Source organism: Nuphar pumila, chromosome 7 (assembly GCF_984573655.1).
Source record: "Nuphar pumila chromosome 7, dmNupPumi1.hap1.1, whole genome shotgun sequence".
In the NCBI taxonomy this organism is placed as follows: domain Eukaryota; kingdom Viridiplantae; phylum Streptophyta; class Magnoliopsida; order Nymphaeales; family Nymphaeaceae; genus Nuphar; species Nuphar pumila.
In genome coordinates, this window is record NC_143255.1 from 5,655,381 (window position 1) to 5,727,469 (window position 72,089).

Genomic DNA, 72,089 nt, shown 5'->3' on the forward strand with positions numbered 1-72,089 from the left:
CCTCACCATTTTCTCTTGCTAGGAAACATTTCTTCATCTCCCTATTTGAAGGAATGTTTCCTATCAAAAGTGTATTTTTTTAGAAAAAACTCTTTAATAAAAAGAATTCTCATTTGAAAAGTCAAATTGTATCACTTTTTCTACATCTTTTCCACTTTCAATTGCGCCCTATCTTGCAAAAGGAGATCTCTGGATTGCAGAGTCCCACCAAAAAAAGGGTGGACCAAAATTAATATTCAGGTAGTATCTGACCTCTACAGTTTTAGAGAGAATTATCAGGGGATTTTGTCATACCAATTTTTTGGCCAGACCAACTGGCCCGATTAGCTAGATCTGGTTTATGTAAATCCTGGAAAGATGCCCATGCTAAGGTGGAGAACACTTATTACACATTTAATTGACTGGTAGGGATCGGCCTAACCCCAGCATGCCTTATTGAAAAAGAAGAGGCTATTTTAAGGCATAGCATGCAGCTCCACTGCCGGTGACCATCGATCCATGGCAACATTTTTAGAGATAGAAAACACACCAATCTTGAGAAATGACCAGATGGATGGTTGTCAGGCAGGTTTATGCATGCCCACCATGCAGCAAAGTTGCATATAATGTGGTCATATAGGAATGGGAGCATCAGACTAATTGAGACCACCCCAAAAAATTCTCAGTGCCTCCTCCCTCCGTTGGCAGATAAGGTGTAGGGATGTACCTCCTACACGTGTATCAGGCCCTAACTAGAGAATGAAGGATTAGACTGTTCAAATCTTATGACAGTAAAATTTGTTATACAGACAAGAACGACTTGCAAGTCACCAACCTCTCTTTTTTCTTTTCTTTGCTGAGCCAAGACCATCACTGGCCACAAATTGGAAAGTGTATGATTGTTAAAACCCTTGAGGTCACTCTGCCAGCCCACAAAGGAGTAAACCCAGCATCAATCTTGTGGCAAGGTATGCCCCTGTGAGTTTTGAACTTGTGATCATAGTGACAAATATCACGAGATTTATGAAAACCTCGCGATAATATCGCGAGAAATTGCCTGAAAGTTTAAAACAGAAATTTCTCGCGAGATTTTCAAAATATTGCGAGATTTATGAAAAAAACATAAATACCGCAATTTAAAAGCAATATTTATGTTTTAAATGGCTATTTATCATGAAAAAATCATGTATTTTTATTTTTAAATATTTTTATTAATATTTTCTTAAAAAAATAAATTTTATTTTTTTATTGTCAAGATTTTTCCGAAAAAAATGCAAAATTTATGATTTTTTTTCAATTTCTTGCGAGTTTTTGAAAACCGAAAAATTGCTGATAAAAACCTTTGTCACTATGCTTGTGATATCCTGTCAATTTGGTGACATTCACAAGTTGCTCCTACCAAATGAAGAGCCCTTGTTGGCATTTGTAAGTTGGTAACTAGTTGTTGACATATGTATAAGTGTTTTTATATTTAAGCTTTGGTCATGAGCTGAGAGTAGGAGAATGTTTATGGGCTTTGGAAAGCGTTTTCTATTATTTGAAAAGTGGAAGCCATCAAAATGGTAAAGATCTTTGAGTGGGTTCTCTCCTTCTTTCTCATTTTCATAAGGCTCTATTTGGAATGGAAATGCATTCATGTGTTGCCAAATTATGTTGCTGCCAAAATGTGTTAATGGAATTTGAGTTGCCAAAAACATCCTCCAAATGATGGTGTTGAAATTAGATAGGAGTTGCCAACTCTACCCGGAGCTTTGTATTTTAGTGATATCTTTCCGGAGGGTGTTGATAGAGCCTTAATTGATTTTCTGTATTTTTTTTTTTTTTTGTATTTATCTCTCTTTTTATGAACTCATTCAATGGAGCTCAAGGGGCATCTTACCACGTCAGATTCCATTCATAAATAGACCATTCCTTGCAATGCCCTCTCAGCTTTTACTGCCATTATCGTCACCGTTTCTGCTGTATCGTAGCTCTACCAATTAAATTTTCCCCCATTAAATTCTTCAACTGTCAGATTCCCTCCTCCCTGACAACCGATCATGCTCGTACACAGAACCACTCACACACAAACCCTCCAGCATTTACTGCTTACGTTTCACCTGGACGCATTCTCCCAGTTTAGCATTTTTTACATTGCCCTTCATCCTTTCTTTTTTCGACGTTCATTAACTGCTCCTGCCTGACAAGCAGAGACCGGTTGGTTGTCCTTGAGAATCTTTGCCAACAAAGATTTGGAACTCGTAGCTCTTTCAACGGAGAAGTATTATATTTATAGAGAAGGGTATAACATCCGACTGCTCTTCTCGTCGCTTTTTTTGAGGGAAGGCCGACGCTCTTCTCGTCGAACAAATCATTTTTTTACGGTGTTTATGACCTTTAAAGGTCTGAGCTAAAAAACAGCAGTTAGGGGTCTTTTAACAAAAAAAGAAAAAGACGTTCTGTTCTGTTCTGTCGCTTATCTTGTGCGATTAACTGAAGAAAAGTGTTTTGTTTTCATCGGACGCTTTGAATGTTTGACAATACACTCGTTTATATATATATATATATATATATATATATATATATATATATATATATATATATATATATATATATATATATATATATATACAAAAAAACATGGCAGTGGACAGGCTATCGTCGAAAGCGCCTCGTGCATTGATTTTGCACAAAAAAGAGAAATTAGGCTAATGCTCTAGGTAAAAAACAGGGTGTGGCAGTCACGACCGCTGCTAAAGCTTGTTTTTTTTTTCTAACGCACGTCTGCTGCTGACCGTGCGAGCGCGTCCATCCTAACAGTGAACGATTTGCCCGGGCATTGTTATATATATATAGAGGCGTAGCTAGGATTCATGTGAGGGGGGGGGGGGCAAACAGGGGTGTAGCAAAAAAAAAAATTTTTGTGTGATAGGCGGGGGTTCGGGGGCAGCGCCCCCGGAAAAAAAAATTTTTGAGATAAAATAAAAAATGGCTACAATTATTAATAAAAATCCATTTCATATGGACAAATCAAACTATTTGCTGCAGTCAGGGCTGGGCTGGGCTAAAAAATGGATAAAAATCTATTTCATATGGAATCAGGGCAGGGCTAGGACTGGGTTTTTAAAAAAAAAAATTAACTGATTGGGGAGGCAGGACTGGGCTACAGCCCAGTCTTGCCCCCCCCTAGCTACGCCCCTGGACGTAGCTAGGATTCATGTGAGGGGGGGGGGGGGCATAGTCTGGGGTTCGGGGGCAGCACCCCCAAAAAAAAATTTTGGAGAAAAAATAAAAAATGGCTACAATTATTAATAAAAATTTATTTCATATTGACAAATCAAACTATTTGTTATAGTCTTTCTCAACCTCAACGAAAAGTTCTTAAACATTATCTAATGGCAATATATAACACTGGTGCGATAATTTGAAGTTCATAACAATGCATAAATTTTATTTATGGCAAAATAAATCAAAATACAAAATTACCAACTAAAATGGACCTCGACGGCTACCCGCAACATAAAATTCATCTATAAGAGAATCTATAACTAAAGTCATAGTATATTCTCATTCGATGTACAATGTCATACAGTCAGCAAGAAAATCGTCATCTATTTTGTTACGAATTTTCGTCTTCACATGTTTCATCACTGAAAATGCTTATTCTGTAGTGGTCGTAGAAACTGGTAATGTCAATACAAGACAAAATAATCTAGTTAACATGACATAACTTTCTGACCTTCTACTTGCAACCAACTTTTGATACAAATCAGGTAAAGTAGGTACTTGAAATCAAGGATCAGAAACCATATCAATCTGATAATGTTGTAACTCTGCTTTCAAGTAAAATATATTTTGTGGTGTAAAATCTTGAGGATAGAACTTCTCTGCAAGCTTGCAAATATCAGCTATATTAAAGGATTCAAATGAGTTTCTAGGATCAAATGTCGCACTGAGAGAAAGAAGTTCGACTGATGTGTCATTAAATCTAGTATTTAACTCCACCAACAAGAAATCTATAGCTTTATTGAAAATATTAAAATGATAGTGATGCTCAACTGAGGGATACTCATGACCACGGGATTGACCAACCATATATGAACTACTGAAGTCAGGTAAGCAAATATCATTTGTTGAACAAAATGATGTTATCTCTTGAAGGAATTATTCCCAACCATCTTCTCTCAAAGCTTGAAGCACAGTCTTTGTAGTGTAGACAAATCTCATAGCAGTCAAGATATCTTGATTTTTCTTCTAAAGGGCCTGACATAGAATATCAGTAACTGCAAATATTTGATTCATTAAATACAAGACAAATACAAATACAAATTTAAAACTTATAATGCACGTGTATGCACCATCAACTTCAGCCTGAGATCTAGCACTTGGAGAATTTTCAATCACGCACTCAAATACTTTACATGTTGCAATGTACATATTCATCCAGCTCTTTACAGATTCATAATGAGAACTCCAATGAGTAGCTTCAGCTTTATGCAAGTTCTCAATCTGATTAGCCTCATTTTTTGTTGATCGTTCTCCAGTTTCTAACAAATGCTCAATTTCTTTTTTATGTGCAATTTTTAACTCACCAACACGCTTATGCGAAGAAGTAATAATGTTAACAACATTATTCAAATGAGAAAAAAATTGCCAAATGTTACGAACATCCTTAGCTGCAGAAACCAATGTTAATTGCAAACGATGCGCAAACAATGGACATAATATGCATAAGGACAATCTTTCGGAAATAAAGCTTGGAGCCCATTCCAAGTACCCTGCATATTACTAGCACCATCGTACCCTTGTCCTCGCATATTCTGAATTTGAAGGTTGTGACTACTAAGAATATCAGAAGTTTGATTTTTCAGATTCAACGAGGTAGTACCACTAACACTTTTAATTACAAAAAAAAACATTCTCTTAAAATTCCCTCTTCATTGACAAAACTCAATACAATGCACATTTGTTCTCGTTTAGATGCATCTCGTGCTTCATCAACAAGGATACAATACAATGCATCTCCAATTTCATTACGAATCATACCTTGTACTCGGTTTGCCATAATATACAAAATCTTCCTCTAAATATCTGGAGAAGTGTATGTGGCATTTCTTGGAGCATTAGTGAAAACAACTTTACCAACATCTGCATTCAGTTTTTCAGAATAATCAACCAGTTCAATAAAATTTCAATGATTCAATAAAGATAAAAATTCATCATGACTCATAAATGCGCAACCTTGGAGCGCTAACCACTGAAGAGCTAACTATGAGCTTCTTACTCTCAAACGAGCTTTCTGACGTTCCTCTTGGGATACAACATTCATTACTTTGTCAATGTGATGACTCGGTCTCATCAAAATCTATGCATTTCTTACACATACATTATGATATGAAGACGGTGAAGAACCAACATGGGTAAGAAAAACACATTTTTCTCCTTGACTAACCCTCTTCTAATTATTAAACCCAACAGTTGCCAATGCTGAAAGATTCGAAGAAAGGCTATTATCAAGAAAAAGAAAGCAATAAAAACAATATGCTTTATCTTCTGTCAGAGAATACTCTAGCCAACGAAACTTATCATACCAATGTTCTTGACATCAATGTACATTTCTTAGTGCTCAAAGATTATCCTCTTTCCATTTCAAATTCTACAAATAAATAAGATACTACATGAGCATAACTTTGACTGTTTCAACTTACAGAAATATTACTTTACTGTTCAACATAACAATTATACATAAGTACACTGAATCAGATACAATTACTGATTGGTGATAAATAATAAAAAAATAATTGAATAACATCATGTTAAGGTAGTGAAAAAAACTAGAGAAAAGCAAGTATAAATTTTTCATCGAATCAGATATAATTACTGATTTGTGATAAAATTATTAATCAAACACGTAAACTATCAATAATCTACACAATTAATCATTACAATTCTACACAAGTACACTGAATCAGATACAGTTACTAATTGGTGATAAAATTATTAATCAAACACGTAAATTATCAATAATCTACATAATTAATCATTATAATTCTACACAAGTACACCAAATTAGATACAATTACTGATTGGTGATAAAATTATTAATCAAACACGTAAACTATCAATAATCTACATAATTAATCATTACAATTCTACACAAGTACATCGAATCAGATACATTTACTGATTGGTGATAAAATTATTAATCAAACACGTAAATTATCAATAGCCTACACAATTAATTATTATAATTCTACACAAGTACATTGAATCAGATGCAGTTACTGATTGGTGATAAATGACAAAAAAATACCAATATAACACTATAAGTCTATATCAATTAACAAACTAACACTATAACAATTAACACTTAACAACTATAATAAACTAATAATCGTGCATAGAGTATGCATCAAGACAAATAACAACAATAAATTTATAAATTGCAACTAGATAAGAGTTAAGTATATACTTACAAGTCACTAGGAGAGTAACTAGATAAGAGTTAGCACCGCTGAAACGATATTCACTAATTCACAACATTAAAACACAAGTTAGAAGTCAAAACTTTTACATAATTCTATATAATTTGAGTAGATAAAGTAGATAATTGATTCTATAATTCAGAAATCAGGACTTATTCTAAAATTCAGAAGTCACTTATTCACAACCTTCTCCTAGCTTTGTTCCAACTAAAATGAATAGATAAAGTAGAATTATTGCACTAAAAAATATAAATTACCATCAACAGTCAACATTCATCTTCCACTTTAATTTAATTTGTGAGTCAAACAATTAACATGAAATAAAAGACTCAGAGACATCTGCATATATGTATATATGCATATATTATATACATATATACATAGGAATATATGCATAGGAGTTCATTCAGGAACAAAAAATAGGATTTATCCCTAAAATGGGTAAATTATTTTTTTATTTTAAATAAAATTTGATCAAAAATAAATGCAATGAATTGTTTCAGGTCAGGATCAACCCTACTTCGGAGTTGATTTGAACTCCAATCCACTCTAATCCACCTATAATTTGATTAAATCAATCTAGCACATATTTGATTAGTCAAATTACCCAAAATATCGGTGTCTCATCATCTCACTAACTTAGAAGCACGAGAGCAGTGCCAGAGGCTTGGAGGAGAAGCGTGGGTGGCCGACGTCAGAGGAGAAACTCGGTCGACGTCAGAGAAGAAGTTGGGTGACGTTGGATCGGTCGTCGGGAGTTGGGGAATTTGAGGAAGACGAGGGCAAGGGCTAGGTCACTCAAAATCAAGATCGAAGAAGAAGAGGGGCTGAGGGGTAATAAGTTAAACGGGTCGGATCCAGCACAGGCGGGTGCCCGCCCTCGCTAGGTGCTGGTTCCGACCCGGGAATCAGAGCTGGGTTAGGGCTGAGCATTTAATTTTTATTTTTTTTAACTGGGTCGGGAGGCATGACTAGGCTACAGCCCAATCCTGTCCCCCCCCCCCCCCCCTCTTCGCCTATATATATATATACACACACACACACACACACACACATATACAAGAAAACCTGTAACGCCCACCCGAGGTTGATGTGTATGAATTATCTATCGAGTGCAGCTGATTCTCTGGGCAGAAAAAAACTTTTTAGCGGCAGTTGCAACCGCTGCTAAAACTGGTTTTTCATTTAAACTAATAGTATTACAGTTATAGGGTAATCTATGTATAGGGTAACTAAAATATGTTTACCAACCAAATATGTTTACTAGCATGAACCAAGATTTTTATAGGTTTTTTTTTTCCAAAAATTTCAGTGTACGAATGTGATCTAGATGCTTGATTTTATAGAAATAGACTCGTGGATCATCCAATTACGATGTATAAGAAAGATCTTTAAAGGTTGAAAATCAATGGCTTAGAATTTTCATAAACATTCAAGCATAAAAAATCACATTTCTTGATCAGATTACAATGATTCAACAATCGATCAAATGGAAATTTGTAAAAAAACTATTAAAATCTTGATTCGTACCAGCAAACATATTTGGCGGGTATGGTTGTTTTCAGCATGGTGGGTGATCTGGACTGAAAGAAACGATATCTTTTTCAGGGGCATCAAATTCGATTTTGGAAGGCTACGTCAGCGGGTTATGTCTGATGTGTATCTGGCTCTTAAATTACATAGTAGAGACGGGGGGTTGGATCTACTTGTACTCTGAAATGATAATGCTCTCTCTCTCTATCTCTCTCTCTCTCTCTCTCTCTCTCTCTCTCTCTCTTATATATATATATATATATATATATATATATATATATATATATATATATATATATATATATATATATATATATATATATATGCCTTCTTTTTTATTTTGAAACTACCCTTACAAACATGAAGAGCATGTTTTTCTTAGTGGAAATCTGCATTTAGATTCTCTGATTACAGGCAAGTTCTTACAAAGATTCAAAAATCATCAGCCTACATGCAATACTTTTTCAGGTCATAAAATTGTGGTTTTTAGTCCAAACGGTATCTGGCTAACATGATTCAATAGTCGATCTCCACTATTTAGTTTAGGGGTGGCAATCGTGTCGGGTTGGCGGGTCGACCCGACGGGTTGGCGGGTCAGCATACCTCAACTCGAACCCGACCCGTTTATTAAACGGGTCGGCTGTGGCAAACACGAACCTGGCTCGTTTAATAAACGGGTAACCCGACACGACCCTCCATCCCATTTAATAAATGGGTTGGGTCGGGTAAACGAGTTCTCAGGTTTGCGGGTCAGGTTGGCGGGTCGGGTTGGTGGGTTGACCCGCCCGCCTAACCCGTTTATTAAACGGGTCATCCGGGTTGGCGGGTTGGCATACCCCCAACCCGAACCCGACCCGTTTAATAAACGGGTTAGGCGGGTCGACCCGTTTATTAAACGGGTTGGCTTAAGCCCAACCCGAACCCGCCTAAGAGACGGGTTGGCGGGTAGTGTCAGGTTTTGCCACCCCTAATTTAGTTAATATTGAATCTATCTATGAGGTGGGATTGGATCAAAACAACTTGCACCCTAGAGATTCAGAGGCATTTTCACCTACAAATGTTTATGGTACTTACAGATATACCCACTCATTTTTTTATTTAGTTGTACAGGTAGTAAGAATCTCCATAATGCAATGATAATCTCTCGATTTGATTGCAAGTCCAAATTTTCATACTTCTACGCGTTTTCATTCAAAATTCAATATATTCCATCTGAATTTCCTTTGCTCTGACTGCGTTTTGTTTTGTTTTTCTGTTTATTTTTTATTTTTTTAGTAAGTAAATAACGTTAAGTCCACGAAAGCCATATTATGCAGTTCCATTTGCTTGGCAATGAGCTCCTACAAGCATAGTGACAAAAATTTAGAATGAGAAAATAACGGGAAAATATGTAATATATACATCAGCATGAGCAAAAATAATTAAATTAAAAGTTCAGAACAAAATATGCAAAAACAGGAAAAATAAAAAATATGTAAAAACTAAAATAACGCATCTTTGATGAACAAACATAGAAAAACTCAAATATCGCTATAAAATCATGATATTTTTAATAAACAATGGACCACAATATTTTGGCTGTTTCAAATGGACACCTAATCATTTTCTTGTGAGATGTTTTGAATATCACTGATATTTATCACCATATCTACAAGCATTCTCAATTAACCTGGTGATTGACATCATAGGTGCAACGAGTGAAAGGAAAATTAAATTGACGTTTAATGATAATTAAACATATATTTGCTATAGCCGTTTATGCATACAATCTAGTATAAAACATCATTTTCTTACATTTTCTCAAGTTTTGTAGATTGAACCTTACAAAATTAATCTACATAGTTTGTTTAGTTAGAAAATTATTTTGGATTATGTGTTTGCAACATATAAGTGGATTTTTCAAAGGCTACAAAAATCAATGGCTCACTATGTACTAAAATTTTATGTTCCAAAAAAACATATTTTATATCAAGAAAAATGAATACGATTTAGTGGATTTAGTGGATACGATTTGCACCTATGACTTTCGCACCTACCCCAAATGGACACCATATTTTATATCTTGATATGATTCAAAGCGTGATCCCTACTAAACAAACCATGATGACACATCTATGCGGTCAGATTTAGTGGATACGATTTGCACCTATGACTTTCCAACCAACTTATACTTCTAGTAGATGGTAGTATCTATATATATAAAAAGAGAGAAAAATGAATAGTTGTGAAATTGATACGTGCTAAATGGGTTTTTCTGCCCTTCCATTTTTTTTTAGTTTCAACCCCGTAAATGTGTTGGGCATGGTCGATTTACGAGGAATCCACAATTGAATCATGTGTTTTTAATGCACAAAAATATTTGGAGCGTCAAAAATTTACAAAGATTTTGCACTGTTGATTTTTTGAACCTTATAAAACCCTACCCATTTGTCGGATAGAACACTTCAAGAGCGGATCCCTATAAAATCAAGTACATGGATCACATCTGTATGGTCAGAATTTAAAAATAAAACAAAGAATCCTGAAAAACTCATTTAGCAGGAATGATTTCGCACCTACCCATTACTCTCTCTCTCTCTCTATATATATATATATATACTCTCTCTCTCTCTATATATATATATATATAGAGAGAGAGAGAGAGAGAGAGTTATTAGTGTCAAATGTGGTAGCTATCAGTTGCTAGACGGGAGTCACAGAAAGGAAGGAAAGGCACTCGCAACTACTCAGTCTTCGTGGTGGTGCAACCATAATTGCAAAGCAAACCACTCTCTGACCCTATGCGTGTCTATAATGCTTCCTTATGTCAGTGGTGAAAAAGATCACACGCGCGCACCCTCCCTACCCTCCTCAACAAAGTTATAACGCCCATCTCTCTCTCTCTCTCTCTCTCTCTCTCTCTCAGAGACACGCCCGGGTAAGAGAAACGAATGAAGATGGTAAGTAGTCAATGAAAACGCATTGAGTGACCTTTTCTTTCTCTGCATCACTGCTGCTGCTGCTGGGATTTTCTGTGGCTTTTAACCTTTGGAGGAAACCAGGTTCATTTCCACCATTGATTTTTGAAGAATCATTGGTCTTCAAGGTTGCTGGAATCCGGTGAGAATTGCTTGCATAAATTACTGTTAGGAGGAGGTGTTGACGTGCCTCAATCTGATGACACGGCTATCGTGTTGATATCTATGTGATCTGATTGAGCCGCGTCAATATCTCCTGCTGCCTTCTCCTGCAGGTTTCTCTTTCTATCTTCTCAAGTTCAGGTACCCCTCCTTGTGTCCCTTCTTTTTTCATCCTTTTGGTTGCTTCGGTTACTTCAGAATTTTGTCAGATTTTGTGGGCACAAACAAACGCATTTCCCTTACTCTTTCCTTTTCTCTACTAGAAAATTATAAGACACCAACATTTCTTTTATTTATTTTGATCATAATGATCATGGTGACCATGGTCAAGAACATCATAAGCGGAAGTCCTAATGTATCTGCAAGTGGCATGCATGTAAGATAAGAAAATTGCATAACAAAGAAAGTAGAAAATATGATCTTTTTTAACAAGCATTAGATCTGTTCAGGTAAAATTCATGTCAGGATTTATTGGAATTTTAGTTGTAATGGACAGAAGGGAAGAAAGGGAATCGTTGATTTGTTGGTGTTGGTTTCAATAGTTTTTGAGTTCACATTTATGAGCACAATTTCGTAGCGAGTAGAAGCAATATACCCAAGTTCGTAAATGAGTAAATGTTGAGCTTTGTTATTGTTTTTTTATATAGATCCTTTTTATACTTTATTGTTGGTACTTTTATCCTTTTGTACATACGATCACTCTTCACAAATACAAACAAGCAAATGCAAACGTATCGACAGCTGCATCAAAATTAATGCAAGACATTGCCCTACCCAGTGCCTCGAAAGATGTTGGTACTTTACATTTGCATTGCCAGCAAATATCTTTAACATAATGAAACAAGGAATCTCTTTCTCTCATTATATATAGTAGAAATATTTGTTACTAATGAAGTTAAGAACTAATGAGCTAGAAATCATAGGTGCAGGTGGTATCACTCAATCTAACTAAATAAATGTGTTTTAGCATGAATTGTTTGCTAAGGAAGAAGCCTTGGATTGTGTTTTTCTCATATAAAAATGTGATCTTTCGAGTTATGAAATTTTGGCTCATTGTTGCCATTGATTTTTGGACCCCTTTAAAAACCTAATCACTTGTTATAATTACATTATTCAAAGCAAGTTTCCTACTAAACAAACCATGTAGATCACATCTGTAACATTTGATCTAGAAAAGAATAGAATTTTTTTAAAGAAAAGAGTGATTTTTACTCATTTGTTTTGTTTCGTACCTTAATTAGTAGCCAATATTTACCTATATATAGGGTTAATATTTGGAGCCTTTGAAGGTGCCAAATTATATAGAAGTATTGAGTTCAAAATCACATGCTCAAGCTTTATAAACTCAATCTGACTACATAGACGTGTTTAGGGAGGTTTGTTTGCTAAGGATCGATCCAAAAATATGATTTTTTGAGTCATGAAATTTTAGTGCATTGTAGACCGTTCATTTTTCATGCCCCTTAAAAATATGTTTATGTGTCGCAATCATTCGATTCAAAACTCATTTTCCACTAAACAAATATTTTAGATCACATCTATAAGATTTAATTAAAAAAATAAATAAAGTGTCGGACCTTATGGATGTGATGTAAAAGGTTTGTGTAGTAGAAAAAGAGTTTTGAATCATGTGATTGGGACACGTAAGTAAACAGCTTTTTTAAGGTCTTTAAAAATCAATGGGCCACAATGCACTAAAATTTCATGACTCAAAAATTCTTGTTTTTATATAGAAATAACACAGTCCATGGTTTGATCTCTAGCAAGCAAGTCATGCTCAACACATCTATGTAATCAGCTTTTGTTGATAAAACTTAAAACTATAATTTCCCAACTCAACAATTATGTGCCTTCAATATCACCAAATATTAACTATATATATATATATATATATATATATATATATTGGTCTGCCCCTAATTTGTGTGTGGTCTTGGTATCGAACATATTATTTTTCTATGTTCTGTGAAGGAAACCTTACAGATGTGATCTCAAAGGTTTATCTAGTGGAAAACATTTATTAGATGAGGAATTTCTATGGTTAAGATAGGTCTCCAAGATGATCTAAAAATGAACGGTCCATATTACACAAGGTTTTTCATTTAAAAAATTTGAACCGAAGCATTAAATACCATCTAGGGAAGACAGAACTTATTATTATTATTATTATTATTATTATTATTATTATTATTATATGTGTGTGTGTGTGTGTGTGTGTGATGCCAGAAGCTTAGAATGAATAAATAATATATCATTATTCATTCATTTTTTAGTAAAAATGACAATTTTGATGGGTTTATAATTTATAGTTAGTTTACTCTTATAACATACACTGAATTCACAAATTCAAAGAATATTGAAAACCAAGGATAAAAACTTGCAGTAATGATTGAGTGCAATAATAGAAAAAAAAATCATGTCCAAATTTTTAGATAAAAAGCACGGTTTTTACTGGATGGGCCATGCTAAACCTATTGAAAATGCATGCGTAGGTTAGATTGCACTCATAGAGACATTATGCACAACTAATCCCGAGAGTTATGTAAATTTTTCTTGTCATATGCTTTAATTACACGAAAAGGAGCCATCTTTCAGAAACCAGTACGCATACTTTGGCTGAGGAGAACAAGAGGTATCCTCCATGAAGAAGACCGGTTGTACGTTTCTCCTACCATCAACTTCTTATACGGATCACTTTATTACCTTCCTTTCTTCATGCAAGGCAAAAGATCTAGTAAAGGCATGAGTTTGAGGTAAACTCATTGCTTCAAATTAACCAGAAATTAAATGATACTATGCCGTAAAAAATAAATAAATACATTCATGAAAATGCTATCAAGGTGATTATGAAAGTCTTCCAACACATGACAACATGAGGGAGGCTGCCCAGTACCATCTTATTGTTTTAACCCTTAAGGTATGTTTGATGGTAACAGAAGCGGCGGACGCACAGAACGACGGAGTTAATATTCCTATGATATTTTTGTTCCATCCTCCTGTTACAAAAAGAGCAGGGAAGGGAAGAATGAAGTAAAAAAAATAATGCCTCGACGGGTGTGACCCCTCTCTCTCTCGCCCGACACTCAAAAGCTGGCTCCATGCAAATACTCAAATGTTTCAGAAGAGAAGAAAGAGAAGATTGATGAGAAATTTTCTGGTAATAGAGTTCACTTTTTTTTTGTATTTTGGGATTTTCTTTTTTTGTTTTGTAAAAAATGGCGAGTACCCATTTCTGCAAAAGCTGGCTCCATGCATGGCAATGTGTTTCTTAGATGTAACAATTCAACGGTGAAAAGAAACAAATCTGGTTTAGAGTTGAAAACTTTCAGCATTGCATTTTGATCAATGTGTTATGTTAGGATATGGCATAATTCAAAGTCCAAGTGGTTGCTTATTGTTAGATTCATCGATTTATAGTTTTGAATTTCCTGATTTTGGGCAATCGTCGGTGAAGCACCTGCTGCAAGTGCTCCGCAGCTCGCACGGCCCGGCGAGATCCCAGTGTCTGTCCCAGTTGTCTCTGCACATCGTCATCAAACAACCAGCATTTGAAACACAACATCCGTATACGGTCCAAACAAACGTTGAACTTGGTACAGTGTTTTGTTTTGTCTTTTTTGTTCATTTCTTCTAATCCTAAACAAATCATCAAACATACACTTATGAAATTTTCTCCACTTATTTGTCATATATTTCATTAAGTATCAATTATTATATGGCCGTCCAATATGTCCCTTATGGAACTTCTCTTCGTTTTGTTTTTCACACATTTCATTACACATCAAGTAGTATGTGTCTCTCCAATAAGAAATCCCTCTGGACTGGTATGCGAAAATTAGCTGATTTATTCCAAGCGTTTCCAATCAACAATCTAATTGCATGATGCTAGCCATCATTTTTTTGCAACAGTCTATAAGCCACCTGTTGAGCCTTATAATGCTTTGCTTCTTGGTTTCATATCATTTTTTTCAGTCGGTGGGCGACTAAAAGGAGGCTGCCCAACACCTAAGGTGTCATCGGGTTGGGTTTCCTCAGATCCAACCCGTACCAAACCCTATAGGGTCCGGATATAGTAATAAATAAAAAGACACAATTAGGACTCGGGTCTGGACCCAAAGTTTTGATTAATATATGGAGCCGGGTGTAGTTTATATATCAGACCCTGGCTCGACTCGAGTTCTGATTAAGACCTAAAATTTTTTAATGCAAAATTGATAAAAAAAAATATTATTTTATTGGGTATGGTCTGGGTCTGGTTCATGTAGTTCTTATCGGGTCTAGGTATGTTTTACTTATGATCGGGTCCAGGTATGTTTTACTTATGATGAGTCTGATTAGACCCGAGTCTGAACCTGATACCATACCCAAAAATCAAACTACAAGAAACCTGTGGATTAGCGACGACCTAAATCTGTCGCTAATCCATCGCTAAGTCGTCGCTAAACAGTTTAGCGACGGCTTAGCGACGGATTTAGGCCATCGCGAATTTTTGCTCGCTAATTGACGAAAAAACTTATCTGTCGTTAATTCCGTCGCAAATTTGCAACAGATTAGCGACGGACATTATCCGTCGCTAATCTGTCGCTAAATTTTAAAAAAAAATAAAAAAATTGATCCCTGTCAGGCGGTATTCCGGCAGCAATAAGTCGGACTTATACCGCACCCGACAGGGATTTCACAAACTTGTATCGTCCTCCGTGAACCGGTGCTCTCCGGCATCGCCGTCCTCCGTGAACCGGCGTCGCCTTCCTCCAACAATCGCTCAGCCTCGTCGCCATCCACCGTGAAACGGCGTCCTCCGAACTCGTCGCCGTCCTCCGTCGTCACCGTTGCTGTCCTCCGATGTCGTCACCGTCGCCGTCCTCCGACGTCGTCACCGTCCTCTGGTGTCGCCGTCCTCCGTGAAACGGCGTCCTCCGAAGTCATCGCCGTCCTCCGGCGTCGCCGTCCTCCATGAAACTATGTCCTTCGAAGTCGGCGCCGTCCTCCATCGTCGCTGTCCTCCGTCGTCGTCGTCCTCCATCGTCGCTGTCCTCCGTCGTCGTCGTCCTCCATCGTCGTCGTCCTCCGTCGTCGCCGTCCTCCGTCGTCGCTGTCCTCCGTCGTTGCCATCCTCCGTCGTCGTCCGCCGGCGTCGCCGTCCTCCAACAAGCCGTCATGCTCTCCAATGCGCTCTTCGACGGGGAGAGAGCGGTTTAAATCGCGCGGTCGATTTAAATTTCGAACAAGGATAGAGGGAAAATTTCGCGCTCGGTTTAAATCGAAAATTAGCGAGGGATTTAGCAAGGGAATTTTTCCGTTGCTAATCCGTCGCTAATTAGCGACGGAAAAATTCCCTCGCTAAAATGATTTTCTTGTATTGAGAATTAGCGACGAAAAATTGTTGTCGTTAATTTATCGCTAATTAGCGATGGATTAGCTATGAAACAACCTTCATCGCTAATCCGTTGCTAATTAGCGACGGATTCATGAAAAAAGTTTTCTCTAGCTAATTTGTCGCTAATTTGCGACGGAAAAAATTCGTCGCAAATTTCCGTCGCTAATTAACAATTTTCTTGTAGTGTCAGAACCAGGTCTGATTTCACCTGGATCCGAACCAAACCCAACCCGTTGACACCCTACCAACACCACACCTTAGAAAGTCTATCTTTTTTGCTTTGCTTATATCCGAAGCATTTGTTTTATAAAGCTTGTACAATGAATCATTTTTTTCCCTTCAATTATAAGCTTTTTTTTCTTTCTTTCTTTTTTACCATTTCTCTTCATACATTTCAACTTGGCAGACGAGGGATTTAGGGCTTAGGATATAAAGTGGCGCCTTCTTATCTACTAGTAAGAGATGCTGCTCCAAGTAACATTTCAATACTTAGGTTCTTAGGTTTGAGTTCTAGACTTGTATTATAAATGGCCGTTAGCATTACTAGTTACTTAAATTTGTTTGGCAACAATAGGGTCTTCTTGTGCTTGACTGGTATCGTTTGGTAGAAAGAAGACAGAAATAAAGGCCCTCATTTACGCTTTGTTCAGGTATTCATGGAAAAAGACTGTAAGATGAGTCAGATATTCCTTGTATAGATATTTATAAAAGTTGTTACCTTTGGTAAGAGTAGAACCAAATGCATTTAATTTCCTTGTTATCATAATCTTTCTTTTTGGCTCTCTTCATTCCAAAAAAAAACTTTTTTTACTCTCTCTCTCTCTCTCTCTCTCTCTCTGAGATACGTGTACGAAGGACTTTGCTTCATGCATACATCAAATGCTCTAAATATTATTATTTCAGGAACTGTGGTGGTATGAAAATTTTCAGTCATGCAAACTGGAAAAGCCAATGATAATCGACTGCATAATCTAGAAAATCCGACGGTCATGATTCTTCACCTTCATGTTGGTCTTGTAGCTGAACTGGAGTGCGTCTCTGTCAAGCTGGAACATTAGTTTTTGAAGGCTGATGGTCTAAATTAACTCACCCAATACAAACCATGTCATGTATGGAAAGTTATCTTTTTCACTTTCTCAACTAAATAGTTTCAATACAAAATGATTTTCATCACTACCAAAGGATGTTTTTACTTTTTCTGTGAAGTGGGCTCCGCCTTCCTGGCTAGGGCAACCATAGTTTGTCACTTGACATGGGATGATCATAGTTGATGCCCACTGCGGGCTTCTTTTAGTGCAAGGTCAAAGCTAAGTGTACTCCCCTGTGGGTAGAGGGGATCTCAAGAGTTTTACCAACCTGAGTTCTTCCAATATGTGGTCGGCGAAGGGGTGGTTTTCCCTTGGTTTAAAAAAAGGGTTTGTAGTTGTTTTTTCTTTTAGTTTCCTTCATTTTTCTTATTTTTTCTTTTCCTTTAGCTCTTTGTCCTTTTACCAATATCAATTGTTCAAGCATCATCCTTCAATTTAACATCCACAAGATTTGCCTGTGCCTTCATATATGATGACCTGAAAATGTGTCTTTTTTTCTAGTTCTAGGAATCAAGTGAAGGTCAATGATAGGTGTAGTTGGTGTCTTTAGTGGAACTATACTTTTTTCCTACAAGAGATAATGACCATGAAGAGGTCCCACACCATAATGGATTGATGCCAGACTGTTAACCAGCTTCACATGGATCTGAATCAATGCCAGATCCTGATCAATGATCTGTTGAAAATTGAATAGGCCCTACATTGTACAGGCTTGGCAGCATATTTCTTTTTCTAGAGATCCAACCTATCCCTAGAACAGGTTGCAAAAAAGTTACTTTTAAGTTCTGCCGTGGAAGAAAACAACTAATTATTGGCAGTGTGCAAGGATGACAGAAAAGGTGGGAACTATGTGCCCATGATACATAATTTAGAGAAAAAAAGCAGACCATGTTTGGAATTGGTTAAAGTTGATTCACGGGTTGAATCGCTTTCTCAATGTATCAGATTAGTTGAACTGAATCTAATCGATTGATTTAAATTTTTATCAATAAAAACCTAGTAAAAAAATCTAAGAATCATATGAAAATTTATAAACTGCCTCAACAATGAAAAAGAGATGATTAATGGAGGTAAATATGGCTTTTCTTATGGTTTTAATTACATAAAAATTTGTTTTGAGAAAATGAAGAAATAATTGATTTGTGGGTCTTTAGCTTTGTGAGGGTACGTACCTTGTATAGGGATCCTAAAAAAATAAGCTTGATGGCGTAAGGGCGTAAGCCAAAAAGGCTCAGAAAAAAATAACAAAACACAATATGCCATGGTTAATTAGGGAATTCCAAACTTTGAAACACACAATATGAGTCTGAGGCTAGGTGGGCTAAGTCTAGTTACATGGGGATTTTGGCAGAGTAAGAATGTAGCTAGGACATGAACTCTAAATGCTGGAATAGGAGGGATGACCCCTTATTTATTATTTTTTTAGTGGATCCAAACACATTTTCCAAGTGTTCAGGATATGTATTTTCAGATCCGTCTAAAGTTGACATGAAAGGCTCCTATTGGTCGACTTTCTAGGTGGCTCAACATGATTGGTCCTAGCAGGTAGTTTAGGATTTGAAAATATTCCTATTTCGATATGAAAAGAGGTTAAGATAATGGCTTAGACGATTTCTCCAACTGGTGTGCTTCACAAAGTCAGTGAAAGATGCTGACGACATATGGTGGTGACAACACATAGTGCTAATGACACATGAAAAAAATGCTTACAACAATCCTAAACATGCTAACAACATTCTCATTGTCGTCAGCATTTTTTTAATGACAATCTCTATTGTCGTTAGAAAACTGGCCAGAACAAGCTCGACATGTTAACTTATTTCAGTCATAACTTTCTATTAGGATATCAGATTGAAGCAAGGTTTAGAGCGTTGAAAATATGATATCCACAATATTAATTAATATTTTAAGATAAAAATCAAATTTGATCATTTTGGTAGTAAAAATGTATTAAAAGTAGGTCCTACTTGAAAAATAAGATTTTTAATAAATAAGACACCTTGTTTTGGTCATAATTTTCTACTCTAATTTTGTATTGACTTGATTTTTGTCTTTTTTGAAAACTAAGATCCTCTTGTTTAATTGATATTTTGGATAAAAATCTTGAGGGTGTCGTTTTAGAGGCAAAAAGTAAAGTTGAAGTTCACAAAACTTTGAAATTGGCCAAAAATACTAGATTTTAGACTTGATTCATGATATGAAATTACTCTATCAATATTGTGGTGTCTATAGCGACTAAAGCCTAACCCACCGCTCGATAAGGTCAATTTTTTTTTTATCATTTCATTGAAGAGGATGAAGACATGATAAATTGTTCTTATATATATATATATATATATATATATATATATATATATATATGTGTGTGTGTGTGTGTGTGTGTGTGTGTGTGTGTGTGCCTCAGTGCAAGTTGCTTTTACTCAATCAAACCCTTTTGATGTGTTCATCAGATTCAATTTGTTAGAGATACCCTTGGACCACGTTATTTTGCCAAAAAAATAAGCTTTTTCAAGTTAGAAAAAATTGGTGCATTTTTTATGAAAATTTATTTTTGAAACACTACAAAAAAAATCTATATGCACCCTGAGATTCTGGTGATTTGAAAGTCAATCCCAATCAAACAATCCATGTAGATCATACCAATAAGGTTAGATTTACCTAAAAGAACACAAGGAATAAGATATTTCTCATTTGAACTCATTGATATTATGTGCATCCCCACCATAGACCTATATAGAAATGTGAGAACTACAACATGAACTAGGCATTGAGAACATTTTTTTGTAAGTCTGACTTTGTAGGTGTCTTCAGTATGATAAATTTGCTAGGAATCAACTAATGGATCATGTATTTTTGATAAAAAAATTTAATTTTTAGATACTTGAATAGTTTAAAAAAATTGAGCCATTTATTTCAAGCCTTAAAAAATCTCATTTATGCATTATAATTGGATTATTCAAGAGCTGGTTCTTATAAAACCGAGCTTGTAGATCACATCCTATGATCAGATTTAAGTGAAAAGAATAAAAGACAGTGAAAAACTCAGTTTACATAGTAGTTCTTATATTTTAGTTGCCCATATATATATATATATATGTGTGTGTGTGTGTGTGTCTACAGTACGTAGTATCTAGAAAATCACACCTGCAAGTAATATCTACTCTATCTGACTTCATAAATGTACTTTGCATGTTTTGTTTGCTAGGACGCTGTTAATCATATATTTTTACATAAAGATATAACTTTTTAATCTTATTAAGTTTAATAGAATCATGTTTTTATGACCTATGTGTCAGATTTTATGAGGGTTGAAAAAATCACGGACCTATAAGATACCAAATTTTCAAACTTCAAGGAAACATATTTTTACGTTACAGAACTATGATCCAAGAGTTGATTCATTCTATTTTGACCATGTTGAACGCATCTAGGACTCTAGGAGGTCAGATTTGGTCAAAACAACTTCCCCCCATCAGTTCCTTACCCAAGGAGCATAACAAATGCTATCCCATATATATATATATATATATATATATATATATATATATATATATATATATATATATATATATATATATATATATATATATATATATATATATATATATATATATATATATATAGTGTGTGTGTGTGTATATTGTACCAATGAGTTGAAACTCATTGGTGCAAGTTCTTTTGACTCAATTTCACCGCCTTGAAGTGTTCATCATTAATTTGCTAGAAAAACAACCCTTGGATCATGTTTTTTTAAACAAAAAAATAACATTTTTTAAGTCATGAAAATTTAGTGCATTTATGGCCGTTGTTTTTTGAATCACAAAAAACAAAAAACAACCCTTGGATCATGTTTTTTGAGCTGAGCTTGCATGTGTTCAACCTCCGCTCCAGCTGGGAGCCAAGCTTGAACATTATTGCCCGGCTCCGCTTGACCGTTATTCAAAAAGAAAATTGCTATGACAGTCTCTGTTTTGAGATTAATATGACCCAAAAAATTTAGTTATAGTAAAATCTTGATACATTAATTAAGAGAGAGAAAACTCAGACATAAAATTCGAAGTCAGAACCTCTTGAGTAGAAACCAACGCCCTAATCACTACAAAGATTACAACTTTCTTGGTTTACTTTGCATATATATATTCTTATGCGAGTCTTATCGAGCTGAACAACTTGATCAAGCTCGGCTCGTTTATCCATATATATTCTTATGCGACCCGACTAAACCCCATCTTGATAGACCCCGGATTCACGTTGGATGTGAAATCTTGTCCCCATCTCAAAATGGATCAGTTTTTGGTACAAAATATAGACCCAAACTTTTTTGTATCTGATAGGCTTTTATGCCCGACCAAAACAATTTCATGTATTTTGTATCTGAACCATTCAAATCCAAGCCTGGTTTGCACTCAAACCCGTTTCACACACAGCAAATATGGTCATATTGTATATAACCAAATTATTAGTTATATTTCATCACGTTTTTACTTGGTGGAGGTAGTGATGTAAATGGTCCGGATTCAGATCAGATGTGGCCAATATGACTAATCAGATTTTGGGCTAAACGGATTCAAATTTGGATTCATTTTTGAATGGTGAAAAGTTCATATCAGATCCGCTTTTTACATGTAAATGGATTCAGATGCCTGCCAAATGCAGATCTTTGTTGAATTCAGTTGCAAAAATTCAAAATCATATCTGCATCTATTTTTGAATTGAGATATTGAGAGAGATCAAGAATTCTCGCTATTTCTTAAATTCATGAACCAAATTCGATTCAGTGGTGTCTTTCACTCATATTTTTTTTTCACCAAAAATGTTTTGTGAAACTCCTTGACTCCCAAACTTAGTGTCCTGCTTACAAGTGACTCACAGGATTCAACAATCAATCCATATTTCACAATCAAAGGTGTAGTACTGTTTATACCAGCGGTCCTTATTATAATATGTTCAACAGAAAAAAATCTTTATTTGATGGGCCTTCTTCATATACCTATGAATTTGCATCCGATTATAATCTGATACGGTTTTGGCTTACCAAATGCAACTAAACCGAATTTAATTCAGTGGGTATGGGATAAAATCACACTCTTGACATCCTAGATGGTGGTGTATGCATGTGTACCTCTCTCACGTATCCTAAGTGTAATGCACGAGCAAGGTGCGGTGTGGGGATGGAATAAAAAGGGTGATGGGTTATATAATCCAAAATTGACAAATGCTAGTTCTTGTTATGGCTGGTAAACTAGCCTAATGAACCAAACAGAGGGTGTTCAAGCTCTGCCCATTTCAGTGGTGAGCCAAGCCGAGCTCTGGCTGTTAATTGAGTCAAGCTTGAACTGGCTCATTTACAAGAAAATACACTTTTCAGAATAAAAAATAATAGAATTTAAACTACAAATCTATTGAGTGAAGCTCAATTTGGTTTATTAACAAAAAAGTTGCATTATTTCAAACTTGTATGCTATATGAAATGGGTTTACGGTGGTTTGGACATATTCGGAAGGCCTAATGATGCTCTAGTTAGAAAGATAGAGAAATGGGAAAATATATTAGTTAAAAAAAGTCGGGTGATAAGAAAGGATATGAATAATTTGAACCTCACCGAAGACATGGCATTGGATAGAAATGAATGGAGGAGAAGGATTCATATGGAAGACCCATAATGATTTTCTTTGTTGGTTCATATCGCCGACCCAATTGTTTTGGGATGAAGGCGTAGTTGTTGTTGTTGTAGTCAACAATGCTATATGAATCGAGCCGAGCTGCAAATAAACTCTTTATGCAAGCTGAGCCACGGGCAGTTCGTCTTAGTTTCCAGCCTTGGTTCTGTTAACATGTTCAAACTACAAAAACATAACCATTTGTTTCATAATATATGATATTAAGTTATCGGGTACGCAAGTTTCATGAATACCCATAGGCCGAAGAGGTACAGAGACTGTTTGATAAGTGATGGGGATCTTTCCAAATTTTGTCCAAGGGAATCTCATTAGAGATGAAACTTTCTGAGTCCTCTCTCTGGAGAGTATCCGGACAATCACCCATCTTTTGTGATCCACATAATATCTAAACCCCCATCCTCCCTATCTACATTTCAAACTTCAAAATCACTCTTAGAGCAAATTCACACCACCCATCTCTCTCTCTCTCTCTCTCTCTCTCTCTCTCTCTCTCTCTCTCTCTCAACCGTTTGCAGGAAATGCTAAACGTTCATTCAGCAACTTCAGGCAATGCTTTTCTGAGATTGGGCCCTGCAAATTCTCCATCATCCATTTGGCCTCTACAGCCCAAATCTCAGCTCAACAGGACACTACCCATTTGCTTTTCCTGCCTGAAAAAGCATATCTGCCACCAAAGACTGTTCCACTGGAGGAGGCTAGACAGTGTTTCAAGAAATGGGTATCCATTATTTCATCAGAGAAGGGGGCTAAAACCCTCTTCAGCAATCCCTGGTTTTGGCCTAGGCAACTTGGAAGGACCTCAATCCGTGCTTGAAGCAGTTGCAGTCCTGACCGCGATCATCGTTGTCCACGAAAGCGGCCATTTCCTGGCCGCCTGCCTTCAAGGAATCCATGTGAGTAAATTTGCGGTTGGTTTTGGTCCAATTCTAGCAAAATTTAATGCGAAGAATATTGAATACTCCATTAGAGCATTTCCTCTTGGTGGGTTCGTGGGGTTTCCTGATAACGATCCCGAGAGTGATATACCGGTAGATGATGAGAATCTGTTGAAGAACAGGCCTATTTTTGATAGAGTTCTGGTTATTTCTGCTGGGGTTATTGCAAACATTGTTTTTGCTTATCTGATCATATTTGTTCAAGTTTTATCTGTTGGGCTTCCTACTCAAGAGGCCTTGCCTGGGGTGCTTGTGCCGGAAGTTCGGGCTGCTTCCGCCGCTTCGCGATACGGGTTGCAGTCTGGAGATGTAATTCTGGGTGTTAATGGAAGGCTATTGCCCAGAAGTGGTACCTCTGTTTTTGAACTTGTTGATATAATTAAGAAGAACCCAAGCGGGATTGTGTCCTTCAGTGTGGAGAGAGGGAACCAATCATTAGAAATCGATGTTGTTCCAGATTTGAATTCAGACGGGACCGGCAAGATCGGCGTTCAGTTGTCACCGCATGTTTTGGTTTCAAAAGTGAAACCGAACAATCTTGCACAAGCTGTAGTCTATGCTGGAAAGGAGTTTTGGGGGCTTTCTTTCAATGTCTTGGACAGTTTGAAACAGACATTTTTCAATTTTTCTCAGTCTGCAAGTAAGGTTTCAGGCCCCATCGCGATCATTGCTGTTGGAGCAGAGGTAGCAAGATCTAGCACTGATGGACTATATCAATTCGCTGCTGTCCTAAATCTCAATCTTGCTGTGATTAATCTACTGCCACTTCCTGCTCTTGATGGAGGGTCTTTGCTTCTGCTTCTGATAGAGGCTGCCAGAGGAGGGAGAAAGATACCTCAAGAACTGGAGCAAGGAATTATGTCTTCTGGGATTCTGATTGTTCTTACACTTGGGATGTTCCTTATTGTTCGCGATACACTTAATCTTGATTTTATCAGAGAAATGTTGTGACAGAGGAAACAGGGGTGGATACAGAAGCTGGAGACAGCTAAAGATATCGTCATAATGTACAGTTTATTTGAAAGTATGTATACATGCCATGATCCTGATGGAACAGATATGGAGGCAAGCTGAGTGTGCACCATCTTATATTTTTCACAATTTAGTTCCTGCAAGTGTCTCCTTGATTGGCAGGATATGGCTTCATCCTATTCACAGTTCTATTTTTAGCTTTGTTCCTTTTGATAAGCAGTGATTTTTCTTCCAAACGACATTGTAAGTCTAACGGATGGCCCTGGTGGAGATGGCTTATTTGTCTTTCCTCCACCTGTACCTTGTAGCATTGGTTATCACCAGGGCATGGGTTGAAATTTAAACTAAGTACTGTGTAGTATTAGTGGGAACAATATGCTTAGCAATGAAGAACAGCTGTAGATTAGAATTTCTGCTTGTAGGGGCGAGTTACTTTTCAAAACGTCCTTGATATCTTGAAGTTTATGAAATTGCAATTGAACTGGGTGATGCAGGATGTTGCTTTACAGTTACACGGTTACTAAGTTTTCTGCACATTGAAGTGGTGGTGCTTATTGCTTTGCTCGCTGTTAGTTCTGCCCTTTTCTCAAGGTTCTAGCCACTGATGCCTGCTATTATGTTTTTTTTTAGTTGAAAGGTTCTGGTAGGTTTCTGCTAACAGTTAGAGTATGTCTTGCTCTTAATTGCTGTTATTTTTGTTGTTGTTGTTGTTGTTGGTGGTGGTGGTGGTTTCTTTCCTTATCTTTCTTGAGGTTTCTATGTTGTGAGTCATTTTTTCTTTGGGCATTATCATGCTAAATTGATCATACTATATTATATTTAATCACTCTGTGATATAATCTTATTTTGCTGATTTTTTGTGTATCTGCGATACTGAACTTGTTTTGTGCATCTTTAGTTATGAGTTATTATGTAGTTGCTTCATAGAATTTTGGTTATTCTCTTTAAATGGTTCCCTACTTGAATTTTGATGTTTTGTCATATTGATTGAGATTTCTAGTTGACTGGTCAATCAGATTGGCATATCATCAATATTTAAGAAAGAAAAACTTCAACCAAGCCACTTTATAGTCATCTTAAAGCTCATGAGCGTTTAGTGATTCAGTAGAAAAATTAATCGGATGACACAGGACAGAAGGCTGATTGGTATGTAATTTGCAAATGATGCCTTTTGTTCAGATATGCCCAAAGTGTTTGTGTGCTTAAATGGTTTTCTGTTAGAACAATAAGTGTTCAATTTGTTTATGGATGCTCTTGATATGTCAATAAAGCTGGCAAAAATAGAAGTAGAACACAATAAAAAAGGGAATTGATATCCTACAGAAGTTTCTAATCACACCCTTTGTGTTTCAAAAGTAATGCTCTAGGCAACAGCGATTAGTTTCTTGTATTCAACCTGAGTACATGCTTACTAAACCATGGTTTAGAATCTTATGATGCATTTGGTAGCAGATCTTTTTAGTTTCCCTTTTTTCCTTTTGCCAAATTGAAGATTTGAGAAATTTGGAGAATACTGGCAACTTCTGAATGATGACATCAAAGCAACACAAAATAGTGAAACGAACTGTTAAAATGTAAACTGCAATATATATATATATATATATATATATATATATTATTTAATATTATTATATTTTCTTTTATTATTTTCTTTTTCTATTTTTTTTATTTTCTTTTTTAGCATCTAGTTCAATAGAAACTAGATATTTTGATCCAGTCAAGTTCCTGTTGGAACTTGACTGTGCAAGTAGCTGTTGGACTGTAGTCCAACAGCTATATTAAGAGACGTTGGAATCCAACGTCTCTTTTTGGAGAGCTCAAAATGAGCTCTCCTCTCTCTCCCATTGTTTTGTATATATAGGGGTGAACCCCTTCAATGTAAATAACCATGCTTCTTAAGCATTTTGTTCATGAATAAAGTATTATTTATTTTTCAAGTGTTCTTCCCTTTCAAGGGTCATGCTTGTAGTGTCTCCAATAGACACTTGTTTGTGAGTTATTTGTGCATTTGTTGAAGACCACCATTTCATTACAAGCACCTCCAATTTATTGACTGCTTTTTTCAATGAAAAGTTGCAAACTTGAATTTCTGGCTTGCAGTCTTTAGAAATTTATCTAGAGTCACAAAACATTGGCAGAATCAGAAACTGACATCCTTTGCATAGATATCTTGTGCAAAAGGGACCTATATATGATAAACTCTTGTTAGTTATTTATGTCTAAATGTAGAATGAGAAACTGCAAAACATTCATGATATAATTTTGATAGTAGAAACTAGATGGAACTTTTCATTCTGCTTACTATGTGTATCATGGAGATCACTAATTATATCAATTCTTACTCTGTTGCATATCCTTTTACATGAGCATAAGTTTTTTTCTTTTGGGTCCACAACTAGCACCAACTTACAAGTGTAATTTAATGTATTTTTCATTGCATGAAGTCAATCCATGTTAGAAATTGCAGTTTTTTTATATCGAATTTGTCCTCCGGAGACCAAGAACTTTTATCACCTTGCGAGCACCTTAAGGTGTTATGTAAAATTGGTTTTGTGTCATCCCCAAGTTTAGCATGCCCAGTACATTCAAGTAACATTTTACATGATCTCTTCATTTGTATTGCATGCTACGCTTCCAAACTGCTTAAATCAATTGCTTATTCTTTAGTGTATCAATAAATTTTCAGTATCACACATTATTTTTGAGTGATAATAATTTATGCAAATTTCAAACTTGACCTGTGTGATGACTTGTACACCTTCTAGGTTTCTATCCGGCAGTTTCATACATGTAATGCATTTGGGCTTGTACTGTTACACATGAAGGTGACATTTCTCCTTTAAATCTAAGGAATTTTATATTTATTGGAAGTCTTAGAGCCCCTTTTGAGGAAAGTATTTTCTGAGCAGATAAGCATTGAAAAGCCCCCATTAGAAATAGCCACATTATTTGCATTGCCAGATGCATCTGGAAGAGTATTTCCTCGAATAGCTTTATCTTTACTTAGCTTTGATTAAAAATTACCTTGGCATTTAATTCTAGGACCAAAATATTACCTGATCCATTGAATATTCCTGCACTATGGGTTGTTGTTTCACTACTGAATATCTGGAAAACATTTTACCTTTTTCTTGCTTTCCTATTTGTTGCTAAGGATGAATTGGTAGAGATGCAAGCATGAAAGATAAAATCTAGATACAATAAAGAAAAAGGAAGATATCAATTGAGGGTGGTGAAGTTAATTTAATACAAGATTGCTTAACATAAGTAAACCATAATTGATTAACCTACAAATTTATGATTAAATTTTAAAAAACAAAAAGTGTGTGGCGATCAAACAAAATAGTTGGATGGTTATGTAGCACTATCATAATTGAGGGGTCAAGGGTTCAAATCCCATGGGGCCCATACTCCAGCTTGACTATCAAATTTATATATACATATATAAGTGTGTGCATTGTCTATAAGGAATAAAGTCAAATTGTGTGTTTTCTTTCTATGGAGGAACTGCTATTTGGTCTGTACAATGATGATATGGAGATGTTGGGGTTTTTCCAGTAGATTCCTTGTGATACCAATGAATATGATCTTGTTATGATGAACAAAGCTCTGTATTCTTTTGGACACGCGTGTGCATGTATGGTGTGCCTGTATGTATGTGCACACGTGTGCAAATATGAATTTTCTTCTGAGGACATGTCTTGGATCAAAGAGTTAAGGTTGCACATGTTGTTCTAGTATGTTGATCAAACATTACACAGTACAAGTGATGGCTCTTAGGCAGATGCTCTTCAAGAAATCTATTTGATCTTATAGCTTTTCCTTTCTTGAATCAGCAAGTGTTCCTAGGAATTACTTAATTTCTTGATATATAGATTCATGGAATTTAAATCATAAAGATGATGTGGAGACATTGTACTCATTATCAATCATTCAATCCCTTAATAATACTTGGATAGCTACAGTTTGCAAAAATTGTTTTATCAAACATGTAATAATTGTATATTTTATCTAATTTTTTTATATTCGTATATTTATATTTTATCTGTTGATGTGGAAGTATTTGATGATTGTTTCATTTGTTTGTCTTTGCATTTCTCTTGGCCTTTTATCCATTTATATTCTTGATCTACTCTTTTTAGAGTGCATTTTGTCTTCTACGAGTTTTTCACACATCACTGTAGTGGTTTACATAGAAGTCTATGGTTTTTGAGTTATTCTATGTGAGTTCATACGCATTTTATGTAGAAGTCAATTTTTTTTCATATGTTCACGTAGATGTATGCAAAACTCAGTTATAGATTCAAATCAATTATTCATTTTGTTTTAGGACCAAAGGTTCTAGTATTTGAATCTTGAATTATAGAACCGAAATATATGTGTGATGTAAGCTCAGTCATATCACACATTCATATTGAGCTTATTGCTTGCTAGCCACTTTGCAACATTGTGTGTGTGTGTGTGTTTTGGTGCCAAAGCTGAGGTGACTGTTGGGGTTTGGTAGCATGTGTTCTGGTTGGGGTGCAAAGTGCAACAAAGTGCCTTGTGGAATAATGTTTCATATAATGTTGAAGGAAGAGTTATTGCTCAATTTTCTGTTTTATGGGTCACATGAACACCGGACTACTTCCAATTGCTGCAATAAACCTTTAATTAAACATGAACCTGGGTTATTTAAGGGCAGGGATCATTTCAAAAAGCACAAGATCTATGCTTTCATGGGTACAATGGTTTCAAAGTTTTGGCCGTGCTTGGTTCAAGTCCAATGCATATTGTTGGATATGAGTATCAAAAATCTAAATCTAGGACTATAACACCCCAATCTGGGACCTCGAGAGTTCAAGTTTGGTTAGTATTACTTCTCAGAGGGAAAGCATACGGAATTCACTTAGAGAAAACATGGCTAAAAATTTTTTCATTCTTTTTCCAAATAACTCTTCTTTCACAATGTTCATTATTGATAACAAAAAAAATAACAAATATATAAATATTCAATTGCAAAAAAAATAAAAACTACCATGAAATAAAACTAGTCGGTCACATCCTGCCTGTGTTAGTATGCTTGAAACCTACAGTTGTAATTAGGGGTGGCAAAATCTGACATGACCCGCCAATCCGCTTCTTAGGCGGGTTCGGGTTTGGCTCAAACGGGTTCGTATCGTAAATGGGTCGACCCGCCTAACTCGTTTATTAAACGGGTCGGGTTCGTGTTAGGGGTATGCCAACCTGGCTGACCCGTTTAATAAACGGGTTAGGCGGGCTGGTCAACCCGTTTACTCGAACCCGACCCGCCAACCCGTTTACCTGAATCCGACCCGCCAACCTGCCTGTTAACCCGTTTACCCGACCCGACCTGTTTATTAAACGGGTTAACCGTGTCGTGTTGGGTTACTCATTTAATAAATGGGTCGGGTTCGTGTTTGCCACAACTGACCCATTTAATAAACGGGTCGGGTTCGTGTTGAGGTATGCTGACCCGACCCGTCAACCAGACCCAATTGTCACCCCTAGTTTAATTATATAAGGAGGTAAGTCTATAATCCAGTAAGAAATAATTATAATTAAATAAACACTTTAACTTACAATTGTAGTGGGTTCCAAGCTCCTAGTCTGAGTTTAGTTATCGACATACAATACATGTTTATATGTTTTAATTATCCTCCTTTAACTCTCTCAAATACTCTATCACACCAACTAACATTAGGTTGACTATATCGGTCATAGTCGTCTATGAGTGTAACAACTCACATAGAACATCTTAATTTTACATGTTAGCAAGACAATTAATCATACACTCTCAGTGATCTCTAAACTACCCGACACTGCAGTGAAACAAAAAAGAGACTCCACCGGTAGCTAACCGGGAGGTCATGCTCAAGCTCAATCTCAATTTCGGCATAGTTCATGCTACATCTTAACCATGATGGTTCTCAACTATCTATGATCGTCTAGGGTATCAAACACAATGTGAGTATAACCCTAAGTCATAAACTAAGTTCAACATATTGAACCATATTTTTAAACTGTATTTCACTCGTTCTCTCACGAGTGATATTGTGAAATGATCATGGTTGATCACACTCTTTAATCTCATGATGACATTAAGGTTCACACTTATCTCATATTAAGCGTGTAACGATGTAAAGTCTCCACATCGTTAAATCACCGATGACACACTCTCCATGGTGGTTGCACTTTGACCACGGACCAGATAGCTCTTACCACAGATCACTACTTTCGAGATTTAAGAGGTTATGCATGATAATCTCAATATATCCATTCACATGACATGAATAGAATAAGAGACTCAAATTTAATCACAATTTCATCATGATGCATGTTATTTGCAATTTATCATTCAGATATGCTATCACAAAATAATTTTTTTCTATTATGCATGATATATCACGACTAACATGTGTATGTACTCACTTCATTGCAATAATTATATGCATGATCGTTTTATGTATATCATGCTCATACTCAAGATCTATCTTTCTAATCATGCTCATTACGAATGTTGGGCTCTGATCGAAATTGAGTCGCAAGATACTCTAGTAGTAGGATCGGATCATTACACAAGCATATTTGTATTAATATGCATAACCTCTTATATTATAACAAAATTATCAAAATACCCATCTCGACTTGACTCATCAAACTTCAATTTTTGTGCCCTTGATTTGACCAAAATTGGAAAACAAGTAGATTCTCCTCTACAATATTAGTTAAACGCACCAAACCTCACTCAATTTTGAGTTCAGAGTACAAAGTTATGCCCATTTTATCAAAACAGTTCTTGGGTACACATAAGGGCATTATGATCATTTTGATCATTATTCTCAAAATTCAAAAATAAATCACAAACTCGATTTAGATTCATTTATGATATGGATTTAAAATTATCTGATTGGATTCAAACCCATTTCTGATCTGGATCCAGAACTGGTCTATTCAGTTATGAGTTATATCTGAATTCAACTCTAATCTGGATCCAGAACTATCAGGTTGGATCTAGACCCAGTTCTGATCTAGATTTAGAATTGATCCGAACAAGATTCAAAACAATCAAACAGGTCTGATCGAGATCAAACCTGATCCGAACTGAGAACCAAGACCCAGTCAGACCCGACTTGCCGGTTCAGTCTCTCTGAGTCAGTCTGAACCGGTTTAGTTCAGTTTGAACTAGTTCAGTCTGAATAGGTTTGGTTCAAACTGATTCGATTCAAATCGATTCGGTTCAAACTGATTCATTCTGAACCTGGTTCAGTCTGAACCGGTTCGACACGAAAACCCCCTTTTTTTTACTCATCTGGTTCAATCTGGTTCTTTTTAAAGAACCCACGCAGATGCCCCCATTCATTTTTTTCAAATGTAAAGGGGTCGGCCCCTGCCAGCCCTCTCCCTCCTTCCTCCCTGTGACAGAGGGAGCTGGCCGACCGGTCCCCTCTCTCTCTCTCTGCTTTTGTTTTTTTTAGTGAAACGCCCTCTCTTTATCGCAAAAAGAAAGGAGAAAAAGAAGAAGGCGAGAACATCTTACTGGCGTCGCCGACAGTCCGATAAGTCGTCCTCTCTCTATAAACTGCTTTTTCTTTTTATTTTCTAGTCTTTCTCTCTCCTGTCGCTCTCTTGCTAGGTGGAGGAGGAGGTTGCATGAGGGATTTTATAGCTCTCATGCGTGAGGGGGATGGTCATCTCTCAGAGCGCGTTTGTGTCACGGGCAGGGGCTCTGCGCATCGTCCAGTGCATACCCATTGTCCCCAGAAACGAAGTCCGACAGTCGGACTTCATTTCTGCTGAAAGGGTCGCCCTCCCTCTGAAAAACGAGACTCTTTCCACGCAGAAAAGAAATCCCGTGTTTCGACGGGACGCTGTGGGTACCGCACAAACGCATGGGGCCCCGTGTGCTTCATTGGAATCCCACCACTTTTTGCAGCACGCAAATGTGCCCTCAAGCTGGTGGCCAAAAGTTTCCTTTTTTTTCATGTATTCTAACTTATTACCATAAGGTTAAAGGGGTTTTGAATAAACCATTCATCATAAAAGTAGGAGTAATTAAAGTTTAATATATTTTAAAAGGTTAAATTCTTAATGTTAGATAGTAATCACGCGCTGATGAATCAAGTGATCACTTGTTTAGTAAATGCCCTGCATTCGTTTGGCTTCTCTCCCAAGGCCTGGCCAATGCTGCCTACTCTGCCACGATCTACAGACAATATCAGATCCCTTCTCCTTACTACTCCCTTGCTCCAGCGCCAAAAAGAAGGCTAAATGGATCTGGAGATGGTGGCTTATATCAGCATGTTTGTACTTATGGAAGGAAACAAACAGTAGAGTTTTCAAGGGGAAGATAGCAGGCCTCCAACATATTCACTATATATGTCCTGGCCTCGCCAAGTCTAAATGGCCAGACGAGGACCTGCATTGGTGGAAACCACTGAGTTAGCAATCTCTAGTTCTCTTTATTTGGCCTGTGGTTGCGTTTGTTTTCTTCACCTGTACATAAGCTCACTATCTGCTCTGTTTTGATTGCATGTCACTGTTCATTGCAATATAATTTACTTTCACAAAAAAATTCTTAATGTTTAGACATATGTGTATGTTAGGATTGGGGGTAAATTGTACGCATAGAGTAATAATGATTTTGGTATTTGCCTTTTTAAAAAAAGTATTGATTTTGATATTTATTGGTCCAGACATGAAGAGGTTACCAGTTAAACTATGTAGTAGGATTCTAGACTGAAAAGCATGTCAGCTGCTTTATGCAACATGCTAACAAGCATACACAAAGGCTCCACACACTTGGCCTGGTGGCTCAGCCTAAAGCCTTCAAGTTGAAGGATGTTGAGAGTTCGATACTAGGGATGGCAGTGGACCGAGAGAAAATGGGGCGCTGACCGGCTTCACCCCATTTGGAACGGGGATGGAGGAGGACATGAAACAGGGATGAAGGTTAAAATCAAAACCCATGCGGGATGGAGGCGGAGATGGACTTATGCTTTCCCCCACCCCGTCCCCGTTCCCGATCCCCGTTAGTAAAATAACTAAAATGCCTTTAGCGATGACAGTGGACTGGAGAGAAATGGGGTTCCGTCCCACCTCGCCTCGTTTGGACTGTGGATGGAGGACACGAAACGGAGATGGAGGCGGCGATGAAGGTTAAAATCAAAACCCAGATAGGGATTAAAGCGGGGATGGAGAGCAAAACTTTTAGACAGAAGGGGGGTGGAGACCTTGTCCCCCACCCAGGTCCACTGTCATCCCAAGAGTGTCATTTGCTGCAAGGCTGAAGCCGAGAGGAAACTGTCCTTGGTCGGAGCAGAGGACTCGTAGAGTTTTTACGTGCAGACACCGTAGCAGAGGAATTAGTCAATGTAGCACCTCTTGGCCCATAACGAGATATCCAAATAAAAAAAACTTGGGAGAAAAACGTCCTAATCAAACCGGTGCTTTCTCCCTTTCAAAAAATAAAAAGTAAAACCAAAAACGAACTTACAGGCCTTATTATTTCATTATCATTAGGGCTGTCAATGGATCGGGTGTACCCAGACCTAACTCGAACCAAACCCTATAGGGTCTGGGTATGGTGATAAATAAGAAAACCCGATTAAGATCTGGGTTCAGACCCGAAGGTCGGATTAATACATGGATGGACCTGGGTATAGTTTGTAAAATTTTATACCAGACTCAGACCCGAATTGAGTTCCAATTATGACCTGCAATTTTTAATGTAAAAATGATAAAAAAATATGGTTTTACTGGGTAGGGTCTAGGTCTGGTTCATGTAGTTCTTATCAGGTCCGGGTATGGTTTTCTTATAGTAGACCTGATTAGACTCAGGTCTGAACCTGATACCATACCCAGAAATTGGGTCCAAGTCTGGTTTCAGCTGGGTCTGAACCAAACCTGATCCCTTGACACCCTTAATTATCAGGAATTGCATACTTTATGCTTGAGTCAAGTTCACATCATATTAACTTGGACCGTATGGTTTGGTGGTTGAGAGTGCCTTTCAAATTACCAGCATGAAAGGGAAACATGGTAATGCTCTTATTCGATCCAAAAAGTCGGATCCAAACTCATATGTGTCTGATACTTGATTTGCATCCCTAGTTCTTACAATTTAAAAACTTCAACACGATTATAATGCCTTTTGAAAGTGGGATTTAATTTCTCAAGTTCTTGTGATTATAAATCACAGGCACACAACTTTCACAGACCACCCACAAACATGTGAAAGTTGAATCACAGACCGAGGAATCATAGTTGTGATTCTACACACCTAACATATGAAAGATGATCACAAGTTTGAACCTATGAGGCTGTGACCAAGAATTTTATTTTTTTTAAGAAAGGATATATTAATATAAATAAAAGCTAGTACAAATATACAGCAAAAAGAAGCAGAATACATTCAAGAGAAAAAAAGCCAGCCAGACATAACCAATTGAGTCTGTCTCAGAATACCCTCCCTAGAGAGCAAGTGGGATGCACATGACCAAATTTTTTGGGTGATTCTATCCTCTACCATGCTTCAATGTGATTTTCTAGAGACCCTCAAATGGAGCAGTAGGGCTAAATACTTCATTGGAAGAGTTCTTGCATCACAATATTGAAGGCCAACCATTGAGTTGTTTCCAAGAGTTAATTAAACACCAAGACTTGACTCTTGCCCTCATTTATACGAAGGCCCGAGATCACTGAAAAACATTTAAGTACCACCCATAAGGCCCATCTCTGATGCTTCTCTAAATATCAAGAAGTCATCCACAAATAGTAAGTGGGATACCTTGCATTTACGGAAAACACACCTTCTAGGCTTAAAAAAAATTTCCACTTTCCCATTAAGAGACATTACAATCGAGGTTAGGGACAACATTTCCTTGATCTGATGTCCTTATTTATTACCAATCCTCATTTTTGCATATGAATCAAAAGCTTTTTCGAGATCAATTTTCAAAACAAGTGATTGTGTACTTGAAAGCTTGATGGAGTAAATGATACACCTGCATCGTGAAGGCGATGTTCGAGAATGAAATCACTTTGTAACTACGATATAAGATGCCCAATTAAGCCTTTAACTCTGGATGACAAAATCTTGGAGATGATCTTAAAGAGAGTGTCCACCAAAGAGATTAGTTAGAATCTATCAATGTCATCGGCTAGAGGGTCTTTAGGAATAAAAACAAGCATATATTTGCCCATGACTTCCGAAATTCTCGCATGGTAGTGGAAGTTTGTCATCATTTGCAGAAGATTAGCTTTGACAAATTCTCAAGAGTGTTTAAAGAACTCCATAGAAAATCCATTGATGCCCAGAGTTTTTCATTAGGAAGAGACCATATGGCTTTTTGAATTTCATCTAATGTGAAAGTCGTAGTTATACCCCCTTAAACATCTTCGCTAATAGATTTAAATGGCATAAGCAAAACGTCATAGTCCGCAATAACCTCATAAGAAAGCTATACCTTGAAAAAGTTGGTGGGTGCTAGGTAAAAATAAGAGAACCTTCATGTTAGACCCCATCAATAACCAAGGAAGAAATGTCATTTATCCTTCGCCTCGAAGATGCACAAACATGGAAGAAATGAGAACTTGGCCCTTTGTTTCCACCGTCGCAGCCTCCACTCGCCAATAAGATTAATAAGATATTGACATTCTATTTTTATATTGGATGCCTCCACAACCATTGTCTCTTTCTCATGATGTTGTATAACCGTTAACCGAGCTTCTCAATCATCCAAGTCCCTAAATTTTGCAATGCATTTTTTACCAGCTCTGCTCGATAATTTTGACTTTCATGTCATAGCCTAACATTGATTCTTTGGGTTGCCCAACCACTCATAATGGAAGTTGAATTCCACCATTCACATAATAGATCCGAGAAGTTTGGCTTTCTAAGCCACCAATTTTCAAAACCAAAACATTGATTTCATCTTTCACCACCCTCACCCCCATGACAACCAAATCACGGAATGGTCTGACACTGAAATCGTATCCATTGAAGCCTTCATGTCATAAAATTGTAGGAGCATATTCATAAAGACCAAAAAACTATCAAGTTTTCTCATCACCGGCGCCGCCGACTTATTAAACCATGTAAAACATGACCCTTGCATTGTAAGGTCCGATAATTGAGTGGCTTTCAAAAAATTGGCAAACTGACGGATGCCCTTTGAGTACAATTGCCCACGATTAGAGTCATCCAAGCGAAGAATAGTATTGAAGTCACCTCCAATACACCAATTGTTCGTCAAAGACGACCCAAAATCTTCATCAAAGACTGCCCCAAATCTTCCCTAATCTTATACTGTTTATTTCAAAAACCTTTTTTTAATACACTTGTGCATGAAGCAAGCAATAAAGAAGCAACTCCTCCAAAGATCGTCCATGCATGCTTTTAACACCCCAAATTTTCACCCTCATTCACAAACACCTGCCTCCTACCACTGGGACCCACTCTCTGAGTTCTTCAATGAACCAGCTGGTCGAAATCTGACTCAGGGTTGTTCACAACCCAAATTTTATAAAAAATTCAAGCACTCCATCTTATAATCAAGATTCAATCTTTGTTTTGGGTCTATTTCAATTGTCAATTCTCACCCTCAGATGAGAATCTCCAAATTCTTTATCTCTGTTGGGGTTCGGGATTTCAAGTCCCTCATCCAAGGTTTACACTTTATATGTCATTGCATATCACTGCATGTATTTGGCATGACATTTCATTGCATTGCAGGTCATTGCATCTTATTCTCGAGATCCAGCACTCCTGTTTTTCAAAACATTGAATCCAAATTCGAGTTTTAAAACTTTTCTTTCGAAATTAATTTCAAAACCTGGGTTTTGAACCGACATTTTTCATTTGTTAACCCCCAGGATCTTATTTTCTTTAAAAAAATAATTTAGATTTGTTTTAAATCTAATTTTTAATTGATTTCAACTCTCAGATGAGACCCATCTAGGTGGTGTTGCTTCTGGAATCCTTCATTTATCAAATTTCTCAAAAATCTCAGTCCTAGTTGAATCAGAGCTCTCACTTTTCCTCTTTTCAAACCTTTTCAAAACTCCATTTTGATTTTAAATCAGAGGCGATCTCATCCCTTGTTTATTTCTGACATTTTGGCCAAAATCTCACAGTCCTAGTTATATCAGGACTCTTTTTTTTTAGTCTTAGTCAGATCGAAACTTTACCTTTTACTACCATTTTACCTATTTTTGAGAAAAACTTTCAAAAATTTTTGTTTTGGCCAAAATTATAGAGTCCCAGTCGAATTAGTACTCTTTCTCAGAGTCCTAATCGAATCAGAACTCTATCTCGATTTCATCATTTACTCATGTTCTTCACCTGTTTTTGAAAACCTTCTCATCTGATTTTCAAAAAAAAAAAGCCAAAATTCTGGAGTTTCAGTTGAATTATGACTCTACCTCAGAGTTTCAGTCGGATTAGGACTCTAGCTTTCATCGTTATTTTTACCGGTTTTCAACCAATTTCTTCAAAACTTTTCAAAAGGAGTCAAAACGCAGAGTTTTAGTTGAACCAAGACTCTTTTTCTAGAGTTTCAGTTGGATCAAGACTGGCTCTGATTTCAATTCTAAGAGAATCTGTTAAAAACTTCTCATTTATCTCTTTAGAAACCAAAATTGCTACACTTCTATCACAGGGTTTCAAAATTTTGGGATTCTATCCCAGAGTCCTGATTGAATCAGGACTCTATCTCAGAGTCCTCATCGAATCAGGAATCTATCCCGAGTTCATTTTCTCACTTTAATTTCACTGGTTTTCAAAAGTTCTTTTTGAAATCTCATCATTTGTTTTCTTGAAAATCAAAAATTCTCAAAGACCTAGTCGACTTAGGACTCTTTCTCAAAGTCCTAGTCAGATCAGAACTCTAAACTGGACTTCAATTTTCACCTTATTTTCACCTATTTTTCAAAATTTTCTTGTTTGATTTCTTAAAAATCCAAAATTTTAAGAGTCCTGGTCGAATTAGAACTTTGTCCCCAGAGTCCCAGTTGGATCAGGACTGACCCTGATTTCAATTCTGAGAGAATCTGTTAAAAAACTCCTCATTTATCTCATCATAAACCAAAATTGCTACACTTCTATCACAGGGTTTCAAAATTTTGGGATTCTATCCCAGAGTCCTGATCGAATCAGGACTCTATCTCAAAGTCCTCATCAAATCAGAACTCTATCCCGAGTTCATTTTCTCACTTTATTTTCACTGGTTTTCAAAAGTTCTTTTTGAAATCTCATCATCTGTTTTCTTGAAAATCAAAAATTCTCAAAGACCTAGTCGAATTAGAACTCTTTCTTAGAGTCCTAGTCAGATCAAAACTGTAAACCGGACTTCAATTTTCACCTTATTTTCACCTATTTTTCAAAATTTTCTTGTTTGATTTCTTAAAAATCCAAAATTTTAAGAGTCCTGGTCGAATTAAAACTTTGTCCCCAGAGTTCTAGTTGGATCAAAACTCTTCTGATTTCACTGATTATTGTCATTTTCATAGGTTTTTACAAATTCATTCATCTGTTTTTCAGAAAAGACCCCAAAAAACTAGAGTTTTAGTCCGATCAAGACTCTGTCTCAGAGTCCTAATCTGATCAGGACTCTATTCTGAATCTTGTTTTTACCTACATTTCCATTTTCTCCATTTGTTTTTCCAAAATTGGTCTATTTTGTAGAGTTTTGGTTGATTCAGGACTCTATTTCAAAGTTTCGGTTGAGTTAGGACTCTAACCCTGACTATATTTTCCGACGTATTTTCACCAATTCTGATAAAATCTTTTAAAAACTTCTTCATTCGGCTTTCAAAAATCTAAAATCTCAGAGTCCTAATTGTTTCAAGACTCTGGTCCAGAGTCTCAGCCTGCTTAGAACTTTACTTTCCAAACTTTTGAATTCCATTTATTGATTTTAACTCCTTTTTAAAGTCTTCATTTCAAATTTTTCAAAACCCTGATGTGGGGCCCACTTAGTTGGTGCCATATACGGAGGAGTTCTGACCTAGTCAGGACTCTGTGTCATTTCAAAACTTTCAATTTCAAGTCTACTTTTGAATATCTTTCGAAAAACCTCTCGTTTTCAAGTTTTAAAATTGTTTTTGAAAAACCAAATGGGGCTCGCTTTGGGTGGCTCCACATTTGCAGAAGTCAGGGTTAGTCAATGTCCTAGTTATATTAGGGGTTTAGAAGAGTCTAAGTCAATTTTGGAAAATTCATTTTAACTTTGGTTTTTAACTATTGTTTTTTTAAGTTTTAAATTGGAGTTTTAAAAACCCAATGTGGGCCCACACTAGGTGGCGCCACATTTGGGGGTCTTTTAGGTTAGTTAGGAGTCTAATTAGGTTTTAATTGAGTTAGCTAGAGTCCATATAGGTTAGGAAATTTCAGAAAAAATGCCCCCCACTAATAGCTTTAGATAGAGTTTTAAAAGCACTAAACTTTCAAAAATAGTTAGACCTAAAATTTTCTATTTAAAGAGCCCATAGGGGGGGGCGACCCCTATTCCTCAATCTCTTATTTTCTTGGAGTTGCTCTCTCCTCCCATCACCTTCTTCTTCCTCCTTGCAGCTGCATCCACCCAAGGTAATGTTCTATGCTTTCTTTTATGCTTTTTATTATTTTTTTATGATTTAGCCATGGATTTCACCATGGGCGCCCCCTTGTTCATGGTTTTTAACCATGGATTTTATTCAAGAACCTCAAGTTCGGTCTAAGAAGATGATCTAACTCTGTTTAATGCTATTTTTGGGGATTCTAATCCATTAGAATCATTTAGATTTCTATCTTTTGTGTTTTTAACCAACGAAATATGAGTTTTGCCCGTTAAATGGGCTAAATCCATATTTTCAAAGGGTAAATCAAATTCAACCATGGATTCCCTGTACTTTTTTTTTATTTTATCATTATGTTAGTGTTATTTTTACATGTTCTAGCATCTACTTCAATTTTGTTATACAATTTACATATTTGTTTTTGTTATTTTTCATGTTTAAATTTTTTTTTAGGATTTTACTAGATATTCGTATGTTTTGATTCTAGGTTTGTAGAAATTGTGTTATTTTGTATTTAAATCTTCTATAGAAAATTCTGATTTTTTTATGGTTGATCCATGAATTTGTCAGTAACTCTCTATAAAAAAATTAGGTGGTTTTGATTCAGGAACCCTGTCAAAAAATACAAAGTTGAACCGTGATTCATGTTTCTTAAAATCGCTATTGATATTTAGGTGTAACTTGCAGATGTGATATTTTTGTCATTCGAGGTCCAATTTGTAATTCGTAAACTGAAGTAGCTTTGTATTGATGTCTATTATTTTTTGTGATTTTCTTATATTTTTCTATTTCTGTCTACTAATTTTCCTCTGTCAGAAATTAGGATCAACTTCTTAGAACTCGTTATGCTTTATTTAAATCTTAAGTCGACTTCTGTCAATTGTATCTCCCTAACTAGAAGATCCGATTGACAATCTGTAAAGAGAGAACTCTTTTTATGAACTTCTACTATTCACAACTAAAATTTTAGAATTTTTGAATGAAGTTTGCTATTTTTGTCTGTACCCGAAATCAGAAACACCTATTTCAACATATTTTATATTCGTTAAATTCAAGTACAAATTGCCAAAACATTATATCCCTAACCAAAGATGATTTTTTTGATCTGTCAAAAGGAGAATCTTTGTTTTTTAATCTATTACTCGTCTGTATAATTTTATGAATTTCTATGATGATTTGATCCCTGATTCGGGTCTGACACTATGATAGGTATATGCCCGCAGATAAAAATAATATATTTTAGGGTTTTTGTATAATTTTTATATTTAAATTATGTCAAAAATAGGTTTTCATGATTCCAGTTTAATTTTAGGGTTATTAAAAGTGCAAATGTCAATTTTTATTAATTTTGGAATTCATTTGATGCTTGAATTGATTATATTGCAAAATAGGGTGTCTGCAGGATCCCGAAATACTAGCAAAATCGTGTTTTTCATGATATTTCTGTTTTTTTTTTATAAAATTTTATATTTTTAGGGTTTGTACATATTTAGAATCATGCTAGGAAATTGCATATTCGATTTGGCTTTGATTTGAGTATTCTTAAACCCTAAATCCAAAATTTTACCAAAATATTTTCTGAAAAACCTATTTTCAAGGCCATAGTCTTGTTTTAGGGGTATTTTTGTCATTTTTTTCCAAATTATGAATTTTAAAGTTATTTATCTTTATTATTTCTTCAATTTTACATTATTCTTTATTATGTTTATATAAGGAAAAACATGGAAAAATGCCTATATCTAGATAAATCCAATAATTTCCATATATTACTGGATAAATCTAGAAAAGTCAACATATCTTCACTAACAAGTTTTCTAGTTTTTTAGGGTTATTCAAGGTTGTATTTTTTTATTTTCCTTTATTTAAATTTAATTAGTGATATAAATTATAAATAAATTTGGAATAAGAGTTATATTTCTGCTTAGAATTGGATGCATTGCATATAGTTTACTTTTATACAATTTCAATATCTGATGTATGATTCATGCATATTTTTTCAAATCAACTATGGTTGACACGTATGGCACGTGCACAAGCTCTTAGAAAGTTGGTAAATTTGGTGGAATTCGTATTTATGGTCATAGTCAGAATACGAATGAAACCCAAATTTGTGATCTTCGTATTAGCCACATTCAACCTACACTTTTAGGCTAACTTCAAAAATGCACTGCATTTCTCAAAAAATCAAAAGAATTTTCTCAATTCCCTCAGAAAGTATCTTTCAAATCCATATTCATTCATTTTAATCATTTCAAACAATCATATGCTTTCAATTTAATTCAGAGAAATCGATTTTCTCAAAAAATTCTAAGTCTTTCTCAGAAATTGATTTTCTCAAAAACTCTAATTTTTCAAATGATATTTCAAGTATTTTCCAAGTTCAAATCATGATTTTAAAATGATTTAACATTCTCAAATTCATTTTCAAAGTTCAAAAATCGATTTTCTCAAAATCTTTGCATTACTTCTGAAATTGGTTTTCTCAGAATTCCCAAATCCCCTTTAAAAATCGATTTTCTCAGAAAAAGCAGTTCAAATCTCAAAAAATTGATTTTCTCAAAGTTCTAATCTTTCTGAGAATCCATTTTCCCTTCAAAAGTTATTTTCCAATGCAATTCCTGATTCCCAATAAATCTCTTTTTCAAGAATTTCAAAATCTCAGAAGCAAACATCATATTATTCAAAATGTGCATCTTTTCAAAACTTCATAGCATATGTCTGATTCTCTGTGCATTTTAAGAAAATAGAGCATGATTCAGATAATCGAACTTAGTTAAAGCACACTATTGATCCTTGATTCAATTACCCCTGATAAAGGCGTCAGGAACGGTTGAACGTCGTACCGACAGGCGAGTCCCATTCTTCATAATTATCCTGAATTTTAAAACGGAGGCGAGTTATTTTCAAAATCTTTTTTAAAGATCAGTTTGACTTGTAAAAGTAAAATTTTGCAATGATAATAGGTTTGGCGACCATGATGGGACTTGTCTTCGCCTGATCATTTGTGTGCCTTAGCTCAGTTCAATTATCAAAATCGTGTTCTACAAAATGCCAGCTTTTACTTCATGATATCATGTGAACCTAGGAGCCTAGACTTGAACCCAGCTGACATGGATCTCACGTAGACTTAGGCATGGTTTGGTAGGACTAAATTGAGGAGGAATTTTCCATGTTCACACAGACTTAGGTCTCATACAACCCTCCTCAATCTAGGATTTGTATGAAAACAATGTATGCTTCTTCAAAATTTTCAAATTTTTACTTCTTTGGGTCTTGAAGCCTTCTGAATTGCTTGCATATGACCAGTTTTCAAAAAACCACCCCACCTATTTCTACTCGGTCTTCACGTTGCTGGGCTTTCTTCCATAACCATAGTTCGGGATAAAGCCTCAAAACTAGGCTACTTATTTGGGCTGACGCCCCCCTGCCACGTAGCAAGGGCCATAGTCTAACGTATATCGGCATACACTCAAAGATGTAGAGAAAATACAAGCCTAGAACCAGAGATGAATTTTTATGTCACGTACTTCAAGTTTCGCCTCGAGTATATCGGTATAGCATGATTGAACACAGCTGATCTGAACCATAGAGTTAAAATTAGGGTCTTACAGCTCTTTCAAAATTGATGCATTTAGAGTCAGCTTTTTAGGGAATGTTGTATGTGCATAATTGTTTATGCAGGATGTGATGTATCATAATTATTTTTCCTTTGTTTTCCCATATTTCTCCATTTTTTTCCAAAATACTAGACGATTTTCCAAAATACCTCATTTTCTAATTTATGAAGCATTTCTTGCTATTTTCTCAAAACCTTGGATGATTTTTCTTAAATTATCTATTTTTTTCTCAAAACTTCAGGTGATTTTTCATCCTTTCGTTCTTCTGGATCTCGAATTTTCAACTTTATTTTTATTCTACCTATAATTTTCAAATTTTTTGTATTTTTCCCAAGTCTCATTCCAATTTCTCTTATTTTCCAGTCTGATGGCATCCAATCAACTCGACTTTGTCTTTCCTAAGGGTCACATCTCCTACGAGGCACGACAAAGTCTTTTCGAGCATCAAACTCTTAACACCAGATCTTTCATTCTCCGGTGGTATTATTCATGGCTCAAAAATTTCGCTCGTATGTTTCTGGACCATCTGAGCGATTGTGGGTTAGAACTGACATCCGGAGTGGGGAAGCTGACAATCAACGGCAATTTGATTCATACACTAGCAGAACGGTGGAACCCGCGCACTTGTACCTTCTAGTTTCTATAGGGAGAGATGACCCTGTTGATGGATGAATTTTCAGAGATCATAGGATTGCCCGAGCCAACCGGTTAGCCTGGAGATCTATTAGATAATATATTTTGATCAATGTCAAGGGTCTGGATCCCCAAGATGCTTTAGCTCGCATAACAAGACGTAAGTCTTAGTCGTTGATCAAGAAAAATGGAAACAAATATGTGGATTTGCTCGAGATCTACCGATAGTATGAGACATTTGTAGAAGTCAGTTCACTATCCAAAACAACTCGAGAGAAAATTCAACACACAATGGTATTATGCATTGTAGAACTGGCCTTCTTTCCAGGCGGACAGAATTATATGGACATCAGGATAGTGCAGCTTCTGCGAAGGTGAGAAAGTCGACAGACCAGCCGCCTCTCTATAGTCATGGCCGCACTTGCTTTTTTGTACCGAGGGTTGACTCATTTCACACTCGGAGAATCAATTCTAGTTGAAGGCTGCACCTATTCCTTGCAGTCCTAGTTCCTCTGGCATGTGCCCACCAGAGCCAGTTCATTCAGATACAATGGTGAAAAGCTTCTTCCAGTTGCACGATACTGATTCTTGATCGATAACCTTCAAGAGGAAGAGGTCGTGTGGGACTACTTCGATCGTCAGGAGTCACCTCCCAGATACACTTATGCATATGGCAAGCGGTTCAAGCTATTTGGCTCATTCTTCTGCACCTACTACCATCCAGAGTGATGTGTCAGGTAATTCTCTCATAAACATAAGCGTGTAAAAGCTCGGCTACTATCAGGAATCATGCCAGAATTCGATCTCACATCAACACAGTGGTCTGGAGCATACCATTCTGCCAGATATGGCTGAAATTCTTTTGTTACCCTCACTCTTTTTTTGGGTCCTTGAGTGTTCGCTGATTAAGGAGTGGTGAAAAATTGTATGTCCTCCTCCTCTTTGTCAAGCTTATTATTAATAAAATCATGTTTTTCTTCAATAAAATTCCTTCAATTTTCATTCTATCATGGTTTGACGACTTTGTCTAGGTAATAAGATACATTTTCAGTTGTTTATTTTCTTAAGAATAGCAACGCAATTGTCGTGACTCCAGCGATGACTCAGTCCCTAGTAATGAGATATTCTTTTAATTGTCTACCAAAATTCCCAACAAATATTTTACTTTCTATTCAAAATCATTCTCAGAACCTAAAACTCAGTTTTGCCTTACAGAGAACAATCCTTCATGGTGTTGACAAGATCCTGCAAAAAGACTGCCCCTACTCAGTATATTGATCACTCTTTCGAATCTGAGCAGGAGATGTCGTCTCAACGATCTTTCAAGGGTCAGGGCCAACATGATAATGATGATGTTGATCCGCAGATGTATGCCCTTTTTCAGAAAATGATGAGTGAACAGGCTGGAGCTAGCTCAGAGAAGATCTCCACCAAGAAGAAGACCAAGGGTCAAAAACTGAAAAGCAATTGAAGATGTCTAAAAAGCGTATCCAACATGAGAATACATCTGATGAATCAGAATCTGTGAGTGATATCGATGAAGAGTTTGAGACTCAGCACGCATTTCACAAGTCGACTCAGGGTCAGGGGTCGGTCCACAAATTCAATGAACAATCTGTCAATGATTCTGACCAACCACAAATCAGGAATGTGGTCGAGATGGTCAAAGATCTGCAGGTCCACGACAAGGGCAAGAAAGTCTTCACAAGCGAAGACTTCTACGATGGTTTGGACAAGGATGACAGTCTTGACATTCTCCCCAGAAAGTTTATCAAATTCGATGGTTCTGACGACCCAAAGGCACACCTCACCATGTTTTTCGCTGAATATGCAAAATTCAAGCGAGACAATCGAGCCCTCTTCTTTTGTTTCCCTCACAACCTAGAGGGAATAACTATAAAATGGTACTCGAAACACATAAACCCAATCAAATTGAAAGAGTTCGATAAAGTGGTGAATCTGTTCATCGAACGATTCATGTTCAATGCTGAGGCACTTCTGACTCTCATCCATCTCTGCGGCCTCAAGCAGAAAGAAAATGAAAAGGCCAGAGATTTTATTCACCGATGAAGACCAGTCTGCAATAAGATGAGGGATCACATATCAGAGAGACACGCACTGTCATTAATATTGAGCAATTTTTTACAACCTTCGAGAGGTCTCATTTCTACTACACCATCAAGAACATTCATTAAGTTGACAGAGCAGACTGAATGGCTCGAGCTGAGCATGGAGAATGAAGTTTATGATCCTTTCGAGGTCAAGACTATCCAGATTTTAGGTTGAAGTTGTTGACAACTTAGAAACGAGCATGGTCGAAGCTGTTGACAACTTGCAGAGAGTGTCCCTTGCCGCATGGTTGAAGCTGGGTGTACTCTCCAGTGGGCAAAGGAGACCGCAAGGGTTTTACCAACTGGGGGTCAGCCAATGTTCAGTCGATGATGGGCGGTTTTTTTTCTTAATAAAAAACTAGGCTTTTGACCAAATAGAAATTTGGTGGCACCCAAACAACTCACCAAACTGAGTTTTATAGCTTAAACCAGGTTAAAACCCAAACAAAACCTGGTTAGGTGTTATCCATAGGCTACTCAAGCCTCAAGGGTTTTACCAACCACAGGCTTGCCAAAGTGCCTAGCTCAAAAAAAAGGAAAGGTCGTCATTGGGTCATAACCAACATATTGTATTAAAGTGCAGACCAACTTGTATATATTTCATTCACTTACCACTTACCACCACAAAGGTCTTTGTTCTTGATAACTGTCCACAATCATAGGCCGTGAGGGGTCCCTCTGTCACAGTCCCACTTAAACGTGGCCCCTAACGCAGGCGTTTATAATTTCGACAACCATGCAGCTGACATTAGACAAGGACCAAACAGACACCATTTTTTTCCTGACGAAAACGAGTGGGCAAAGAACAGGCTCGGCATTCCCACATACTTCACTGTACAGTGCACTGACATACCCCAACTGTTCCTGTACAATTACTCCAAGGATGAAAAAAAAAAATGATATAAACTCGTCGTTGGATTAACAGAGAAAAATATGCTCAACGACGAATTATTTATGAATTTTTAAGATTTCCTAAAATAATTGAAAAAAAACTACCTAAAACAAAAAATGGCTGATTAACTATAAAGATCTCTGGATGATTTTTTTTTGCTGCGTCTCCGCATCGAAAAAGACCAAACTATAAACTTTTCTACCCCATTTAACCCGCTAGATACGTTATTCCGATGATCGCTGTTGCTACTTAGGCTGCCTGTGGAATGAGAAAACTGAGAGTGGTGCATGAGAAATGGCTCTGAGAGCAGCCATCGAGTTTGGGTTTCAGCATCGTGGACGCTTGGGGAGGAGATCTGGGGCCTACGCCTTGTGGGTATGACTTGAAACCCAGCAACGGGGGGTGGGGAAGCCAGGGATGTGCGTATTATCGGAGGCGCTTCTGTGCTCGCAGGGCAACTCTGGTGAGCGATGATGAAGCACCCTCCTCGGTGGATGGAAGCTTGGACGGTGAATCGAGGAAGGAGATGGTCCCTTTGCCAAGTATGGTTTCTATGGTTTCTTGTTTCATAGTCATTCTGGTGTTGCATTAATTAGTTTGTGCTCATTAATTTGTAGGTGCCAGATATAATTTATTGTTTCCTCTTCATTTTGGTTTACTTTTGTTTGGACTCTCTCTCTCGCACACACACACACACACACACTCGCGCGCGCACACACACATTTGTTGTCTCTCAGCTTATATGGTACCTATAAATGGCTCACCAACATATGAAAAATAGAAATTAGGATTTTTGTTTTATGGCATGGGAGCAAGTTTTGGCAATGTATAAGTTTGTGGGTATTCCAGTGACGTATGGCTCTTGCAGATCAGTGATACTCGAACTTCTACAAGGTTGTAGGATGCCTATTTGTTGAGATTTTATTTGATGATTTTCTAACAATTTTAAGTAGCTCTCGAGATTGTAATGCCTTTAAGCTGTTTGCTTGTGGTGAATTTTGCAAAATTAGAGTTTTTCATCTAATGAATTTCTTTTGAATTCAAAGATTGTGGACTATTCTTTTCTACATTCTCCCAAATCATGACGATTCAGATTATTGGGAGCCTTGTGTTGGGATGGAAACATCGTTTCCATGTCTTGCCCACATGGAGTTGGGATTCATTGAATTGGCAACTCCACAAGATGTTTGGGGCCTCATCATGAATTTCAGGTGGTTTGGACATTTCCATGAATTGGTGTTGGCTTCCAAACAGGTGTGAATTCTTGGAGTAAAAAATAGTCAACAATTTAACATAGTTGTGTTATGAGAGTCAAAACTAAAGTAGAATTTGGAAAATTTTAGCGATTTTTCTTAATGAGATAGATGATTGGAGCCAAAATAGTCAAAGAATTCTTTGGGTTTTGGGTCTTTGAAGTAAAAACTATTGAAAAATAGTTCACTCAATGAATGGGTAAGGCAACTGAGCTTGCTCGGAGGCACGCATTATACGCGCACGCTTTCAAGCGATAGTTGCACAACTTAGGATCAAGTCCTTGGTGCAATGGGTATTTATGCAACTACACTCACATGATACAATCGAGCTTTTGCCTTCTTGCGAAGATCGAACCACACCCTGCAATAGGTGAGACTGAGTAACTTGACACAAACCGCCTTGAAAAAGCCTCTTGAATAGGTAAGGTTGACCTAGGCTCGACTGTAGGCTAGACCCTAGGCTCAACTTGTGTAGGGACCTTGGGTTCAGTTTGGGTAGGAACTCTAGGCTCGACTTAGGCAAAACCTTGACTAAGTCAAGGACTCGGCTCACTATTGAAAGCACTAGGGAAAGAGAGAGCTACAGTGAGTGATGAAAAGAGTGAGCTAGGGACCTCGAGAGAGAGAGAGAGAGAGAGAGAGAGAGAGAGAGAGAGGTGAGTGATGAAAAGAATGGGAGAAGGATGGGGTTTATATAGGCCTCAACCCAACAACTACCAATAAAGTCCCATAAAGGGCATTCAAGGGGCCCAAACGGTCAACCATAATGACCCAACCAGGCCAAGGAGGGGTGCGGTCAAAAGATGAAAAGGGTATAACCCTGGTAAAAAATGATCCTCTCGAGGTCAAGACTATCCAGATTTTAGGTCGTAGTCAACGATCAACTGCGAAGGGCAGCTAATGGACCATTTAACATTTATGGTCCCATGCAAGGACATTGGGCAGGTTCCTTCGGCCAAGGTCCAAATGGTCCCAATGGGAATTGAGACCTGGTCAAAGTTCATAAATAGGTTAGTCAATGGTTGGCCTTAGGCTTGAAGATTAAAACCGTCCCAAGTGCTAAAAGGATCAAAGACCAAACCGGACCGAGCTAGGATGAACCGAAATTCAAGTCCAAAGTTCAAGGTCCAAGATCCAAGTCCAAAGTTCAATGTCCAAATCCAAATTCAAGGTCCAAAATCCAAGTCCAAAGTTCAATGTCCAAATCCAAATTCAAGGTTCAAGATCCAAGATGTAAAATCCAAAGTTTAATTGACAAGACCAAGCCCTTAAGGGCCTTCACCTTTTTAAGGCAACACCCCGACTATATAAAGCCTAGTGGAGTTCCAACACTTTCACCGTGGAACTAAACTTGTAAGAATAAATAAACACCCACTAACTTAGGTAAATGTATAGGAAACCTAGATAGCTTTGAGCCAAAATCCCAACAAAAATAAGGTAAAAACTGAAATTAGTTAGATAATGTCTTTGTTGGTTAGTCTAGAATGCTTGACCATTGGAGAAGAATGAAAGCTCCCACCTTAAAACCTACTAAGACAAAGGCAACATCAAACAAAGGTCAGCCGATTGACAAACTCAGCAAATCAAGCAAATAAAATAAAGCAATCCCTAAACTCATTCAGGTAAATCATCAAACAGTTTTACTCTATCAAACAAATAACCAAACATTGGGTATACAGTATGAAGTGAATAGTAAAACCCTTTTTTTGGCACCTTAATTTTGAGAATAGTAAGAGCAAGAAACAAAATTCATCAATCACCAACTTCAAAAAACTTGCCTTCCGTTTACACTAGACTCATGGAGATGCCCATAGACCTTTTTCAATCACCCCATTAAAAAAAAAATGAAAAAGAAAAAGAAAAGGGGGCTCTATCACCATTTCTATTCTCTAATCACCTATGTTCGGTTTGTGCTCTAACTAGCCTATACAAAGAGAGAGAGAGAGAAGAAGAAGAATATGATGAAGAAGAAGTAGAAGAAGAGGAAGAGAGGAAGAAGAAAAATCAATAGTTAGGGTTTTTAAGAGAGAGAGAGAGAGAGACATACCTAGGTACTGGAAACATTCGAGAGCCACATAGGACCAGCATTAGAGTTGCGTCCAATTGTTGTGTTACCAATGACTACCTCTCTTGGAGAGAGTCAAAATGTTGTGTTGTGGATGGAGTTGTGTTGCCAACACCATCCCCAGTGCATGGTTTTGGTAACACAATGCCTCCCAAATACCCAAGGCATGTCCTGGAAACCACAATGCAACACCAAATCGGTGGAAATCATGGTCCCAAACATAGCCTTAGAGTCCTTAGCGAATTTCTTCCATTGGTTGGGTCTGATGTGAAAGCTGGACAGGTAGACTCGCCACTATCATTAACTGAATGGTCTTGGGTTCGAATACCACCATGGCTATCCCACAGCTTGGATAAACAAAAAGAAAAAAATAAAACATTACTTCAGATCTGTGTGAAAGATCTGAATGTGCTACAGTAGATTGTGAGTACAAATATCCAGCACACGTTGAAAGACTTCAATATTTGATCCCATTGTTCTGTCTAAGTATGCTGGTTATGCTTGCAGTAGAAAATGATCCTGCTCACAAATAGTGCTTCTGAGTTCAATGTTGCATTTGGTTATGTCAGCTCTTGCCAATGATCGATGAACTTTATGCTTATTGCAGAACCACTGTCTGTTACGGATCTTGCTGCTTCTCCTAGCCATGGTTCACAAGTCCGCGTGGCCTATCAGGTTAGTTGCATTTTTCATGGTGCATATTTGGAAATTTAATTTTATAAGGAGATCCTGCTGTTGTGTGCACTCCTTGTGAAGTTATTCTGGTTTTGGTTTGATTGCTAGATGCTTTTGATTGCTTTCTGTTTGCTTGCATTTTGATTTCAATTTCATGAAGTAATTTTGTAGGGTGTACCAGGTGCATACAGTGAGGCATCTGCCCTCAAAGCTTATCCTCAATGTGAAGCTGTCCCTTGTGAACAATTTGAAGCTGCATTTAAGGTTTCACTATGTGCTTTTGTCATGAAACTGGTTGCCTTCTTGAGAGTGCCAACTCCTAACTTATTTTGTCTGAGCTGCAGGCAGTTGAACTGTGGCTTGTGGATAGAGCTGTTCTGCCTATTGAAAATTCTTTGGGTGGAAGCATTCACCACAATTATGACTTGCTCCTCTGCCATAGGATTCATATTGTTGGTGAGGTGCAGTTGGCTGTCAATCACTGTCTTTTAGGGCTAACAGGTGTCAAGAAGGAAGAGCTAAAACGTGTCTTGAGTCATCCACAGGTTCTGATTCTTTTTTGCTTATTTTTTTCAATAACCTATGCATTAATGTTTTCATGTAGACTTTTTGTGATTGAAACTGCTTCATTTCAGGCGCTTGCACAATGTGAGCTCACACTAAGCAAATTGGGGGTTATTCGTGAGAGTATGGATGATACTGCTGGTGCTGCTCAGGTTGATATCCTTTAACAATTTTCTTTTGCTTTGTAAAGATCCAGTTTTTCTTCTTACGATATTGATGCTTATAATTCTATTATAAATTCAAAGTTTTGTGGGCCAGGCTATAGCTGATAAGGGGCTTAGAGATACAGGAGCCATTGCAAGTGCTCGAGCTGCTGAAATATATGGACTTGATGTTCTTGCAGAAAAATTACAGGCAAGAGTTTCGTTATTTTCCCTTTACTCTTTTTCATGTGTGCTGCTGTCGGTGCAATGTTGACGTGTTCTTTTAATTGATGATGAATGCAAACATTGATATGTTGTTAATGTCTACAAAGCTAGTTTACTTTAAAGTTTTTAATTGTTTGGCTCTTACAGGATGATTTGGATAACATTACTCGCTTTCTAATACTTGCCCGGGAACCTATAATTCCTAGAACAGATAGACCTTTTAAGGTAAATATGTCTCATTTTATTATCCATCAATCAATATTTCTTTGATTTTCCTACTTATGATGTTTCTTGCTTTTCCATGATAGACAAGTATTGTATTTACTTTGGAAGAAGGTCCCGGAATGCTTTTTAAAGCTTTGGCTGTGTTTGCTATAAGGGACATTAATTTGACAAAGGTATTGCTTCTAATGTTATTCAGAAGTGTTTTGTTTTCTTTTGGACTTTTATGATCAAACTCCGAACCTAACTCGATCTATTCAATGTTTGCTTACCTAGATAGAGAGCAGACCTCAAAGAAAACGGCCCTTGAGGGTTGATGATGACTCCAACAATGGAAATGCCAAGTGAGGATGCCATTTAGTTTTACATTGAAATTGGTTGAAGCCTTAAAATTTTCTATCCAACAACATTACTTTGGCTTGTCTTTGTATTTCTTTGTATTTTAAGGGATAATAGGAATGAGTTTCCATACAGCATAAAAATATAAGTTGAGCAGAATACTCCTTGCTGGTGTAGGTACTTCGACTATCTTTTCTACATTGATTTTGTAGCATCTATGGCAGAACCACATGCCCAAAATGCCTTAAGCCATCTGCAGGTAATTTGATATATCATGGAAATTGTGATTCTGAAATGCAGATTTAATTTTCTGAGCTGTGGTTGGTTGGTTGCATAAGTAGTCTAGTACTTGACCATTTCTTTTGACTTCTTGTACTGCAGATTCCATATTGGAATGCACTGTCTTGTGATAGGTACCTTTTAGTATGAATAACTGCCAAAATATTAGTGATATCCAGTACTTACGGGCATTGAATACAATTTCTGTTTTAACAAATTGTAAAAATGAAAAAAAAAAGGAAATGCAGAAGAATGCAATACCAAAATATAATAAAATGGAAGAAACAAGCTGCAAAAGCTAACAAGAGAAACCTACTTTTATTTATTGGGATGGATATGTAGATATGTGAGGACAGGATCTGAATGAACAGATTGCAGAATTTTCAACTAGAACATCGCCATCATAGTGGAGGCTGTGGAAAGAGGTCCACCACCAGCTGTCCAATTCCCTTTTATGCCAGACTTATAAACCAAAATTTAATCCATAATCCATCTAACAAACTGAGCATATATTTGCTCTATCCTGCATAACAATTGGACTTTGAATTACTTTCATTAAACATGAATATAATTAAGCAAATACTAGTCACAAATGGTTGGGAACTTCTAATTACTGCACTGAACATTTTTGGCTGCAATATTGCTATGAAATTTGGAGTTTCCTAAAGAATGGAAGTTGTGCACTTCATGTTTGCTAGTTATCACCCATCTCGTGGCTCATAAGATTGCAAGACATGCCACAGTCAACCTCTATAAGCTATCACCAATCTTGAGGCTTATAAGATTACAAGACATATCACATTCAACCTCTATAAAGTATCGCCAATCTTGAGGCTCATAAGATTACAAGACACGCCATAGTCAACCTCTATAATCATGTTTAATTCAGCTTTAAGATCCCCAACAGTCTTCAAATCTTGAACCTCCAGGGCATAGTTCAGCTTTGTCTTTTAAGTCTAAGCACATACAATGTATAAACCTATACAACAACAACAACAACTACGCCTTCATCCCAAAACAATTGGGGTCGGCGATATGAACCAAGAAAGAAAATCATTATGGGTCTTCCACATAAATCCTTCTCCTCCATTCATTTCTATCCAATGCCATGTCCTCGGTGAGGTTCAAAGCATTCATATCCTTTCTTATCACCTCCATCCATGTCTTCCTAGGCCTACCCCGACCTCTTTTAACTAATATATTTTCTCGTTTCTCCACCCTTCTAACTGGAGCATCATTAGGCCTTCGTCGAATATGTCCAAACCACCGTAAACGATTCTCTCTCATCTTATTTTCAATGGGTGCAACGCCTACCTTCTTATGTATCTCCTCGTTCTGAATCTTATCTTTTATTGTATTTCCACACATCCATCTCAGCATACGCATCTCAGCTACACTCATTTTTTGAATATGATGTCTCTTGGCAGCCCAACATTCCGTACTATATAGTAAAGCGGGCCTAATAGTCGTCCTATAAAACTTTCCCTTCAACCACAATGGCATTCTACGATCGCATAACACTCCAGTTGCACTCTTCCATTTCATCCACCCAACCTTTATCCTATGATTTACATCTCCATCAATTTCTCCATACTTTTGAATGATAGATCCCAAATATTTGAAAGAATCATCCACCGGTATTTCGTGCTCACCAAGCTTCACTACACTCCCATCACTACTTCGTTGCTTACTAAATCGACATTCCATGTATTCTGTCTTACTCTTACTCAACTTAAAACCTCTTGCTTCCAATGTCTGTCTCCATAATTCTAACTTAGCATTAACCCCAACTCTAGACTCATCAATCAAAACAATATCATCAGCAAACAACATACACCACGACACATTTTCTTGAATTGATCTCGTAAGCTCATCCATCACTATAGCAAATAGGAAAGGGCTTAAAGCAGATCCTTGATGTAACCCAACCGTTACAGGGAAATTGGTTGTCACCCCTCCACAAGTATGGACATTGGTTACTACTCCTTCATACATATCTTTAATTATACTAATGTACTTGAGAGAAACACTTTTCTTCATCATTGTCCACCAGAGAACGTCCCTAGGTACTCTATCGTAAGCCTTCTCCAAATCAATAAAAACCATAAGCAAATCTTTGTTCCTCTCTCTATTTCTCTCAATAAGTTGTCTAAGAAGATGTATCGCTTCCATAGTTGATCTTCCAGGCATAAAATCAAATTGATTCTCCGATATCATGACAATCTTCCTCAACCTAGACTCAATCACCCTCTCCCAAAGTTTCATAGTATGACTCATGAGTTTTATACCACGATAGTTTGTGCAATCTTGTATATCACCCTTATTCTTATATAGAGGCACCAACGTACTCTTCCTCCACTCATTAGGCATCTTATTTGTCCGCCAAATCTTGTTAAAAAGATTTGTCAACCATTCTAAATCTTTCTCTCCCAAGCATTTCCAAGCCTCGATAGGTATACCATCTGGGCCAACTGTCCTTCTTGATTCCATTTTCTTCAAAGCCTCTGCAATTTATTTCTTTTGAATCTTGCGCATGAAGTCACGATTCATCTCATGAAAAAGAATTGAAAAGTCTCCAAGATCTTGAGCATGACTTTCATTAAATAGCTTATCAAAATAATCTTTTCATCTCTCCTTAATCTCCTCATCTTTGACTAAAACTCTTTGCGTTTCGTCTTTGATACATCTAACCATACCCAGATCCCTCGATTTTCTATCTCTCATCTTTGCAAGCCTATAAATATCTTTCTCACCCTCTTTGGTATCCAACTTGTCATAAACCTCCTTATATACCTTATCCCTCGCGTTCCGAACTACTTTTTTAGTTTCCTTCTTTGTTATCATATACTTCTCCAAATTCTCATTATCACGATTTTTACTTAGATTTCTATAACACTCTCTTTTAACCTTAATAGCTAATTTGACATCTTCATTCCACCACGATGTATCCTTACCTAGCGGTGCACCGTCTTTAGACTCACCCAATACCTCCTTAGCCACCTTTCTCATGCCACCCGCTATCTTATTCTACATAGATTCTGAATCCTCCTCGAGACACCAATCAACTTCCTTAACTACCCGCTCTACAAACATTCCTTGTTTAGCTTCTTTCAGTGCCCACCACTTAATTCTAGGATCTATCATATGTCTATCCCTTTTGCGGTATTGTCTAATTCTAAGATCTAAAATTAAGACTCTATGTTGTGTAGCTACACTTTCTCCCGGTATAACCTTACAATCGATGCAACAACCCCTATCTCTCTTTCTAAGTAGGAAAAAATCTATCTGACTCGTATTAACCCCACTTTTAAATGTTACTAGGTGAGACTCCCTCTTCCTAAACCAAGTGTTTGCTAAGATCATATCATAGGACAAACCAAAATCTAAAATCCTTTCTTCACTTTCGTTTCTTTCTCCTATACCATAGCCTCCATGGATACTCTCAAATTCATCCCTACTAATGCCTACATGCCCATTAAGGTCACCGCCAATGAAAAGCCTTTCTCCATAAGATATCCCTTGTACTACTCCATCTAAATCTTCCCAAAATTGACGCTTAATGGAATCATCTAAACCTACTTGAGGTGTATAAACACTAATAATATTAATAATATTCGTACCTAATACTAATTTAATAAGTAAAATCCTATCACCCTTCCTACGGACCTCAACTACATTATTTATAAACTCACGACTCATAACAATCCCTACTCCATTCCTATTCCTATTTATTCTTGTATACCAAATCTTATATCCCCAAGGTTCTATCACTTTTGCTTTCTCACCTACCCATTTGGTCTCTTGTAGACATAAAATATCAATCTTTCTCCTACACATAACATCTACTAACTCTACCAACTTACCAGTTAAAGATCCTATGTTCCAATTGGCTAACCTAATTTTATGGTCTTGGACTAACTTTTTTACCCCCACCCGTCCAACAAAGTGAGGGAACCCTTGCCTATTTGACACCACACCCGGGCACCGGTGTGACACGTCGCTTCCGGGCGACGACCTAGCAACCCTTGCTCATTTATCACTGCCTCCGGGCCTATAGAGTACAGCGCGTCGCTCAGTAGGGAACGCCCCAACGAAATTCTCATATTGGTTCATATTCATAGGGTATGACTAAGTTTTTATGCTGGCTGTCACAGGCCTACCGCAACCCTCCTCCTTTATCCGGGCTTGGGACCGGCAGTGTATAACTAAGGTGGAGTTAATGTATAAACCTATCTTTCCAATATTTATTCTGCACTTGATGAACAAGTGATGACCCATCATTATGGATACACAAAGGCACCTTTTGTATAAATTCGTGTATATTCATTTTCAAGTTGAATTTCTGATACTATGTTAGAGTTGAAGTTTCGAGAAGGGCAACTGGTGACACAGGTAGACAAAACTCATGGATCCCAGTTGTTTAACAACATGAAGCAGATTAGACCAAGTGTGCTATCACACTCCTTGAAAGGTAAAAATAGCCTTGTATACTACATAAATAACATACATCTGAGTACGTCCACTTGGTAATACTCAAATGGCGAACAAACATTTTGATTCCACAATTGCTTGAACTAGGCCTTGCAGACGGGCTTGTGCATCTATTCAAACAATAAACTTCAATAACAAACCTAACTATAATTGAAGGTTCCAGAAGATTACATATATTGTGGGCTTCTAATTTTTAACGGTTAACAATGCTAGCAAGCACTTTAAATAATATGAAATGTTTTATTAATGTTCCAACAATTATAGGTGATAACCAGCATATGAATTATTCTGAAGATTGAGAACTATTTGTTGGATCCATTGCTTTCTGAACGAGTATTGTCCTACCAATTGTTCTACTTGTTTTATCTATTCAGCAAAGTACATCCTTTTCACTAGTTTAGTCCGTGATGTCAGCATAATATTTTGCTTTTATCTATTTATGGGAGTTTTGGCCCAATTGCTTGTTTTCCTTTTTCCTTCTGTTTGGAAACATTTTGCGTTCATTCAAGACCACTTTGCATAATATTTTGTGCAGGAATTTGCTACATTTCTTAGAGTTCTTGGATCATATCCTATGGATATGCATGTATAAATGCTACTTCCAACAGGCAGAATGCATCTTCTTTTGATGTTTCATCAATTATGAAAGCAAAACCTCTGGTTGCCAGTTCCTTCCTACATATTGGTTCTTGTTGCTAAGGGGAAGCAGGGCGTTCCCTTCAATTTTGCTTTTCCGAAGAAGCAAGTGAAGTTCAGTAACTCTCTCTCTCTCTCTCTCTCTCTCTCTCTCTCTCTCTCTCTCTCTCTCTCTCTCCAACCCTCCAAATGTTTAATTGTTCTTTTATGTTTGAAGGGATGGCCAAGAAAATTGTATGATTGTTGTAATTTGTAATGGTCTGGTTGCTAGTGAGTGCTGATGCCACCACCGTCTCCAAGGTCTAACTTATGTTACTAAGATGTTCATTGTGCTTCTATTTGACATTAGACCATCTTTTTTCCAACCAGAGTTGAATGAATAAAATCCTAAAATTACAAAGCTAATCAGTGGACAGTCTTCAGTGAATGATTTGTTCCTTGTAAGTTGCATTCCTTCTTTTTTTGTCATTCAAAATTATCTAAATGTTCTGTTGCCTTCCATCCTACTAAGTTCTCCATTGTTAACCATGATTCATAAAAAATAAAACGTGTATTTTGATTTGAACTAGATTTTGCAAAGGAATCTTTGCCCAAAACTGGATCTCTCGCTAAGGCTTCGCATTTGTAGAAGCACTGTCTCTAATTTGGCCGGCAAATGATTCATGGCTTGTGTGAAGTCTTTTCTGATCTATGGCTTTTGTAATTGTGATTAGTGGACATTGGACTATTTATTTAAGATTTGGATTATGCTTAGCCTGAGGACAAGCTATCAGGACTTTTCTATATCGCTTCCTGGTTTTTATTTTGCATGAACTTCAATGCAAATATTGTTTTTCCATGAATCATAAAAATAAACAAAAGATTTTGTTAGAAATGAACCATTATTTTTCATTGTGAATGTTAACAACATATATGAAGAACATGACTTTCTTCTGGAGAATGTGTAGAATCAGATTTGTTATTAAAATTTGGTATAGTTCGATGATCTAATCATGCCCCATGTGATCCCATAAGAACAATGTCATATTTAGTTTCCTCGGTGAAAGTGCACATCATGTTTGAAAGGATAAAGTATCTCCAAGGTTTACTCGTGTCAATATCCAACACATGAAGTTTAATGTTGATGAAACAAATCTGGTTTTTTTTTCTTTTAGCATTTTGATAATGAAGGAAACCACTTGTGCAGGACAGTTGGGGATGGATTTATGGGCACGCCCCCTCATTAATTAGGGGGTGTCAATGGGTCAGGTTTGACCTGGACCCGACCCGTACCAAACCTTATAGGGTCAGGGTTTGGTGATAAATAAGAAGGTTCAATTAGAATCTGGTTCGGACCTGAAGGGTCTGATTAATATATGGAGCCATGGTTTGTGAAATTTTATACCAGACCCGGGCCCGACCAAGTTCCGACTAAAATTCACAAATTTTCAATGTAAAAAAGACAATATTATTTTACCGGTTTATAATCCTTATAGGATCTGGGTATGGTTTCTCTTATGGTGGGCACAATTAGACCTGAGTTCGGACCCGGTATCATCATCTCAAATCAGGTCTGGGTCTGGTTCCACCTGAGTCCGAACCAAATCCGACCCATTGACACCCCTACCCCTCATAGATGATCTAAGTTGTGGCTACCCCAATGCTTTAGTTCCATTAATATAGAGAAATGATCAAAATAATAGTCACAAATGTCCCAATATTTTGAAAACTTCATGATAATTTCAGAAGACAATAATATAACCAAAGAAATGCAAAATTTTCAAAATCGCCTATTTCAAATATATCATGTTTTAACCCAATATTAGCATGATAAAAGCACTTTTTGCCTAGTTTTTATATTCTTTATGTTTTCATGCTTACTTGTACATGTTTTATATATTTATATGGACCAATATTTTCCCAAATTTTTTCTAAGAAAAACACTGTCAAAATATTGTGACACTTCCCTCATGGCTATTTTTCATGAATGAGAGTTGTGATTATGATTCAAACACACGAAATCATAAAGAAAAAAGGGATAATGGGTAACCTTTAAGAAAATGTAAATACCAGCACCATGGATTGCTTTTGTTTTGAGGCTCGTCCTTGGAGGATTTCCTCGGAATGCCATAATGCTTTCTTGCTTGGTCAAATAAGACTATATAGATAGATTCATGAGATCAATCAAGTTATCAATGAGTCAGGCCCAAATCTGGGAATCCAGGTATGGGCATAAAAAAAATGCTGACCCGAATGTTAGTCGGGTTGACCCAACCCTATGGGGCAACTTTTGTTTATAATTTTTGCCGGATCTCCCACTTTACCCAGCTGAACCAAGTGTATTTTTACATATTTTTATGTAACAAAATTATTTTAAATACCCCCTAAATTGAGTTGGGTTTGGATTTCTATTTTCTCGACCTAAGATGATATGAACCTGATTACTCATTATTTGGGAAAGTCTGGTCGCACCTTGATAGGTTGGATACTCAAACCCATTGACAGACCTAAGATTTCTACGAGCGCACGCACACACAGTAGAGGATAGGTTAAAAGTACATGAAACACAAAGACAGTCAACCAAATTAGAGAATGCACTATATATGAACTCCAATACTAGCAACTAAATTACATAATGCACTGATGTAAAAACTCCAGTACTAGCAACTAACATATTTACTCGTACATAATGAGACCAAAGTAGGAGGAACTAGTACGGTTGCTTATCATGATAGCAGCACCCTTATTGTAGATAGGATTCACCAGGCTAACATGCAGAAACAAGCAGAGAGAAATAGATGTCCATATAATCACTCTTCTTTGTGAAGCTCCTTAAGGAAATCAGAATGGTCCACCAAAACCTAAATACATTATTACAAGAAAATCATAGGTAAAATTTTTGTGGTGATAATAAACCAAAAAAGAAATCATATAAAATGCCTAAGAAAATACTGTTTTTTTGCATTAAGAGAAGATGGACAAGAATAACATTGTAGTATAAAACCACAGAGCGCAAATTAGTTAAACATAAAATTCGTTAATAATAATTTATTACACAGATCATTGTTGCACGATACAATGATGATTGAACAATGGTCTCACAAATCACAACGGCATTGAAACATAAGCATGTAAAAACAACAATACCGACTCTAGCAAATAGCTGCTTTCTACTACAAAATTGAAATTACAAGAAAAAGTAACTTTGTCATATAGCATCTATAAGTGTGTTATTGTCTGCATGCAAGCATGTACACATGGGCATGGGCATGTGTGTGTAGTGTGTGTGATCTAACCACCAAAACTACATAAAACCACCTCTGTGCCACCTTTATAAGATGATCATATATAGACTACGAAGTGCCTCAGATGGAAGCACTTAATCCTCCTAAAAATGGAAGGCAGGTCCTAAAATGAGCACTCAAATATACAGCTAGTACTCTTTCCAAGTTCTCCATCAAGCTAGCTATCAGCCAGCAATGTCAAATCTGATGGCATTAATTACAGTGTATAAGAAAATGTTTATCCAGTTTATGCATCCACAACATGGAGCCACATTTACTATGCAAAGGCGAATGTGTACACACAGGGTTCTGTCTCTACCACAAAACACACATCAATTTGTCACGCTTTATCTATAATATGCATGAGGGAAAACCTAACCCCCAAGAACTACTGTAAGGAAATACAGTAACTGGCAGTCACTAAAATGAATTAACAAGCCAAAAGCAATTGAGGATATCCTTGTAAATCTGTCAATAGCCTAGAGATTACACGATCCTTGGGTTGTAAACTAAAAAGGCATTTAAATTGGAAACCAAGTAGACACTCAGAAGACATGACAAACATATTCCAATCCTAAAGAAGTGACCCTATCTCTATAAAGACTAAAGAATTCCCAAGTTCTGACGAGACAAAGATTCATTTCAAACAGTGAATCTTTTGAAATTAATGCATTTTAAAACATCTTCTCTAGCATTATTTTTGTTGATAGAAGCATACAGTATTCTCATATTCTTCCCTTATTAACGGACTGCATATTTACGCATACTTACAACAAAATAAGCATTTATAAATTACAATCAGAAGAGGTCGGAGTATAATAATATGATTATAATGAAGAAATAGATAAATAGGAAGCCTTACCACTTTCCAGCCATCAGGATCAAGGAAAGAGGTGATTTTAGTATTGATTTCTGGAATAGGACCCGGTTCCCGGGTTATTTTTCCACCGAGCTCTTGTGTAACCCGACGAACAACCTCAGCACTCTTATAAACGTCTTCAGTACTGAGAGCAACCTAGTTCAAACGTAAAACCAAGTGCTTATAATATTGAATATGTCAACAAAATAAATAAATGCTCGATTGAAAGATGTAAAATATATCATATCTTGACCTGTGCATATGCATTGCCTTTGGTGTAGTCAGTAACCCCATAATTGTATGTCAGCTCCAGAACTGTCGTCTTCTCTTCCTCAGCATAGCCCATCATAGCTATAGTATACTGATCGTTAAAAAAAATTGTTAGTCATGCATTCCTCAGCCAGCGCAAGCATGTTAGTATTTAAGGCCAATATCAAATATAAGCACATAAATTTACCTTGTACTCAGGCACCTCGACTTTCTTGACCATCTGCATTCCACATGCCTGAAGAACATAGCAGCAATTAGCATAGGACAACAGCAAAATCTGAGTATTTAACATATAGGTTGATGCAGTGCACGTCGGAGGAGGAGTGAAGAAAGATGCCCACTGTGAATCGGCGTGGCTCAAACTTTTTATTATTCTCAACAAGTCTCAATAATCAAGGGAAAACAACCAATAGCAAAGGAATGAAATGAAAACAGAGTGCAAGTAACAAAGCATAAGCAAAAGGCAAACAGAAATGTCGGCTGAAACTTTTAACAATCTCCCCCTACGCAACCCTAGGAGAGGGCCTTTTAAAGGCTATTACTGGACCTGGGTCGTGGGTCCAGGCTTGGACCCGAACCGCGATCCGGGTCAACTTCCATCTGCTGTTGGCTCTGTGACGTGCGAACTCCACCACGCCTGGAGTAGGTGCGCAGGGGTACCTCCCTGCGTCGCGGCTCCGTACCTGCAAGGGGGATACACGTGAAGTCGGTCATCTGCCCTTTGTGGCGGATCGGGTGGCACGATGGGTCCAATCGGGTCCTGCCCTGCATCATAGGTGTTTTCTAGAAAGGGACAAAACTACAAATATATCATAATTCAAAGATATGTCGCCAATGTGCTCATTTACCAATTCCATACTTATGTGATCATAGCAACATTCAGGCCTTCATTGGACATTATATGATGACAAGGCCTTCAAAGTGGCATTTACGAATGCAATAATGTTAACCTTTTTTTGGCTTGAACGCCAAACCCTAGAAAGTAGGTAGGTAATTTCTACAGTGACAATAAGGTCATTCATGAAAAGTCATCAATGTAATATTTTGACATGAGTATCACAAGCCACAGTGTGCACTACTTTATCATTGCCACACTAAAACCACCATAACACAACGTCGTTGTGCATAGCAAATGATTAAGCATTGAAGATAGCATTTTATGCATGAAAAGCCATTAATGTAATATTTATGAGATTCATTACAAAAAGAATATTTGGTTCATCTTGGTTGACATTGCAAAATCCCTCTCAATGCTTCCTGGAGATTATTTAGTTCATATTGGAGTGACAGCCATATCTCACAACTTTATTTTTGAATCTCATCTCACCTAAATTATGTGGTTCTATTCTCCTTTAAAGTAAAGGAACATAAAACAAAAAATGAGATCAAATAATACTCATATTCTCTTAAAATCCATGTTATTTTCTTCATTCAATGTTCCTTGGATCAATTTTTGTTTTACTACACCATTTATTTATCCTTATAACCGCTTCATTGAAAGCCACATCCCCTCCACGTAAACCAAAAAGCAGAAAAGCATTGCTTTTCTCATGAAGACTTTCAGAATCTCAAGACTCAGTCATGTATATTATTCTTAGTCACAGCATACCAATATAGTTCTTTCCCCAACCTTTGAGGACCCTGAACCAGACCTCGCCCAACCTTCATATAGAGTTACCAAGATCTGGATCAAGGTCCAACTAAGATCCATGTCCACACCAAACAAATTACAATTTTTCCTGTCAAATAAACATGTAAGGTACCTTGGGCCAGGCTGATTCCAGATCAAAATCAAACTGTTCCATATTTGTGTGTTCATCAAATATTCTGATCCAACGGAAAAGGTTTTTTAGACTGCTAGGCATGTCATATAGAGAGGACTTCCTTCCCTTCTCCAATCACCTGAGAGTCAGGTCATGATTCTAGAGGGGCAGGCTTTTGTCTTGATGTCAATAAAAATCTTGACAGCAAAAGGAAAAGGAAACAAAGAGGGGCCTCCAACATGATTTTGATATTCATCACTCATGTCACCTGTATGCATGATATTGATATTCATTGTTCATGCCACATGTATACCTCTTCTCCTATAAATCATGCCTTCTTTTGTTTATTTTCTTCAATAACCACTGGCCACTGTTTACTTTTCAAGTGAATGAGTTCTAATTCCATACATATTGTTAGGGTTCCAGTCTCCAGCAGATCAGAATCCTTGGGATCCATGCGCAATGAGGACGAAGGGCGGGAGAGAGAGAGACAGAGACCAAGAGGGTGAGAGTTGTCTCTCAAGGTGACACCCACCCAGGATTAGAGACAGATCCTCATCTCTTTCCCTATGTCTAATCCACTATTATGAAATAGTGTCAGATAGGCACAGCTAGCTTCATAAATATATTCATTTTGTGGCCTAGTTTTATCAAAGATAGGAAGGTTAAGAAAAGCTCCTTAACCACATAATGAAAATTGAGATAAATTTGGACACATCAAATCTAGCTGTGTGGTACAAACATGGTTATGCACATATGTTCACGCATAGGCTTCATTCTGGATATGTCCATTGTATATATCCTATTCCTGCAAAAGTTTACATCCTAGACCCTGACTCTAATGTATGCAATCATGAACCTCTCTTCTCTATCATTCACTTCCGAACAAAATATTTGAAATTTTGAACACAGTGGTTCAAGATAAACAAGAGGTAGCATTACCTTTTCATAGAACTTGATAGATCGTTCCAGATCTCCCACACGAAGCATAACTTGACATAACGGCTCAGGTGTGGGTCCCCTCTGAATGAGCTCAAAAACATAGCCATCTGGATCCTCCACAAATGCTATTACTGTAGTTCCTCCTTTAACAGGACCTGCCTCACGTTTGATCTTGCCACCTTTTGCACGGATGTCTTCAACCAGTTTGTACACCTGGAACCCCAGGTGACTCCATCATGAGAAACAGGGACACCACAGCATATCAGCAATTAGGTAAAATGCTCAATTTGTAAAGTGATACATACATCTTCAGTTGCAATTGCAAAATGCCCAAAGCTGGTTCCTATGTCATATTTATCAACTCCATAATCTGTGAATCAACAAAATATATGAGAAGCTTTCAATCAGCAAGTGCATATGGAAAATGGTTCCACAACAAAAAATGTCATGACTTGCAGCAGCATATAGTAACTGCTAAATGATCAGTTCATGAAAAACTGTGCCTCCATGAAGTTACACAGGTAAAGCGTATAGAGAATAGGATTTTATGAGGAGCATGGGGCATACTATAGGTCAACTCTACAACGAAAGTCGACTCTTCAGGTCCAAACCCAAGAAAAGCATTTGAGTATTTTTCCTCTGGAATATCCCTTTTCCTCAACAGCTTCATCCCAAAGCATTCAGTATAGAATCTGAGCAGATGTTAGGATTCTTAGGTCAGGTAAGAGAACAGATCAACATTTTATTTTAAAAACTTGATGCAAGAAATCTACATATCATTAATAAAAGAGAGCATACTTTATGGTTCTATCCAAGTCTCCAACACGATAAACAGCATGCAAGAAGCGGTGTCTGTCTTTCTGGGCCCATTCAAGCACATCATCGGTAGGAACAACATTTTCAGCTTCAGCTCCAGAGGTCATTTTTCCCAGCAATATATAATCTGTCATTAGCAGTATCTATCAACTCTTAAGTAATTATTGAAGACACTATAAGACATGCAAGAATAAGATTCTCTGTTATTTTTATGCACAGAAATTGGATAAGTCAAAAGAAATAAGACTTCACAACAGACACAAAATAGAAGAAGCAATTTCAGTCGATGAATATGAAGTTAGATTTAGAGAATACAGCAGGATCATTAGAAAGACCATAACAATAGATACCTAACAGCAACATGATTATCAGCTCATTTATTATAATCACAGAAAAGTTGAAAATAACTTTTACATTAGACTAGTATTTATTCAATGTAATCTGAAACAATCATACAAAATTTACCAACTTTTTGTAACTCATAGTCAAGCATACATGACCATTAGAGAGAATCTAAAACAGAATCAATGTCATCAAGCCTATTTCAGACCCATCTGCCCAATCCAGATAAAGACACAATCTGGATACACTTCTTTGTAGGACAATCAGCTACAGGATGACAGTAGAAGTCTAAGCTATCAGTTGAAGATCCCTGGAGAAAAATAACTTAACGCAGGCCAGACATCACTAAACCAATTGCAATGCCAGTCTCCCACTAAATCTGGCAGGTAGAGTCAAAAACCTTATTCATTTTCAAACTTTTTAAGTTTCTGCTATGCAAAAGATACTGTAACTGACTTCAGCAGCAGTATCATGGGGTTTCAGATCAAGAATTAGGTGACAGGGACTCATTAAAGCAACTAGTCCCAAATTAGTGCCAACTCATACACACCAATTGACTCGATGCAACTCTAAGCCAATTCAAGAAACAACACTGTTCGACCTAATAACTTGTGTGAGGAGTCTGAATTAATCAAATCTTTGGTATCACTAATTGTCACAAAATTCATTAAAAATATAAGTGCTTATGTTACCTATACAAGAGTACATTCTAAAGTCTAAACTAGGTGATGCTATGACAATAAAATCAAACAACAAAAAACAAAAACCTTTGGCATAATTAAATGTCACACCAATTATATATCAATACATAAGTCGAATCTTGAAGAACATGGAAGCAGATTGAAAAAGACAGTTTGCATATATCTCATGCATATAGGGCATATATAAAAGTGAACAGCCTGGTCGGGGTCTGCCTAACCCCAGCTTATCAATTCACAAAAAAAAAAGTGAACAGCTAAAGATATATGCATGCATGCCGCATCACCAATACATCTCAATGTTCAAATGTATTTCACAATATCCCAATATGGTAAGTTTTTTATGTGCATAATTTAAACTGATAATATTAATGTTAAGCAAGAATTAAATTAGGAACTACAGCTCTGCTAAATGGACATGAGACCTATGTCATCTGGATGTGGATGCGGGTATGGGATACGATGCGGATTCGTTTGGTACGATACGAAAACTTTCAAAAGTTAGGATCCAGGGACACAGTTGTACATATATTATAGATATTTATATAAATTATAAGATTCGGAACGAGGAGATACGTAAAAAGGTAGGTGTTGCACCCATTGAAAATAAGATGAGAGAGAATCGTTTATGGTGGTTTGGACATATTCGGCGAAGGCCTAATGATGCTCCAGTTAGAAGGATGGAGAAATGGGGAAATATATTAGTTAAAAGAGGTCGGGGTAGGCCTAGGAAGACTTGGATGGAGATGATAGGAAAGGATATAAATGCTTTGAACCTCACCGAGGACATGGCAGTGGATAGAAATGATTGGAGGAGAAGGATTCATGTGGAAGACCCAGAATGATTTTCTTTGTCGGTTCATATCGCCGACCTCAATTGTTTTGGGATGAAGGCGTAGTTGTTGTTGTTGTATATAAATTATATATTTTAATATATATATATATATATAATATTAAAATTTTAAAGTATATATATTTATAAGCATATTTTCACTGTGTTGGATATGTCGGACACCATGTCAAACGTGTCGGACTTGTTGGACACCGTGCCTACATGTCGTATCATGTATCGTGTCAACATGTCAGACACAATGTTGACCATGTCCTGCACGAATTGCACTGTGTCCCATGTCCAGATCTGTGTCATGTTCGTCCCTTGAGGGGCATGTCCCTGAGACATACCATGAGACATTGGACATATAGATCTTTTTCTTTCTAGAAATTCTTTAAGAACAGCCTTCATAATTGCATTTTCTTCAAAAGATTGATTTTTCCTTGCATGGCAAATGCTAGAAACAAAATCACCGATATTGGTCACGACAATATCTCAGCAAGGTTATTCCATGTGATATCATAGGTTTTCTATAAATCTTGGGAAAATCTCAGAAAAAAACAGTGTCCTTCTCAAGAAACAATAATAAAAGAAATGCAAATTCATCAACAACATAGAAAAATATGTAAAAACTATGTTTATATTGAGAATTTTCAAAAAGAAGATAATCCATATAATTTTTATACTATATTATGAACATGGGAGGATAATTTCCCCTTTGAAAAAAAAAAAGAACTTTTTAAGTGCACCATTTTCCAAATATCACAGACTTGTTACAAGTGTTTTTGAAAAGCATGTACAAGTTTGAACACTAGTTAGGTGCAATGCTTAAGGTGTGCAACAGCATCGTCTTCTGATATCCTTTCTCCCACCGTAGCTTCAATCAACCAGTTGTAAACAAACAAACTACATTGATATGCACACACATACAGTGAAGAAAAGTTCTGCAGGCTTCCAGTTGCTGCCTTATCTGATTGCCATTGTTGTTATGCATAAACATAATGCGCCCATCAACAAAAGGTGTTTGGTCTTAGATGGTTCAGAGTTTTTCTCTTTGGCATGTTACACAAAACAAGAGTGCATCACCATTTCTTATGAGGAACAACATATAAATATTATGGGAAATAACCACGAAGCTGATAGCGGACTTCTAGGTAAGTACAACAGCTAGTCAAGCAAGTCTCAACTTCCAAATCAGGGAACTAATGTTTGAGACTTTGAGATAGACCATCGGGGTGACGTGGCTTTGTCTTGCCACATAAGACATGGGACCACTTAAAGTCCTATATTACTAAGGAAAACCCAAATAAAGTCCTTCTATGTTACCAAGAAAACCTCACAGAAGGTTTCCCTCTTTGTTTTGGAAACTTAGTGTGAGACCTCTATATAAAGAGGTATAGAGGGTGGTTCCAAGGTGTGAATTTCAAGAGAGGTTCTTTGAGGGTTCTTGTGAAGGGTTACTAAATATTCAATATATTTGCACTTCTTTTAGAGGGTAACTTTACCACGATCTTGTGTGCACTTCCTTTAGTGGGCACCTTTCTTAACCAAACTAAACCCACAATCATCATTCTAAGTTCTAAAGTCCTTCCAACTGATTTCCACCGATACCTTTAGACAGAAATAATTAACATACATTTCTAACACTCCAGTACATATCAGCTCGTTTATACCACCATCACCATCGCCACACCAATTCAATGAAACAGAATTCCCATATAATCTACAAAACCCAATATTGTATACTCCAATATTAACTCCCAAATACACAAAAAGAAAGAAACAAAGTGTTTTTTTGAAAGAAAACAAAGAGTTAATCAACTCTTCGTTTATAATGCATACATGTAACAAAGGATATACACGAAAGCTGATTCGTGCAAACAAGTGAATAAAAAAAATGGCAAAAAGAAAATCAAGCGTCTCACATGAAAAGAAAGGAACATTTTTTCTACCAAAAAATATGATGTGGGTAGTCTTTGTTTCTGCTTACCTGAAATCCTCCAGCACCTGAAGAGGTAACGAGCACGATCCTGGTGTGGTGTTAGAGCATTTTATAAGGGCTGGGCAACCCTCATTCCCTTCCCACCTTCCTTGGGGAGAAAAATTATTGAAAAGAGGCCTTTGGTTCACCAAATTGTCATGGCCCTGCCCAACGGTCAACGCTTTAGAAAAGGGGCATCGCCCATTTTCACGTGATCCTGCTGCGGCCCATGGTGACAAATACGGCGATATTTTGAAAATACTAAAAAAAACATTAATATTTTGCCAGCAATTATAAACAGTTAAAATATCTTGTTATTTTTAAAATATCGTGATATTTAAATTGTTTTAAAAGATTAAATTTGTATTGTGATATTTAGAATTTTTATCGTCCATATTTAAAAAAAAAAGACACTATATGTTTGGCTTGCATATTTCAATGTTTATTTTTTGCACATTTTCTAAAATGATTTAATTATGTCTAGTGTGCCGATATTTTGTCAAACAAAAATATGAGAAATACAAGCATTTTCAATTTCTCACGAGAAATAAGTTGCCCCCAATTATCATTTTATTGGTTTATCATTGTGGTCCTCCCTCACTTTCTTTTCTTTTTCAATAGACAAGGAAGACCTTGAACCCACTTTGGCATTCAATGGACCATTTATGGGTCCATGTCCAAGCAAAGTGCCCTAGCAAGCGCCAATTTTGGTCCCATCCACCATCTTCCTCATATGATAGAACCACAATGTTTGCACCACACCAAGTCAGCTTAATCAAGAAGGATTACAAAGTGGGAAAGGACCATTAATTGGCAAGAGCTAATAATATCAAGTATTGATTAATGGGAAGATGTGTTTTCATAAAAAGCCAGCTACTTACATTGTAGCTATTGTCCATATTTAATAAATTAACGACAAGTTAAACTCAAAACTTTTAAAAATAAATAATAAGTTTACATTGGTAAGCAAATCTCTATATGGTCTTTTTTTCTCCTTGTTTTTTCAATTAAAATGTACTACCAAACTTGGGATCTATCCTCGTCGCACTCGTCGTTCTATGTCATAGGGACACGTTATTTTGGTGGTGTATTCTTAGTGGCACGATCAGTTATGTGCAGACACGTGGACAATAGTAATAATTTAATAATATTTTAATATGTGTAATGTGTTTTATAATATTAAAAAACTAAAAAATAGTTTTTATTAATTAAAACTTAAAAAATTTCCTGTCTTCTTTTCCAAAAAAAATCAAACTTTAGTGTCAAACCTGCATCGCGCATCCTTGTGTTCACGTGTTTTGCGACAGCTTTTATCTACCATTCAAGTAGGTTGGAGTCTTTTTTGGCTAAGGTAGCTAAAGAAAAACCAGATTTTCATTGGCCACGACCAAGATGGAGTGCGAATCCAACTGGGCTTAATGCACTCCAATAAAACCCATGAGTGTCTGGCAGTATTATCCAGTATGAATCTA

The 72,089-nt window shown here is 36.8% G+C and overlaps 3 protein-coding genes and 1 long non-coding RNA gene across 4 annotated transcripts; 3 read left to right on the forward strand and 1 right to left on the reverse strand.

Annotated features, from left to right (window-relative positions):
- Nucleotides 1-23,692: 23,692 nt before the first annotated feature.
- LOC149830973 (putative membrane metalloprotease ARASP2, chloroplastic) lies at nucleotides 23,693-25,636 on the forward strand. Its single transcript, XM_090013578.1, has one exon. The coding sequence runs from the start codon at nucleotides 23,760-23,762 to the stop codon at nucleotides 25,125-25,127; it is 1,368 nt and encodes a 455-aa protein (XP_089869704.1). The 5' UTR covers nucleotides 23,693-23,759; the 3' UTR covers nucleotides 25,128-25,636.
- Nucleotides 25,637-51,862: 26,226 nt separating this feature from the next.
- On the forward strand, nucleotides 51,863-52,933 carry LOC149830974 (arogenate dehydratase 3-like). Its single transcript, XM_090011860.1, has 5 exons — nucleotides 51,863-51,952; nucleotides 52,124-52,216; nucleotides 52,297-52,497; nucleotides 52,588-52,668; nucleotides 52,775-52,933. The coding sequence occupies exons 1-5, from the start codon at nucleotides 51,863-51,865 to the stop codon at nucleotides 52,931-52,933; spliced, it is 624 nt and encodes a 207-aa protein (XP_089867986.1).
- Nucleotides 52,934-53,030: 97 nt separating this feature from the next.
- Nucleotides 53,031-53,450, forward strand: LOC149830975 (uncharacterized). Its single transcript, XR_016432975.1, has 3 exons — nucleotides 53,031-53,109; nucleotides 53,193-53,282; nucleotides 53,383-53,450. It is a non-coding gene; the product is annotated as an uncharacterized LOC149830975 (long non-coding RNA).
- Nucleotides 53,451-61,405: 7,955 nt separating this feature from the next.
- Nucleotides 61,406-70,729, reverse strand: LOC149830976 (lactoylglutathione lyase GLX1-like). Its single transcript, XM_090013579.1, has 9 exons — nucleotides 70,627-70,729; nucleotides 66,747-66,891; nucleotides 66,516-66,640; nucleotides 66,254-66,318; nucleotides 65,949-66,161; nucleotides 63,431-63,478; nucleotides 63,227-63,334; nucleotides 62,977-63,129; nucleotides 61,406-61,691 (listed from the first exon to the last, which is right to left on the reverse strand). The coding sequence occupies exons 2-9, from the start codon at nucleotides 66,869-66,871 to the stop codon at nucleotides 61,641-61,643; spliced, it is 888 nt and encodes a 295-aa protein (XP_089869705.1). The 5' UTR covers nucleotides 66,872-66,891; nucleotides 70,627-70,729; the 3' UTR covers nucleotides 61,406-61,640.
- Nucleotides 70,730-72,089: the final 1,360 nt, after the last annotated feature.

Bases quoted from the DNA above. Each gene is read 5' to 3' on its own strand.
- LOC149830973 (XM_090013578.1), top strand. From the start codon at position 23,760: ATGCTAAACGTTCATTCAGCAACTTCAGGCAATGCTTTTCTGAGATTG.
- LOC149830974 (XM_090011860.1), top strand. From the start codon at position 51,863: ATGAACTTTATGCTTATTGCAGAACCACTGTCTGTTACGGATCTTGCT. The intron at 52,217-52,296 runs GTTTCACTATGT...TCTGAGCTGCAG, and splicing joins AATTTGAAGCTGCATTTAAG to GCAGTTGAACTGTGGCTTGT. The intron at 52,669-52,774 runs GTTGATATCCTT...TTTGTGGGCCAG, and splicing joins ATACTGCTGGTGCTGCTCAG to GCTATAGCTGATAAGGGGCT.
- LOC149830976 (XM_090013579.1), bottom strand. From the start codon at position 66,871: ATGACCTCTGGAGCTGAAGCTGAAAATGTTGTTCCTACCGATGATGTG. The intron at 66,162-66,253 runs GTATGTATCACT...CTGGGGTTCCAG, and splicing joins TTGCAATTGCAACTGAAGAT to GTGTACAAACTGGTTGAAGA. The intron at 63,479-65,948 runs GTAATGCTACCT...TATGTTCTTCAG, and splicing joins CTATCAAGTTCTATGAAAAG to GCATGTGGAATGCAGATGGT.